This window comes from Dasypus novemcinctus, chromosome 29 (genome assembly GCF_030445035.2).
Source record: "Dasypus novemcinctus isolate mDasNov1 chromosome 29, mDasNov1.1.hap2, whole genome shotgun sequence".
Taxonomy (NCBI): Eukaryota; Metazoa; Chordata; class Mammalia; order Cingulata; family Dasypodidae; genus Dasypus; species Dasypus novemcinctus.
This window is the reverse complement of record NC_080701.1, coordinates 40,564,998-40,637,086: the sequence shown is the minus strand read 5'-3', so window position 1 is coordinate 40,637,086 and position 72,089 is coordinate 40,564,998. Positions and strand designations below refer to the sequence as shown.

General features: G+C 38.8%; 1 long non-coding RNA gene across 1 annotated transcript; it reads right to left on the bottom strand.

Moving 5' to 3' along the window:
• Window positions 1-24,917: 24,917 nt before the first annotated feature.
• LOC131276525 (uncharacterized) lies at window positions 24,918-30,787 on the bottom strand. The gene is made up of 2 exons (XR_009183992.1): window positions 29,375-30,787; window positions 24,918-26,464 (listed from the first exon to the last, which is right to left on the bottom strand). It is a non-coding gene; the product is annotated as an uncharacterized lncRNA (long non-coding RNA).
• Window positions 30,788-72,089: the final 41,302 nt, after the last annotated feature.

Here is a 72,089-nt window from a genome sequence, read left to right as displayed (position 1 = left end):
ATTGAATTTTAATAATTTAATTATACTCTAATGTAAAATTGAAAATGCATTGAATATCAGTGATTATGAAACTTTTCTGAATGTTTCTTTTTTGTTAACAAAAATTCTCTGCTAATTTTATTGATAATAAGCACTATTACAACTTTATCAGATCTCTAGAGTATCACCAAAGCATCCTTACCAATCAAGAGTTGAAGGAAAACTGGACTCTCTAGAAGGTGAAATCACTAGTTCTCCAGGGTTTCTGAGTCCTATGATTCATATGTACCCTGCTTAAAGAATACTTGTGTTTATATAGGATCTAGAAGTACAATTGTTCCTAGAGTATAGATAAGTGAGTTTCCCTGGGAAGTCACATCTTGAACTTTATTTAAAGAATGAGGCAGAATCACAAATTTTGTAGATTCTTTATAATAGCTCAAAAGTAATATTCCCACTACAGAAGAGAAATGTGTTTCCTCATTTTTCAGGTATAGTTGCATGCTTTAATCTTTATGTTTCTTTAAAATAGCTAATGAAAAATTCAGATATATTTGTGATATGTCTCAAGATCATTAGGGTGCTTAATTATTTTTGCTCTATATAATTAATACTCATTGAAAGCTTAAGTATTTCTTATTCTGGTTTTGTTACACATGAATAGTTTTGAAAGATGGTACCTGATTATATGTATGTGATACATAGCCAGTAGTACTAACACTGAAAACATAATGATACAGAAAGTACCATGATATTGAACTAGCACAAGCCCAATGTCTTAAATATTACTTTAAATAGATGGTAAAGGATAGCTAAGAAATTCAGAGGCAGCACTGAGTTAAAACAGCATTTCATGGAAAACAATCCTCATAAGCAAAAACAGTCTTTGATATATTAATGAATAGGTTGAGATATCTGGGGGTTATTTATGAACAAATCCTTTTTTTATTTGCAGGATATTAGGAACTAGATATGTTCTATAGAGATTTTTATTATGGTATTTCATGTATTTAAACAATTGATGAGGAATAAGTATCCCACTCAATTATTTGACATTTTAAAACTATGAAATTTTAAAAAAATATCCCTGAAGTAATAAGGAGCAGAGATAAATGAATTCTCTTTTGCCCAAGCTGTGCATTTAACTGTCATGATGTACCCCAAAGTAGAAGATGGATGATAACTGTGACATCAGAGAACTTGTGAATTTGTACAGAAGGAGAAAAATACAATCTAAAGAGATAGAGGATAGGAATGAGACTTATACTGATCAAAAATAATGTCTAATTTTCATAAAGGTAATTAAAAAATCATCTGGAATTTTGAGTATGTACAATAAAGAACACTTATTTAAGTAGTAGTCAATTAATCACAGTATTATTTTTGGTAATTTAATAAAATCTCTCTTTAACAGTTATTCTTTTTCTCACATATTGAGGATGACAGATGAAATATTCATAATTGGAAGGATTACAATAGAAAAACAGTCTGCCATAAATTTTGCAAAAGTGCTACAAATCATATAAATTTAATCAATGAAAGTAAAACACTATTATTTTTATTATCATCATATGCATAAAATGCTTGTTATTGTTATGTAATTTTATAATTACAAATTTATTATATATAAAAAAGTATTAATAAAATACCATTTCTAACATTTTTACATATATTATGCCCCTAATTTATGTTTTCCACATATAAAATTAAATGGTTATGAAATGAGACCTTTCAAAGTCATTCATTTAGTGTAATTTTGAGTGAAAGTGTAATTTTGAGTGAAATAGGATTTCTTATACCTAGGTATGTTACAAGACAAGTCCAAGTAAAATAATTGTGGTTACAATAGTGATTTTGAAAGAGGAGATTTCACTAAAATCCAGAAAAGCATGCAGGTAAGATACCTGGCCAGACATTTAGGTCTTCATCAAGTATTGGAATTCATTGCTGATGTAAGTAAATAAGCTTTAAGAAGGTATAATTCCAAGTGGAATGCTTTTCTTAGACTCTGTGTACAGGTAAGAGTAAACTTGAGGACAGCAAGGTAACACTGGCTACACATTGGAATCAATTAGAATTTACAAGAATCAAATGTTTTGTGGAAGTTGCTGCAAAGGAAGAAGGCAAATGCTCACACTCATGTCTTACAGACCAACTGAAATTAATGAGTGGTGATGTCTAGTCATAACCTGGTCACCTCTGGATTAAAACCATTCTGAAAAGACCCTCACAATCATTCATTAACCTTGTTACAGAAACTGGTTTTATGTCACCTAGCTTAAGATGGGGGAAATAAGCGAACATCCTAGTCACCTGGTAAATGAAAAAATGACAGCACAGTGTTCAAACAAATGGGCTTATGCAGAGACTTCTTACAGAATATATCTGAGATGACCATTTTCTAATTAAGAAATGAGAATATAATCACTGGCTATACCCTGGCTGGGTTTTAAAATATGTTTTACTGAACTAGTTAGTATCAATATAACTCAACAACTAAAAGGTTTTAGGCTTCATGTTAGATCATTTAGTGTACTTAAATGGTCTGATCCTATGATTGTTGAAATTAGCATATTAAAACAGAATTAGGAAAGAAAGTGAAAAAGGTAATATGTGAGTTCAATAGTTTGAAAATACTTTTTGTCCATTTTTCCAAAGGTTAATTCTTCATGAGAAGCCACAATGATAATCCTGGGAACATTTATTTGTGAGTAATATGGGTCATCTGCACTGTTTTTAGTATATTCTTATCATTTATACTTTGACTTCAGGCAGATGGAAGCATATTAGGAAACATGGACAATCTCACTATTTTCACAGAATTCCTCCTCATGGATGTCTCAAGCTCCCAAGAGCTCCAAGTGCTTCAAGGTCTCCTCTCCTCAGTGATTTATCTGGGAGCCCTGACTGGGAATCTTCTGTTACTGTCATTGTAACTGACCCACATCTGCATTCTCCAATGTACTTCTTCATAGGCAATTTATCCCTCATAGACCTTTGCTGCATTTCAGTTATGGTGAAAAAAATGATTGTGAATTCTTTGGTGGGCAGTAAGTTGATTTTTCTCCCAGCATGCACTGCCCAGATCTTTCTGGTTCTCTTGTCTGTATCCACGGGGCTGGCCTTCCTTGTGGTGATGTCCCATGATCGCTATGTTGCCATTTGCCACCTTCTGCACTATGGACTCACCATCACCCCACGTCTGTGCACACAGGCAGCTGGTGGCTCGTGGGCAAGTGGGTTCATCCATTCTTGTCTCCCACAGGTGTCATGTTCAGGCTTCCATCCCAGGGTCCAACGTGATCCATCAACATTTCTGTGATATACCACAAATTTTGAGGATCTCACCTCCAGACGTTCAGTTTTCTGAGTCTATAACCTTAGTTCCAAATGTTTGTACTATATTAGCATGTTAAGCCTTCACAGTTAAGTCATATATTAATATATTTTCAATGGTGCTTAGGATGCATTCTGTGGAAGCCCTTAACAAAGCCTTATCCACCTGTGCCCCACAGAGGGCAATTCTCATTTTGCTTATAATTTCTGGGGTGACTGCTGCCCGTAGTCCAACTGCAAATACAGCTTCTCTTAAAGATGTTCTGACAGCCACGCTCTACTCCATGGTGCCCCCACTCATAAACCCCATCATCTATAGTCAGAGGAACAGAGAGATAAACACTGCTCCAGGAAGAATGCTTCACAGATATATTGAGTTCCCAAGCAGGGTTTTCCTTGAATAAAAAATTCTGTAAACTATTTGGGTGAAGCTTGATTTTATTTGATATATGTTCTAAATTTTAATCTGCCATGCTAAATATCCAGGGTTTTTAATTGTGTATATATATGTTGTTTCCCATGTGATAGTGAGCTATACATCTGTTTCCAAGTTTTTACTCCACATATTTGTGGAATTCACACATTCTTCTGGAAAAAATTTTTTCAACAATGCTAAATTGATTTGAATAATGTTTAGAATAATTTCAAGCTATGGCAAAGAATGATATCATATTGAGAAGATCATTGGTGAATACCATCAAAACTGCCTATACATTTGAGAAAAATTTACACTTATAAGATACTGCCAGCCTGGGACAGAATATTCAATGTTTTGAATTAGAGAATTCAATTCAAATAGCCCTCTTTGCATTCTCTTTTCTACAATATCTGCACCAATTAAAAGGTGATTTAATTGAAATACCACTGATCAAAAATTAAGGCTAAAATAAAGATCTAGCCCAGAGATTTGAGTTAAAGTTTTTCCCCTCACTGAAAAAATGGAATATGAAAGCCTAGCCCTCAACCCAGAATATTCTTTTGGGTCTTTTTCTCTCCCTGTGACCTGGATGAATAGGTGTATACCTAGCTCAACGCATTCATTATTTATGCGTGATAAGGAACAAGTAGTTACAGAGTGGAGTGAGACATAGCAACAGGTGAATTGCATTTTACTTGCAAAATATCAGATATTTCTTAGAATATATGAAAAACTTTTATCACCAAAAATTTAAACAAGCTTATACTGTCAATATGGAAATACTTTTGTTTATCTGATTCTCAGATGATGAGCAGGTATTCTAATGGTGAAATATTTAACTTTTTTATATCTCCAAATTGAATCTAGGAAGACTGCCTTTTACTTGAAATCTATATCTAGAAACCTTCAGCCTTAGGGAACGAGTGCTCATTTAACTTCAGCCTTCATCCTATGACTGAAAAAAATGGGCATGGCAGGCTCAGGCTCAGTACTTCTGGCTGTAGTACATCCACTGCAGTGCCTGGGACTGTGAGGGAACTGTATGTCATGGCAAGGGGGACATTTATAAACCTGCAAATAGTGAAATTCCTAAGTATACATGCCCATGCCCAAGATACGATGCGTGCTCAGAAAGGTACAGACTAGCCCCTATTCTTGGTCCTCAAACTGTTCCATAAACTCATTGAATGGATAAGCTCTTAAGGACACTTAAAAACAATTTATAAATGAACTTTCAAATGCCAAAGATAGAGAATTCTAGCAACCATGTGTCATGTGCAGGGTACCCTCAATAAGATTAAGTACCAATTTATCTACAGAAACCATGGAGGCAGAAGACAGTGGCACAAAATGTTAAAAGTCCTAAAGGAAAATTACTTTCCACTAAGTTTATTACATCCAGAAAAGAAGTCATTCAAAAATGAGTGTGAAATTAAGACCTTCCAAGATAAACAATAGCTGTGGGTATTTCATCACCATTACAACTACCCTATCAACAATGATAAAGTGAATTCTTCAGACTGAAAGGAAAGGATACTGGAAAATAGTTTAAAGCCACATGAAGCAATAAGGATCTCCTGTAAGGGTAACAACATGGGTAAATATGAATTCCAGTACTATTGTGATTTTGGTTTGTAGCTCTACCATTTTACCTCCTACATGATTTAAAATGTTTAATGCACAAAAATAATGAAAATGCAGTTGGTTTATACTCATAATGTATAAACATGAGATTTTGTACAAGAACTACATACAGGTGGGAGGACAGGTGGGATATAGGAACATAGCTTGTGTATAAGATTGAAGGTAATTTGGTATCAAAGGAAATGGGAGTGTTGGATATTTAGGATTTTAATTTAAGCCCTATGGTAATGACAATTTAGACATTGGAGAATACCCACATTCACATAGAAAGGAATTATAATTTAAGTAGCAGAGTATGCATGTGGAGGGGTATAGGAATACAGGGAGTTAATGGGTAATGTGTGTGGGGTTCCTGTTTCGGATATGGGAAAGTCTGGGCAATGGAAGGTGATGAGGGCACCAAAGCAGAGTAAATAGCAGACACCCTGGATGTCTCTGATGGCATGCTTGGAGGGACTGATACCTGAAAGCTTATGTTTTATATAGGTTCCCACAATTTAAAAAACAGAATGAGCAACTAAAGAGACAATGACAAACACAATATATAATTCTGGATGTAATCTAATAAGAGAGGAAAGGGGGCCAAGAATGATAGTTTGGGGACAAGGGAAAAAATTGAACTGTACACCATAAACTTTAAATCAATGTGAAATTTCTTGAAAATGAAAACTGCACTTACCAGTTTTGTCTGTATTCTTTCTATAGAGTTCATATTATTTTTAATTGTCTTGTATTTGTAAGTATTTTTATTTATTTATTTATTTTTAAAAGATTTATTTATTTATTTAATTCCCCCCCTCCCCTGGTTGTCTGTTCTCTGTGTCTATTTGCTGTGTCTTGTTTCTTTGTCCGCTTCTGTTGTCATCAGCCGCACGGGAAGTGTGGGCGGCGCCATTCCTGGGCAGGCTGCTCTTTCCTTTCACGCTGGGCGGCTTTCCTCATGGGCACACTCCTTGCACGTGGGGCTCCCCCACGCGGGGGACAGCCTTGCGTGGCACGGCACTCCTTGTGCGCATCAGCACTGCGCATGGCCAGCTCCACACGGGTCAAGGAGGCCCGGGGTTTGAACCGTGGACCTCCCATGTGGTAGATGGACGCCCTAACCACTGGGCCAAAGTCTGTTTCCCTGTAAGTATTTTTAAATAAAATGTTTAAAAAGCAGTAACCCTGGTAAAAGTCTGAATTGTTCACGTTCCTCTAACATCTGAATTATTTTCTTATATTTTCAATATATTATATTCCAATATGATGACACCATCATATTTCTTATAAAAATTAATTGTATTGCTATCTGGGCCATCTGAACAGCTGTTTTCTGGGAAAGATATCTCTGTCCAATTTTATAGTCAAGTTATAGTCTTGCAAAGGTGATGGATAAACTTTTGGGTATTCCTTGGGGGATTTTGATTTTATTTTGTACCAACACTTGAGTTGTATTTAAATTTACATATATATAAATACATATATATTATTTAAATACATATATATATTATCCATCATATTTTATTATGTAGATCCACTGATCTTTATTCCTCAGGTTCCTGACCAATTTCTAATAGTTTTCTTTTTCAACTTCATTTTAATTTTTTCTACAATTTGGTATTTTATTTTATGGATATCTGAAGCTCTAAGCTGATATTTCTTTTTTTTTTTTTATAATTTTTTTATTTTTTATTGACTTTGTAATAATATTACATTAAAAATATATATGTGAGGTCCCATTCAACCCCACCCCCCCACCCCCCCTCTCCCCCTCCCCAACAACACTCGTTCCCATCATCATGACACATCCACTGGACTCGGTAAGTACATCTCTGGGCACCTCTGCACCTCATATACATTGGTTCACATCATGGCCCATACTCTCCTCTATTCCATCAAGTGGGCCCTGTGAGGATTTACAACGTCCGGTGATTACCTCTGAAGCACCATCCAGGGCAGCTCCACGTCCCGAAGACGCCTCCACCTCTCATCTCTTCCTGCCTTTCCCCACACCCTTTGTCCATTATGTCCACTTTTCCCAATCCAATGCCACCTCTTCTATGTGGACATTGGATTGGTTGTGTCCATTGCACCTCTATGTCAAGAGGAGGCTCAGATTCCACCTGGATGCTGGATGCAATCCTCCCATTTTCAGTTGTAATCACTCTAGGCTCCATGGTGTGGTGGTTGTCCTTCTTCAACTCCATCTTAGCTGAGTGTGGTAAGTCCAATAAATCAGATTGTAGGTGCTGGAGTCTGTTGAGGCTCAGGATCTGGCTATCACATTGTCAGTCCAGAGATTCAAATCCCCTAAATATATCTTAAACCCCAACATTAACTGCACCTCCAGCACATTAGCATGAAAGTCTTATGAAGGGAGATCCCATCTGAGTCCAGATTCATCACACATAAACACCATTTCCAAAGAGGGGCCATCTGCCCTGGTAGTTAACCCCATCGGCCATGACCATAACTCCCATGGGTCTCTTTAGCCCTCAAAGGAACCAATATCTGGGGGTTGTATCTGCTTTATCTGTCTCTCTGACTCTGCTCAGTTGTGCATGAGGGCAAACCTTCTGCCAGCCTCCAGACTCTTTTTTAGAAACTCGTAGCCATATAAACTCATTTCTCCTTTCCATTTCCCCCTTACTTTAGGTCAAACAGCATTTTAAAGTCATGGTATTTTATGTAGATATGGATATTCTGCTGATCCGCATTGAACCTTCCGTATAAGGTCATTTTCCAGTTGCATCATCAGTTGGTAGTTGATAGTGGTCCCTCGTTGCCAGGGAGGCTCATCCCCGGGTGTCATGTCCCGCGCTGGGGGGAAGGCATTGCATTTACATGCTGAGTTTGGCTTCGAGACTGGCCACATTTGAGTAACATGAAGGCTGACAGAAGGAAATTCCCAGGCACAAAGTTCCTCTAGGCCTTGTTCTTATTTTGGGTTTATCAGCTCACAAGCATAGTCATTAGCATCTGGGGCTCACTGTTGAACCCTCACTCCCTCTCCGGTCCCCACCACTGTACCTGGGAGACTGTCGCTGCTCCCCTAGGGACCACGACAGAGCACCACTGGCCAGGAACCCAGTACCCCCCCTACTGTGGTTTTTAATTGTTGCCACTATGAGTATATCCAAACATTACCATGCACCCTGGACATATGTTCTGTACAGCTCCCTGTCAGTCATATATCACCTGTCATTGGTATCCCATACCAGTATCCCTCCATTGCCATTGTTGAAACACTCTGTGATCCAGAACTCCCCGAAATTTGAAGCCCAATATAATGTCATGGTCCCTTACTAGGGAATGGCATATAGCGATGAGTTTAAAGGATAGATAAAGAACTTGGATAAAGTTAGATAAAGAACTTAGATAAAGAATGTTGACTTGAAAAAATTCCACATCCTATTTATTTCTTTTTTTTTCTTTCCCCCCCCCCTAATTATTCAGCTTTTCTTCACAGGAGTCCTAGACCACAGCAATGTATATATATAATATACAGCACTCCCACACATCCACCAGAAAACCTTTTCCCTTCCACAGTGATAATCTTACGCCCTATTCATATCATATTTACTTAAAGTGATGTACAGAGTCTGAGACATTAGCTTTCTAACAAGGTGACATCTGTGCTTACATTATGGTGCATACTTTAGGATACACAGTTCTTTACATTTTTAGTTATCCTATGTTTTACATTATGGTTTACATTATCAGTCTGTCATCTCCTATATGTTATGGTGTAATATTACATGTTTTATATCCATCTTTGTGTACTCTCAAGAAACTCCTCTCTTACCCCCCATTTACTTTGGTTCCACACATTTAACGTCCATTTTCCCTTCCACCTTGGTGCCCTCAGTGATAGCCAACCTCCGTTTCCTGAGGAGCCACTTCCAGAGATAGATGGAATAGTGTTCAGGGCCTAACTTGCTCAACTGCCCCAATGCCCTGGGAGCCACCCTTTCTCTAGGGATATAGTTCCCTCTATTGGATGGCATTAGTCCTCCCCAGGATGTGGGTCCCCCCCCCACTCTCACTACTTGGGTTTCTACCCCATGGTGTCACCCACTCTGGCAGAATGAGCATTTAGACATTCCCCAGGAGCCCGTCCTGCATCAGACCCTCCCCTCCGAGCATTCTAAACAGGTAACCCTCTTTATTATATTTTGATATGATTTTCTCGGCATTTTACTCTCCACCAACACCTGACCCTCTCCTGGTTCGTATGCTACCCCTCCCTCCCCCCACTTTTGGGCAACGTTACCCATCCGTCCCTCCCCAGCCACCCTCAAACCCGCAAAGCCCCAAGCAAAGGCAACCCCTTGCCCCCATTTTATCTCTTCTTTGTGTTCATACTTACCACCATCTCGTCTTAAATTCCACCCCTGCAGACATCGGCTCATATCCTTCCTCCACCCTCCGATTTCCTGCAAGCCTATCGTTCAGTCTCTTGCTATCTAGGGCAGCTTGTTTATTTCATATCATTGAGGTCATGTAGTATTTGTCCTTCAATGTCTGGGTTGCTTCACTCAACATAAGGTTCTCAAGATTCATCCATGTTATCACATGTGTTTGTAGTGTGTTTGTTCTTACAGCCGAGTAGTATTCCATTGTGTGTATATACCACATTTTATTGATCCACTCGTCTGTTGATGGACATTTGGGTTGATTCCAACTTTTGGCAATAGTGAACAATGCTGCTATGAACATTGGTGTACATATATTGGTTTGTGTTCTTGTTTTCAGTTCTGCTGGGTATATTCCCAGCAGTGGTATTGCTGGGTCATATGGCAAATCTATGGCTAGTTTTTTGAGAAACCGCCATACTGTTCTCCAGAATGGTTGGATCCTTCTGCATTCCCACCAGCAGTGGATGAGTGTTCCCCTTCCTTCACATCCTCTCCAGCACTTGTATTCTTCTGTTTTTTTCATAGCTGCCAATCTTATGGGTGTAAGATGGTATCTCATTGTGGTTTTGATTTGCATTTCCCTGATAGCTAGAGATTTGGAACATTTTTTCATGTGCTTTCTTGCCATTTGTATTTCTTCTTCGGAGAAGTGTCTGTTTAAGTCTTTTTCCCATTTTTTAAATGGGTTGTTTATCTTTTTATTTTCAAGATATAGGAGTTCTTTATATATGCAAGTTATAAGTTTCTTATCAAATATATGATTGCCAAATATTTTCTCCCACTGTGTGGGCTCCCTTTTTACTTTCTTGACAAACTCCTTTGAGGTGCAGAAGGCTTTAATTTTGAGGAAGTCCCATTTATCTATTAGTTCTTTTGCTGCTCGTGCTTTTGGTGAGATATTCATAAATCCATTTCCTATTACAAGGTCCTGTAGATGTTTCCCTACACTGCTTTCTAAGGTTTTTATGGTCTTGGCTCTTATATTTAGGTCTTTGATCCATCTTGAGTCAATCTTTGTATAAGGTGTGAGATGGTAATCCTCTTTCATTCTTCTACATATGGCTATCCAGTTCTCCAGACACCATTTGTTGAATAGGCCACTCTCTCCCAGTTGAGAGGGTTTGGTGGCTTTATCGAATATTATGTGGTTGTATATGTGAGGTTCTATATCAGAGCTTTCAATTCGATTCCATTGGTCTATATGTCTCTCCTTATGCCAATACCATGCTGTTTTCACCACCGTAGCTTTATAGTATGTTTTGAAGTCAGGTAGTGTGATTCCTCCTATTTCGTTTTTCTTTTTCAGTATGTCTTTGGCTATTCGGGGTCTCTTTCCTTTCCAAATAAATTTCATAGTTAGTTTTTCTAGTTCCTTAAAGAAGGCTGCATTGATTTTTATTGGGATTGCATTGAATGTGTAGATCAATTTTGGTAGGATAGACATCTTAATAATGTTCAGTCTTCCTATCCATGAACAAGGAATAGTCTTCCATTTATTTAGGTCTTCTTTGATTTCCTTGAACAATCTTGTATAGTTCTTGATGTATAAGTTCTTTACCTCTTTAGTTAAATTTATTCCTAAGTATTTGATTTTTTTATTTACTATTGTGAATGGTATTTGTTTCTTGATTTCCTCCTGATCTTGCTCATTATTGGTGTACAGAAATGCTACTGATTTTTGCGCATTGATCTTATAACCTGCGACTTTACTAAACTCATTTATGAGTTCTAGAATCTTCGTTGTAGATCTCTCAGGGTTTTCTATGTATAGGATCATGTCATCTGCAAATAATGAAATTTTGACTTCTTCCTTTCCAATTTGAATGCCTTTTATTTCTGGTTCTTGCCTCAGTGCTCGAGCAAGTACTTCTAAGACAATGTTAAATAGGAGCGGCGACAGTGGGCATCCTTGTCTTGTTCCTGAGTTTAGAGGGAAGGAGTCTAGGATTTCTCCATTGTAAACAATATTGGCTTTAGGTTTTTCGTATATACTCTTTATCATGTTCAAAAAATTTCCTTGTATTCCAATCATTTGGAGTGTTTTTATCAAGAAAGGGTGCTGTATTTTGTCAAATGCTTTTTCTGCATCAATAGATATAATCATGTGATTTTTTTCCTTCAATCTGTTTATATGGTGTATTACGTTGATTGATTTTCTTATGTTGAACCATCCTTGCATACCTGGGATGAATCCCACTTGGTCGTGGTGTATAATTCATTTAATGTGTTGTTGAATACGATTAGCAAGTATTTTGTTAAGTATTTTTGCGTCTAGGTTCATTAGAGAAATTGGTCTGTAATTTTCCTTTCTTGTGATGTCTTTGTTTGGCTTTGGTACTAGGGTAATGTTGGCATCATAGAAGGAGTTGGGTAATTAAACTGATATTTCTAAGCATATGTTTTTAATTAATATTTCCTTGAAGAATTAGGCTATATCAGTCAAGAAACTTTGTTCTCTAACCTGATATTTTTTCTGAGTTTTTTTCTTATAATCTTTAAAACATCAAATACAATTTTATCTCAATATTATAATCTTAATTTATTTTTCACATATTTTCTATATATTTGTATTTTAATACATTATGAGAAATGATATTCAAATTTCTTTGAAGTATACTTAATGATTTTTAATGCCTAAAAATTACACACACACACACACACATATATGTAAATACAATTTCCCTAAACCATTTAGAATACTTAAGTCAGTGATTTATTTTCTGGTAGCAAATTAGAGATGCAAAGTCATCCTTCATCTCTTTGGCTAAATTAACCAGAGGTTTAAAAATGATCCACTATCCATTAATTGTCTCATTTCATTTAGGGTAATATAAAAATGTTTACTTTCCTTCTTATTCAAAACCTGATATCTTCCTATGCTTTATAGTCTTAAGAAGACAATTTAAAATGGTAAATAAATCTACTAAGAGCTGTTTAGGAGTCCCTTGTTGCTTTTGTTTATCTTGTAATTGTTCATTGCAAGTTGTATATTTTAATATTTTCTGTGCTACCTCTGGGAATTAGACCCTGGGCTGTCTGTTCCTTAAGTTTCTATCCAGCTATGGATATGTCAGATATTTCCTTGAGTGAGCAAAGGTAACCAAAAAAAAAGAAAACATTTTGCTTAATGAAATGTAGTGCTGCTGCAATTTGCTTTGGTCCTCTCAGGGCCGTGTTGCAGTAATCTTTCCTCACAGGATTTAATCCATAACTGTTTTCTCCTCACAGTTTCTGTTTTATCAGAGCGCACCCTCTGATAATATAAACCTGAACATGGCAGCCAGCTGAAGTCTGAGTACTGCTGGTGTTAACATGGTGAGACTAAGCAAAATCTAAGTCAGCATACCAAGACTCAGCATTACATGTTTTTTCCCTCCACCAAAAGATCCACACTGCTGTATTTTTAGGTAGCCATTAGTATCAGTCCCACTTTTTATCTAAGGTTTCTCCTCTGTTCATTAGGCACCAGTTTTCGCATGCTGTCTTCCAAAATATATAAAGATGAACTTATGAATACCCTCTCATTGCTTTCATCACTGTTGATCATAACATAATGCATATACCATTAATATTTGAAAGTTTTTTTCTCTCAACTTTCCTATTCACACACACAGGTTATATTTCAAAGTTTTAACATACTTTATTGTCAGTCTGGAATTCTTTTTTTTGTGAAATTCATGTCTACATTATTTGACATACATTTCCCTGGTTTACTACATAAATTTTTGAGTTTTTCTAAATCTTTTGAGGAAAAGAAATCCTTAACTCTTTTATAATAAATTTATCAATCTTTTTCATTGTGGTTTGCATTTTCTTTCTGTATGAGAAATACAAAATATACATGATGGTTAGCCTGATATCATGAAGACATTATCCATTGTTAATCTCTAAATCTACTCTAGTTTAGACTGTCATATTTTGACCCTTAATCTATACCATTTCTGAATATGAGAGGTAGAAGTGAAATTAATTTTTATCCTATGTGAATATACAACTCTCCAAACTACATTGAAAAGTATTAATTAATGAAACTGCCACCCACTACCTCTTTCTGTTATTGCAGTTATAATTGAGTGGATCTTCAACTGTCTTTTTATACTATAGCATTGTTTACGTAACATTTAGAAACTGGATATCAACTGAAGAAATGAACTCAAATGACAGTAATTTTTTATGAGTGATTTATTTTTACCTTAATGAAATTTGTACTTTCCAGGGAAGGGATATTAATGAAATTAGAATCAATATATATCAGTTAAAAAGGTCACATATGATTTAAGTTTTAGACAGTAACTTCAAGGAAGTGAATAAACATTAATAGATATTTGATGAGTGTGTTGAACAAAATTTTAATATTCTAAACTTAATCAACATCCAGCAGGCTATTTTGACTATATACTGTACATTGGAAGGAAGAATCAATTATTTCCAAAATCACATTTAGATTTCAAAGAGTAAATATTAAAATAGTCTCAGTGTAAACACTCCAGGATGCTAGATTTTTACCATGTTTCTCTGTCTTTTCACAACCTTTTTTTTTTCATCTTACAGATAATCATAATTCTGACTGGAAATATAATGGTACATAGCAGGTACATCTACAATTTAATAAATAAATTCTCATTTGCTCTATTATTCAAAATATCCCATGCCCCTGCTGAGGTGGCCCTCTCTGTAGTACCATTCTTTCTATATTTAATTTTTTAAAAGAAGCTTTAGATTACATGTTATATAAAAAATATAAGGGATTTCCATATGTGCCATACCTTCCCCCTCCCATACTTTCCCACATCAACCACATCCCTCATTACCATGGTACATTTGTTAAAATTGATGAACCCTTATTGAAGCATTGCTACTAACTATGGTTTACACTTTACATTAAGATTTACACTCTGCCCTGCACAATTTTGCAGATTATGACAAAATATAAAATGGCTTCTCCTTGTCATGCAGTACCATTTTTAAGAAGGAAAATCGAGTCACTAATCATTAATAGCAGATTGAGTCACATAACACCATGTGACCAATAAAATGTGAGCAAAAGCAATGTTTGTGAATTTAAGAGCTAATATAGGGTGGTGGTCTTGGCCCCGTGGTTAGGGTATCCATCTACCACATGGGAGGTCCACAGTTCAAACCCCAGGCCTTCTTGACCCATGTGGAGCTGGCCTGTGTGTGGTGCTGATGCGCACAAGGAGTGCCCTGCCATGCAGGGGTGTCCCCCGCATAGGGGAGTCCCATGCACAAGGAGTGCGCCCCATTAGGAGAGCCACCCAGAGCAAAAGAAATTGCAGCCTGCCCAGGAATGGCACTGCCTACACGGAGAGCTAACACAACAAGATGATGCAACAAAAAGAAACACAGATTCCCATGCCACTGACAACAGAAGCAGCCAAAGAAGACACAGCAAATGGACACAGAGAACAATGGGGGGGGGGGGGAAGCAATAAATAAAAATAAATAAATAAAAATAAAAAAACTTTTAAAAAAAAAGAACTAATATCTACACTTTTTCCCTTATTCTATAATTGTTCTGTTTTGCTCTTCACATCGGAAGAGTACTGTAATCTTTTCCATAGATGCACAGCAAGCTGGTCATGTCAAGTTTATGCTTTAGACATTTATCTCTACTTGATCAGAAGTTTCAGAGGCCACTATACAAGTTGGCTATTCTAAACTCTCATGTTAAATATGAACTTCTCCCCAATAATACTCTGAAGTCACATCTCATTTCTTTATCCTTCAGAACGGCGGAGGGTTATTTGAAATATTTTAAAGACTCTGTAATAAACTACAGAGTTTACTAAGAGTAGAAGTTCTCAGGTTAAACAATGTTGGTGTTGCCAGAGAAAAAGAAGCATTATTAAATATATGCACTCCTTACCAACACAAATTGAGCCCCTTTTTCTTCCAATAAAAAGGCTAGTCCAAAAAAGGTCTCATTTTATATTTATCATTTCCAAATCACATTGAAAGGACCTTGAGTAATTCACCAATAGTTTTCTATGTTCCTTAGAGATGACTCACCAAAAATTGGTATCTAACAAAACAGAAGACATTTGCAGAATGTAATATTGTAGTGACAGTACTGCAGTCGACTGTTACAGACAGATTAAACTCTTTGAGTTTGGTTACATCTTAATAGAACATTGGTCCAATAACAAAAATAAAGAGCAACAGCTGGAAATTTATCTCATTCAATGTTAAGAGATAAAAGGGTTAGAAACTCTTTCCATTATTTTCCTCATGTAAGTTCTTTTTCATTTTGAAATCTGGCAGCAATCAAATGCTGGCATTATTCCAAACTATTTTAAGAACAGGAAACTGAAGGCCATCTTCTTTCTTCACCTATTCTGGCACACTTCCAAAATTAAACCCAAGAGTCCAGTTTGATTTCTGTCCAGGAGGTTGGGTGCCAAGGACCGTATATAAGCACAGGTACATATAAGCAGCAAAATTGCAGTCAACAGACTCTGAATTGAAAATGTAGGCATAGGAGGTTGGCAAAGCCCCAGTCACATCTCCCTTTGGGGCCCAGGAGACTGCAACACTTCCTGCCCTTCTCGTGCTCTCCTGCTGCTTGACATAGGCATTTCTATTTACTATCTTTTAAATCTGTCAAAAGAGCCGATATCATTCCATACATAAGTTCTCCAATAGCCTGCTCTTCAAATGTGGATCATATGAAGCAAAGCCATAGCCACCCCAAACAGATGTGTGTCATGTGTGGAAAGCAATCATTGTGGCCCCAGCACCAACTAAAAGTTATTACTCAATACTGTATTCTAAACTAGTCTTAGCTGATTAAAACGATAACAAATGAGTTTCCAAAGAAGTTGTATGAAATTAGGAACATAAAGAAGCAAGGTATCCATGTTCTTTTTTTTTTTTTTTTTTTTTTTTGGTATCCATGTCCTTGACTCCACAACCTCACAAGAAATTGGTCCATCCAGATATATTTTTTCCCATTCTACCGATTTTGTGGCAGTATCATGTGGTTACACATTTTATTTTCATTCAATAACAAAGGTGACGAAGATACTGCTTTGTCTAAAACAAGATTTTTGTGCTTCCTCTTTGGAATTCCTTTCTAAGCCTTAAAAGTTAAATTACAAGTGGATTATGATTTCCAATACAGTGCCTTTATGTTGGTTCTAGAGAAAGAAATTTTCATCATAATGTAGTCAAATGCAGAAATATATTTTTATTGTGTATTTTCGGTAATTTTCCTCTTCCTTCAAATCTTCCTTCTACTTCAATAAAATTACCTCATTTTAAACAACTGATGATATCTACAAAATTATTATAATATTTGTTTTCTCTCAATGGAATTTGTAATTTTCTCCACAAGGTATGGTATATCTATGCTGCATATCTGCATATATGGGTATGTGTATATATATATGTATAATATATATATATATATAATATATATATTACCTATACTCTTTTTTCTTTTTTCTTTCTATAATTTATTTCAATTTTTAATTTTAATCTTATTTTTAAATTATCTTTATTTAAAGTTAATAGATCATGCAAAATGTTATATTAGAAAACATAAGAGGTTCCCATATACCCTACTCCCCATCCCACATCATCATTTTTTAATTGTATTTTTTGGAAGATATACAGATAACAAAAAAATGTTACATTAAAACGTATAAGAGGTTCCCATATACTCCCCACTCTCTCACCCCACTGCTCCCACAATGACAACCTCTTTCATCATTGTGGCACATTCATTGCATTTGGTGACTATATTTTGGAGCACTGCTGCACCACATGGATAATAGTTTACATTGTACTTTACACTCTCCCCCAGTATATTCAATGGGTTATGGCAGGAAATATAATGTCCAGCATCTGTCCCTGCAATATCATTCAGGACAACTCCAAGTCCCAAAAATGTTCCCACATCACATCTTTCTTCCCTCTCCCTGCCCTCAGCAACTACTGTGGCCACTTTCTCCACATCAATGCTACAATTTCTTCCATTACTAGTCACAATAGTTCTATAGTAGAATATTAGTAAGTCCACTATAATCCATATTTTATTACTCCATCCTTTGGACCCTGGGATGGTGATGTCCACTCCACCTCTATATTGCGAGGGGGCTTAGATTCCACATGGATGATGGATGCAATTTTCCAGCTTGTGTTTGTAGGCACTCTCAGTTCCCTGGTGTGGTGGTTGACCATCTTCACCTCCCTGTTAGCTGACCTGGGTAAGTCCAACGAACCAGAGAGTAGGAGTTGCAACTCTGCTGAGGCTCAGGGACCAGCTGGCACATGGACAGTCCAGAGATTCAAGTCTCATGAATATACACCAACCCTAGCACCAACCACAGTTTCAGTAAAAGTGACAGAAAAGGCACGTGTAGAAAGGTCACATCTGAGTCCAACTCCATCACACTCAGGAGCACAAATTACAAAGTAGGGCCCACTGACATGACACTGAGCTCCAGAGCCATCTGCCATGACCATAGAACCTGAGGGCTTCTGTAGCCTTCAGGCACACCAGTACCTAGAGTTGTATCTACTTTGGCTTTCTCTGGGGTCCTGCTGAGGTGTGCATAAGCGCAACCCCTCTGATGACCTCCTGACTCTTTTTGAAGACTCTTAGCCATATCAACTCATGTGTCTTTGCTATTTCCCCCTTTTATTCAAGGTCAAAAAGCAGTTTTTAACACATCATCCTACATGTAGGCTGAGATATTCTGCTGGCTTGAGTTGACTCTTGTATTCAAGGTCTCTTTCTAGTTGCATCACCAGTTAGTGAATGGTAGTAATCCCTTGGTGCCAGAGAGGCTCATCCCCAGGGATCATGTTCCACACTGGGGGGAAGGTAATGCATTTACATGCTGCGTTTGGCTTAGAGAGTGGCCACATTTGAGCAACATGGAGGCTCTCAGGAGGTAATTCTTAGGCACCCTGCAGCTTTAGGCCTAATTCATATTTCAAGCACACCAGCTCGTAAACACAGCCATCAATATCAAGGTCTCATCGCTGGACCATCCTTCTTCATTGGTCTTTACCATTGCACTTGGGGGATTGCTGCTGTTCCACTGGGGAATGTGATAGAGCTCCCCTGGCTAGGAACTCAGCTCTCCCTCAGTTGTCAGTTGTAACTGCAACTACTATGAAAATACCCAACATATACTGAACATTTTTATGTAGCTTATATACATGTCCTGGAAAACTCCGTCCCAATCAGGTGTCTCCTTTATAACATGCCACACCAGTGCTCCTCCTCTGCCATAGTTGAACCTCTCTGTGTTCTAAAACTTCTTAAAAAATGAGACCTAATATATTGCCAAATTCAATTAATAGGAAAATGAAATATAACGATGGGTTTAAAGATTAGAAACAGAATACATACTAATTTAGAAAAACTAAAATAATGTAAAAATAAATTAGGGTATTAAAAATGAAAAATATTATAGAGCTTTGATTTTGATGTTTTGCCTTCGTCACTGTGATAGGTGTTGCCCTGTATGTACAGTGGCAAGGCAATTTCTTCCATTCCTTCCTCAGTGTCTACATTCTTTTTTTAAAATTTTTAATTTTGTTTTCAAGAAGTTTTAGACCACAGTAATTCACATATACAATATAGGGGACTCCCATATAACCAACATCAAACCATTTTCCCCCTTACCCAGCAATGATCTTTTTACATTACCATGTTCTATTTGCTGCAGCTGATGTACAGATATTGAAACACAGCTACCAAACATGGTTCCATTTTGGTTTACATTATGGTTTATATTTTAGACTGTACAATTTTCTAAATTTTTAGTTACCTTATGTTTTACATTATGGTTTACATTTTAGCCTATAGGCTTTTATACATTTTTGGTGTAAAATTTAACATGTCCTATGTCCATCGTTGCATGATCTTATGGAGCACTTCCATTGACCCCAGTACCCTGCTTCCATCTATATTATTCCTTTATCCCCCTCCCCTCAGGGCCCACAGTGACAATTGATCTTCATTACTTGAAGGACCAGATTCACAGATACTTGCAACAATGTTGAGGGTTTGACATAGTAGAATGGTCTAACCCACTGGGAGCCACCAATTATCTTGAGAGACACAATTCCCTCTGTTTAAGAACATTAAACCTCCCCAGGATGCGGGTACACCTTCACACTCATTTTATGGTTCTCCATCAAATGTTATAACCTACTATGACAAAATGAACCCTCACATTCCCAAGAAGCCTGTCCCTGTGCCAGATGTCCCCCCTTAAGCATCTTAAAAAGGTAATCCTTCCTCATTATATTTTCTAAAGAGTTTTCTCAACATTACAGTTTCAACCACATACCTGACAATTTCCCATGTTCAACTGTTCCCCCCAGTCCTCCCCCCAATTCCTAGGGCCATCTGTCCCATCCTTTCCAACCCTAGCCCCCTCAAGCCCAGATAGCCCCACCCAAAGGTATTCCTATGCCATTTTATCTCTTCCCTGTAAAAATACTTATCTCCAGCTTATCATAGATTTCACCCATGTAGGCATCAGCTCACAGCCTTCCTCTCCTCCCCCAATTTCCTGTAAGCCTATCTTTCAGTCTCTAGCTCTCTGAGACAGCTTGGTTTGCTTATTTCATATCAGAGAGTTCATGTAGTATTTGTCCTTCAATGCCTGACTTGGTTCACTCAACATAAGGTCCTCAAGACTCATCCATGTTATCCCATGTGCTTGTACTGTATGCCTTCTTACAGTTGAGTAGTATTCCATTGTATGTATACACCACATTTTATTTATCCATTCATCTGCTGATGGGCATTTGGGTTGATTCCAATTTTTGACAATGAATGATGCAGCTATGAACATTGGTGTGCATATATTAGTTTGTGTTCTTGTTTTCAGTTCTTCTGGGTATATATCCAGCAATCTACAGTTTCTTTTATAGTTTCTTTTTCTTTCTTTCTTAATTACTTCATGGTTGATATTTCTTGTTAATTTATGCAACCAATAGACTTCTCAAAACCCTTTTCAATAATAGTCCCATATTACCTGTGCAGAATTTTAAACCATATTAACAATTATATCTGCTACTAATGTCAGGTATTTTACTCCTTTTAGAATTCTTTTACGTTTTATTTTAATTTTTTGCTTCACAAATTGCATCATAACTGTTGCAAGAATTGACAGTTACCCTATAACAGGAAGACTTTGTCATGCCTTTTTTCTATGATGTTTGACATAAGAGAACTGTAGCTTTTTTGTTACTTTTTCTCATAGTCTAGGCTTTTCCATTATTATTTTTGCTAAAATTTTTCATCGTGAATGAGCATTTTAGTATAACAGCTTTTTAAAGTTGATTTGAACCTACCTGTCATGTTCATAGATACCCGATAGGAAAAGACATCACTGAGAATTTTATATTCAGGTTTCCCTCTTTCAAAAGCTGAGGGTTACATTTCTAAACCTTCATATTCATTGGTATGAAATTTTTATCACATCGTAATGTGTATTTAAATTTAAATTTTCTGTAAGTTTATTATCAATGATATTCCCCTCCAGATATTTGAAAATGTAGAGGCTTGGTTCCCAATATCTATGGATTGATAAAAATCGAGTACTACTCTTTATCTTCATCCTTTTGACATGTCCTAAAATTGGATATTAAATTTTATGGGTTCTAATCTCCTGCATTGATATTTCTGAGTGTGTGCTTTTAACTTATGTGGCAGAATGAGATAAGGTATGTCAGAGGCAGAACTGATTTTTTCTTGATATGCACATCATATGATTTTAAAAAATCAACAGAATTATTTCAACCACAGTAGGAGTGAAACCATTTATTCCTACACATTTTCTATATTTTTACTTTATTTCAATATTATAAAAATGTTCTTTAAATATCTTCTAACTTACTGATTATTTAATGCTTGAAATACATAAACACAAATATATGATTTATATCAGCACTTTCTAGTATTTGATGAATACTAGATGAAAATGGAGATTCAAATTTATCCTTATGTATAAAAACACACATACATGCAAACACACATAGATACATATACAATTTCAAGCTATATTATATGGTTTCTTTAATATTTTATTGTCTATTTTTTCTTATTAGCTTATAAATGTTTGAAAATTTTTTACTGCAGTTTCTTAGCCTTCTCATACTCTATTCCAATAACATTGTGATCATATATGCAATTTTTTATCTTCCACATTTACAATTTTTTCTGCTGCTATTAATATTTGATGATTTTTTCTTTCTTTTTTTTCACTTCTTTCACAACTCTCACACAATTTATTTCCCTTTACTTGTCTCACCCTTTTTCTAAATAAATGTTGTTAGTACAGTCTTGTTTGTCTAATTCTCTACCAGGTGATGTTTCCAACCAGAGTATTTTAAATTCTATGATGCTTGACTTTGAATAATTTCTTTTTGCTTATTACATTTTCTCATGGTAGATGTTTTGCTGTTCTAATCTTTGCTAAAATATTCCACCATGGACTAGAACCTAAGTATAAAAGAAATAGGCTCTCCTTTCATGGAAATGATCCCACAATATTTCTCCTTTATGCTCTCTCACACATTACAGCACTTAATATGTTAACTTTCAGTAATGTATATATTTTTTTCAAATTCTACTCAATTTATTCATTTAAAAAAAATATTACATCCAAAAATATGAGGTCCCCATTCACCCCGAATGCCCCCACCCCACCACTCCACCCACAGTAACACTCTCCCCCATCATCATGACACATCCATTGCATCTGGTGAGTACACTCTGGGCATCGCTGCACCCCATGGCCTGTGGTCCACACCATAGCCCACACTCTCCCACATTCCATCCAGTGGGCCATGGGAGGACATAAAATGTCTGGCAATTGTCCCTGCAGCACCATGCAGGACAACTCCAAGTCCCGAAAATGCCTCCACATCTCATCTCTTCCTCCCATTCCCTTGCCCCAGCAGCCACCATGGCCACTTTTCCCACACCAATGCCACATTTTCTTGATTATTAACCACAATATTTCATGAATAGAATATCATTAAGTCCACTCTAATCCTTACTGTTTTCCTCCTTCCTGTGGGCCTTGGCTTGGTTGTGTCCATTCCACATCTATGTTAAGAGGGGGCTTAGATTCCACACGGATACTGGATGTAATCCTCCTGCTTTCAGTTGTAGGCACTCTAGGCTCCAAGGTGTGGTGGTTGACATTCTTCAACTCCATGTTAGCTGAGTGTCCAATAAATCCAATAAAGTCCAATAAATCAGAGTGTAGGAGCTGAAGTCTGTTGAGGCTCAGGGCCTGGCTATCATATTGTCAGTCCAGAGATTCAAATCCCCTAGTTATATCTTAAACCCCAGCACCAACTACAATTCCAGTAAAGTAGCATGAATGACTTGTGAAAAGAGATCACATCTGAGTCCAGCTCCATCATGCAGAAACACCAGCTCTAAAGAAGGGCCAACTGACATGGGAGTGAACTCCATCTGCCATGACCATAGAACCTGTAGGTTTCTTTAGCCCTCAAAAGACCAATACCTAGGGTTGTATCTACTTTATCTGTCTCTGAGACTCTGCTCAGGTGTGCATAAGGGCAATCCTTCTGACAACCTCCAGACTCTTTTTTAGAGACTCATACCCATATAAACTCATTTGTCCTTTCCATTTCCCCCTTACTTTAGGTCAAACAGCATTTTAACTCCTGTTATTATTTGTAGACAGGGATATTCTGCTGGTCCACGTTGAGCCTTTAATTCAAGGTCATTTTCTTTTTTTTTATTGAGTTTTTTTTTATTATTCATTTTTAAAAAATATTACCTTCAAAAAATATGAGGTCCCATTCAACCCCACTGCCCCCATCCCACGACTCCCCCCACAGCAACACTCTCTCCCATCATCATGACACATCCATTGCATTTGGTAAGTATATCTCTGGGCATCACTGCACCTCATGGTCAATGGTACACATCATAGCCCATACTCTCCCACGTCCCATCCAGTGGGCCCTGGGAAGATCTATAATGTCCGGTAGTTGTCCCTGAAGCACCACCCAGGACAACTCCAAGTCCCGAAAACTCCTCCACATCTCATCTCTTCCTTCCCATTCCCCGCAGCCAGCAGCCACCATGGCCACTTTTCCCACACCAATGCCACACTTTCTCTATGGACTTTGGATTGGTTGTGTCCATTGCACATCTATGTCAAGAGGAGGCTTAGATTCCACATAGATACTGGATGCAATCCTCCTGCTTTCAGTTGTAGGCACTCTAGGCTCCATGGTGTGGTGGCTGACCTTTTTCAACTCCATGTTAGCTGAGTGGGGTAAGTCCAATAAATCAGAGTGTAGGAGTTGAAGTCTGTTGAGGCTCAGGACCTGGCTATCATATTGTCAGTCCAGAGATTCAAATCCCCTAGGTATATCTTAAACCCCAGCATCAACTACAATTCCAGTAAAGTAGCATGAAAGTCTTGTGAAAAGAGATCCCATCTGTCGGAGTCTTGGTCGGTGAACTGAGGTATCAGGAATGAAAGACAAAGAAAGATTGGGTTCAGGGGATCTGAGAGCATTGATCTCTCAAGCTCATCAGACAACTTTATTGAGTTGAGGGGCTAGTATATATACCCCTAACATACGTGACATTCAGCACAAAATCAAGTTACCTATTACCCTTACCTCATTCTATATTAACTAGTGATTGATGAACACCAACAAACTTTACTGGAACTATTATTATAAAAATCAGTAACTATACTCATAAATCTTGTTACTCAGGTCGTTCTGTTCTATATGTTATTGCTCTGCCTGCAGGTGTGCATTCCCTGCCAAGATTGTGATCCACACTGATAATCACAAGGGACAGTTTGACTCAGTGGTCAAGGAAGTAACTTGCTTCCATGGAAACAACATGGCTTTGTTTCCCACATTTCCCCCTTTTTGTTTTAGTCAGCATGACTACCAGCCAAGCTCACTGACTATGGGGTACTATTGTAGTGTTTTAGCAAGTACTAAGTTATTAGCCTGTCCCATTGTGTCCACACACGTGCAATCTCTGGCAAACACCTTTACCCAGGCAAGCGACAACCATGAGCAACAGGATTAATACACATATCCCTATTCCTAAGGTAGATAAGAAATGCTGAAACTTCCACAAATCAACAGGATTAAACTTATTTAAATGTGAAATCAAATCATTAAAGATGTCCTTATCATTATCTACGTATATCTGATTATGAGATATTTCTAAAATCTTATTCTGCAATTCTTTAATTTCTAATGACATATTTCCTTTGTGTCCTAACAAATGATTTCTGATCTTATTCCATTGAACAATAGAAATGTTATAATCCAAAGGAGTAATAAAAAAATTACTTTCATTGTAAAAGAGCAGATTCCAAATCACTAACTCTGTCATTAAGTCCTTCATCAATGTGCTCCTGACTATGCCATAAGTCACTTGCATTCTTGTGCCAATCAAGCACGCATTGCTGTGTCTGCACCGTCTCATGCAATGCAACAGCAGCAGTGGCAGCAGCAGTGATGACACCAATGAAGCCAAGAATGCCAGCTATGAGAAGTCCCAAAAATCTCTTAGATCATTTCAACAGTCCTTGAGCCAGGTGGAAAAGAAGATGACTTTCAGGTGATGACTGCCACATCCGATTCATTTTCACCGGGATCCACACTCCTCGTCTTCGGTGAGCCATGGTGATAATACCTTCATCTGTAAAATATTCTCAGACAAGCAAGTATACAAAGCCCCATCCTTATAAAATAAAGCATTTTCAGTAATGGAAGCCTTCCCTACCACAAACACAGATGGATCTCTGACACATGATTGAAAATGATGAATTTGATCTAATTGTAAATATTGTCCATCCATACTTTGATTACCTTTCCATTCAGAAGTAGATGCCACTCCTAAGAAGACTTTCCATATTTGTTTTTGATCATGGACTCCAGTGCTATTGCACCATGGAAAAGGAACCCATTTCCCTATATTTTTCCAATCACTATTATTTTTGGTAAAAATTATTTTCTCATCCAAATCAAGGGATTCATGAAGGGGATACTGCATATTACTAATTTGTTGTCCCATGCTATTTATACCATACCAAATAAATCTGTCCTTATATTTGTTGGGATTCCCCATAGGGGCACTTTCCCAAACTATTCCATAGGAATCATTAAAAACGACAGATCCTCTTCCCATATGGCATTCATACCATCTTTGCATATCACCAGCATTCCTTTTAGGACAACTATAACTTGGATACTTATATTCTTGGTATTGATAGGATGGGAATAAAGTTACCAAAGATTTAGTATTATTATGGCTAAAATTGATCATAGTTCTATTTTTCACAGCCATACATGGTAGGCGATTGCCAATGCAAAGAGGTCAGAAACCAAATGGAAGAAGGAGATTATAAATCCTTTGTCCTTCTTCTCGTGGCTTAAGTGGTAGTCTATCACCCACAGATCCAGGAAATATATAAGTTTTATTCAAATAGACAGGAAAAGAAGGATCTTTCCAGGTTAACACTCGAAGTAATGGGGGATTAGGGATATAAGCCCAATATGAGTAATAACCATTGCCAGTTTCACTCACTATCAGTAGGATTGATATGTGTAGGAGACTCCACTTCTTCAGTCCTTGGTTTAATCCTTTTTGCCGGAAGCCAGATTTCTTCTCCATTTTCTGAAATGATAAGAGCATAACCTCACCCCCATATTTTAACCCTGCCTTTCTTCCATTCATTACTTAAAACATCTTTCCAAAATACTGGTTGATTCTCAGATTCTGCAGTTTCTGTGGATTTTTGAGAATGTCCAAAATGACATTCAGCCGGTGTCATAGAATTATAAACATTAAGAAAATTTAAGGTAAATAAAGCTTTAGCTAATTGATCTTTAGGTGATATCATACCATCATCTCCCCCTTTCTGTTTTAAAAGCATAGTCTTGAGAGTATGATGGCATCTTTCAACAATTGCTTGACTTGTAGGATTATGGGGAATGCCGGTAACATGTTTAATAGCATATTTCCCATAAAAGGAAGAAAAGGATTTACTAATGTAAGAGGGTTCATTATCAGTTTTAATTTTTAGAGGGCATCCCATTACAGCAAAAGCAGACCAGAGATGTGAGCAAACATGATGAAACCATTCTCTACTTTGAGCAGTAGCCTACATGAAATGAGAATACATGTTAATACAAACATGAACATATTGTAGTTTATTAAAGGATGGAATGTGAGCAACATTTATTTGCCATAATTGATTAGGAGTCAGGCCTCTGGGATTAGTTCCAGCCTGAAAAGGCACTGCTGTTAGTGGTCCACAGGTAGGACAAGTATGAATAATCTCCTGCGCTTGTAGTCTTGTTAACTTTTGATATTTATTTCGCAGGCCTTTAGCATTAATGTGAGTTAAAGCATGGGAATCACGAGCACTTTGTAAACACCCCACTAATGAATCAGCTCGAGCATTAATTGCTGTCATAGGACCAGGCAAAGAGATATGAGAACGTATATGTGTAATGTAAATAGGATGCTGTCTTAATCTAATCAGATGTTGCAAATCAGCAAAAAGTTGAGATAATTCATCAGTAACAAAGATATGAGCCATTTCAATATGCTTAACAGTAAGGCATACATATTCATAATCAGAGACAATATTCAAAGGTTTCTTAAATATTGTTAACACCTTAATGATGGCAGCAAGTTCAGTACGCTGAGCAAACGTGAATGGAGTCTGCCAAGCCTGTTCTTTTTGAGAAGTAACGTATGCTGCTTTTTTATTACTATTACTATAGTAAATACTGTACAAGATAGTTGGGCTATGCACATAGCCCTGAAAAACACTGCAAAAGTCTATTGTTGCATTTTTTACAGATAGAGGAATGCAGCTGGCTTGATTTGTCTAAGAAGACACTAAAGAAAGTCTTAGCAAGTTTTAAAACAAAGTGATAGCAACACAGCTGGACATTAACTTTTGCAACTAGCAGTGTTTGGGATTGCTGCATACTACAGTGTTGCTACTTTAATCTATGATAAGAGGTTGTTTCTGTGACACACACTCTTTTATAATAATTAAGACCACAATTAACCACATTGTACTTTTCTTTTTAATATTATGCTGAAATATTGGTAACTTTATACACTTTTAAGCATTTATAGAAATCTTTTACTCATACAACTTTAATTAACAGAGGGTTATAACACTTTAAAACACCTTTTATTCAGCTTATCATTTTTCTTTCAAGGTAAAAGAACAAATCTTTTATAATTACTTTGGAATAAAAGGCTACTTTTCAGGATTTGATTTTGAGAAAGCAGTTTTGAACATTATGTTCCTTTAAAAAAGATAAAACTTTTCCTTCTTGGAAGACCAAGGAAATGATGACGTTAAAGCACAAGAAGCTATTTTGATAAAACAGACTTTCTTTGTATACTGATTATTGAGGATAAAAACTTTTACCAAAACAGATTAATGATTTGAGAAGCTTTGAGAAAGAACAAACTTTTAACTTTGCATTCGTATACTACTTGACATTGAAGCTTTTAAAATTTTATAGATAGACCCATCAAATTTTATTTAACTTTAATTATAAAAAATTTTTTTCTACGAACCTTCTGCACTTTTAGTATTCACTCAGGTTTTGTTCCATATTTTACTCTTTCTTAATAACCAATCATTTTATCTTAGGAAAAAATCATTTCCTGTTTCCTTAATAATAAAAACACTTTTCATATAGGCCATATATGAAGTTATCAAGCAAACTTCTTATAACATAATACCATCAACACTTAACAAGCTTGTTAAAATAATAAACTTTACTTTAAATACTTAGTAGCATGCAATATCAGAAACAGTTTCCTAGAAGCAAGTTGTCAAAGGAGGCTGGCTGCAGCCAAGCTTTTCTGTTATAAAATTACTTATTATTATTATTATTAATTCAGGTTTGTTTAATAATGACCTTTTGGAATTAGCCACTTAAACACTTTAAACAATGCTTCATAAGACTTTTTATAATTATTTATAACCATATAGACTATAATTATATTATTTTAAGACAAATTTTACAGAACACTTTTTTTTTTTTTTACTTAAAGTTACCACAATACTTTCTATAACTTGCCACATTCATTTAAGTTCCAAGAGTTTATGAAAATTAGCCATCCTACTTTAGGGCAAAACACTTTTTTTTGCAAAAACATTAAATTTCAGTTAGCATTCTCACAAACTTTTAACCTTTTTAATATTCATTTAAGTTTTACATCCTTCATATTATCCTGTGAAGAAAAATAAGTTATTCATTTCAATCTAGGCAAGAACAACTTTTTATAAAAAAGACTTATAGTAATTTTGTTAATGAAGACTCACAATTTTTATCATTGTAGAGATCTTATTAACATTTAAACTTATGTATTATTATAAGCGCTTATTTAATTTTAGGCCATTTGAATAGAGCTCTTTTATAAATTTTTATTAATTTATATTACCATCCGGAGGTATCAAAATATACACTGACATTGAACGAACACACACAGAACAATCACAACACAGTAACAGAAACATACAGTTTACAATTAACTCATAATTCCTACTTTCTTGGTATAGCTGCTTTTAAGCTCTCCATTATATCACATTTTAAATATCACTTCTTAAGATTTCTTCTGGAATCCATGTTGCCTGTAACATGCAAGCTTGTGCTTGGAAACATTTTTATTAGTTATCAGCAATCAGTTAAGATAACTTGAGCAGCATAAATGTAGTTGAAACTCTAATTTAGCAGTTTAGACAGACCGTTAATGCACATTTTTGGATTATTACTCTGTAAGACTATACTGAGACTTGAAGTTCAGGAGTAAACTATTGATTTAAAACTGAAAATTACTTTTTAAACCTTGATAAAAATTTTGTACTAATTTTATTATCTTGGTTAAATAAGCCCAATTAGAATTAGCATGGAAATAAAACAGAACACCAATGTTGCCATGTTTTTCTCTTTTTTCAGTGGCTTAACTCTATTAACCCCCACTAGCCCACAGCTACATTGTCATGTAGACAGCAGGGGGGTTGCAGAGTTGCTGCCAGAATAGTTTCCTTATCTTAGTTAACACTTTAACAGAGAGTTTTCTTACAAGCCTAATTTCACTAACAAGGACATTATTTAGTATCTTTGCCCATTTTAAATCTTTCAATAGTTTAAAAGTTTTTGGCTCAGGATGAAACTTGACACCCCCTTGTGGGTTTTGAGCATCAGGAGGAATTTGTTGAATAGTTACAGGAAAAGCTGCTACAGCTTGCATAGCCAGAGGCTCACCTTGACTAGATCCCAGTAAAAGACATCTCATTAATGGAGTAACAGGCACAGGATTTGGCTTAAAACTGCTACGAACATAAGGCAGGTCCGTAGAGAAAAGTCCACTAGGTATTTTCCAGGTTCTGGAGGTGCAGAAGGAACCTCATGAGTCAAATTAGGATACATGTTTGCCTTAGAAATATTTAGTTCCAACATGGATTTAGTTAAGAACGGATTTGTGTCTTTAAATTCAAATAACTCCTCTTCTTCCTGATCCTCCTCCAAACTCCTGTCTTTACCTGTATCATTCATAGTCATTTCCTCCCTTGAGAAAAGAACAATCTTTTCTTCTTCATCAGACTGCAAAGGATCTAATGCAGCAGCAATATGCTGTCCTAAGGCCCAAACTGATACAGGTATATTCTCTCCTTTCTGATATGCTCTCTGCAATGCTTTCATTACTTGCCTCCACTGCTTAACATTCATCAAATTCTTTCCTTGTGGTTGAAACCAATAACAATGCTTTTGAACCAAAGCAAAGATTCTAACAAATCTGCAGTCTTAACTGTGATGCCTACACTGTGCAACAGTGTTTTCAAAACCTGTGAATATTCTTCCAAGTGTCCTGGTTGATTACCCATACCCTGATGCTAGGGGAAAGCAAAACTTAATAATAAGAAGCAGAAATCTACCCAGGTTAATTAATTTTGACACTTCTTACCTTAAAAAAGGCTTTTCAGCTCTCCACATTCCCGATCCAGAGGTAGAAGATCCTACACTGCCGTGTCTTGATGAATCCTCTGCCTTGGGCCCCATGTCTGGGCGCCACCTGTCGGAGTCTTGGTCGGTGAACTGAGGTATCAGGAATGAAAGACAAAGAAAGATTGGGTTCAGGGGATCTGAGAGCATTGATCTCTCAAGCTCATCAGACAACTTTATTGAGTTGAGGGGCTAGTATATATACCCCTAACATACGTGACATTCAGCACAAAATCAAGTTACCTATTACCCTTACCTCATTCTATATTAACTAGTGATTGATGAACACCAACAAACTTTACTGGAACTATTATTATAAAAATCAGTAACTATACTCATAAATCTTGTTACTCAGGTCATTCTGTTTTATATGATATTGCTCTGCCTGCAGGTGTGCTTTCCCTGCCAAGATTGTGATCTGCACCGATAATCACAAGGGACAGTTTGACTCAGTGGTCAAGGAAGTAACTTGCTTCCATGGAAACAACATGGCTTTGTTTCCCACACCATCTGTGTCCAGCTCCATCATGCAGAAACACCAGCTCCAAAGAAGGGCCAACTGACATGGCAGTGAACCCCATCTGCCATGACCATAGAGCCTGTGGGTCTCTTTAGCCCTCAAAAGAACCAATACTTGGGGTTGTATCTACTTTATCTGTCTCTGAGACTCTGCTCAGGTGTGCATAAGGGCAATCCTTCTGACAACCTCCAGACTCTTTTTTAGAGACTCATACACATATAAACTCATTTCTCTTTTCCATTTCCCCCTTACATTAGGTCAAACAGCATTTTAAACTCCTGTTATTGTATGTAGACAGGGATATTCTGCTGGTCCACATTGAATCTTCAATTCAAGGTCATTTTCTAGTTGCATCATCAGCTGGTACTTGGTAGTGATCCCTTGGTGCCAGGGAGGCTCAACCCCGGGTGTCATGTCCCACACTGGGGGGAATGATTGCATCTACATGCTGAGTTTGGCTTCAAGACTGGCCACATTTGAGTAACATGAAGGCTCTCAGGAGGAAACTCCTAGGCACAGTGATGCTCTAGGCCTTGTTCATATTTCAGGCGTATAGGCTCATAAGCATAGTCATTAGTATCAGGGGCTTACTGTTGGACCCTCATTCCTTCATGGTCATTACCGTTGCACCTGGGGGACTGCCACTTCTTCCCTTGGGACCATGACAGAGCACCCCCGGCCAGGAACCCAGTACCCCCCCAACTGTTGTTTTTGATTGTTGCCACTATGAGTATATCCAAACATTACCATGCACCCTGGACATATGCCCTGTATAACTGCCTGTCAACCATATATCACCTGTCCATAACTTCCTATATCAGTATTCCTCTGCTGCCATTGTTGAACCACTCTGTGATCCAAAACTTCCTGAAAAGAGAAGCCCAATATAATGTTAGGATCCCTTACTAGTAAAATGGAATATAGCGATGGGTTTAAAGGTTAGATATAGAATAGGTATTGATTTGGAAAAATTCTACATCCTATCTTTTTCTTTTCTTTTTTCCTAATTATTGAGCTTTTCTTCACAAGAGCCCTAGATCACAGTAATTCATATATACAATATACAGTACTCCCACACATCCACCATAAAACCTTTTCCCTTCCACAGCGATATTCTTATAACTTATTCATATCATATTTATTAAACTGATGTACAGACTCTGAAACAATAGCTTTCAAACAAGATGACATCTCTGCTTACATTGTGGTCCATACTTTAGGATATAGAGTTTTCTAAATTTTTAGTTATCCTATGTTTTACATTATGGTTTACATTATTAGTTTGTCATCCCCTATATGTTTTTGGTGTAATATTACATGGTTTATATCCATCCTTGTGTACTCTCGCAAAACTCCTCTCTTACTCCAACATTTACCTTGGATCCATCCATTCAACATCCATTTTCCACTCAACTTGGGGCCCACAGCGACAGCCTATCTCCATTTCCCAAGGAGCCACATCCAGAGATACTTGCAACAGTGTTCAGGGCTTGACTTGCTCAACTGCCCTAATGCCCTGGGAGACATCCTTTCTCTCAAGAGATATAGTTCCCTCTTTTTTGATGGCATTAGTCCTCGCTAGGATGTGGGACCACCCCCACTCTCATTACTTGGGTCTCTATACAATGGTACAACCCACCCTGGCAAAATGAGCATTCAGACATTCCCCAGAAGTCCGTCCCATGTCAGACCATCCCCTCTGAGCATCCTAAACAGATAACCCTCTTAATTATATTTTGATACGGTTTTCTCAGCATTTTACTCTCAACCAACACCTGACACTCTCCTATGTTCTTATGTTGCCCCTCTCTCCACCCAATTTTTTGGGCACTATTACCCATCCGCCCATCCCCAACCCTCGTCAAACCCGCAAAGCCCCACCCAAAGGCAACCCCTTGCCCCCATTTTATCTTTTCTTTGTGCTCATACTTACCACCAGGTCATCATTGATTCCACCCCTGCAGACGTTGGCTCACATCCCTCCTCCACCCCCCGATTTCCTGTAAGCCTATCTTCAAGTCTCTAGCTCTCTGATGCAGCTTGCTTATTTCATATCATTGAGGTCATGTAGTATTTGTCCTTCAATGCCTGGGTTGCTTCACTCAGCATAAGGTTCTCAAGATTCATCCATGTTATCACGTGTGTTTGTAGTGTATTTGTTCTTAAAGCCGAGTAGTATTCCATTGTATGTATATACCACATTTTATTGATTCACTCATCTGTTGATGGCATTTGGGTTGATTCCAACTTTTGGCGATAGTGAACAATACTGCTATGAACATTGGTGTGCATATATCAGTTTGTGTCCTTCTTTTCAGTTCTGCCATATATATACCCAGCAGTGGTATTGCTGGGTGATATGGCAAATCTATGGTTAGTTTTTCGAGAAACCGCCAAACTGTCCTCCAGAATGGTTGGATCCTTCTGCATTCCCACCAGCAGTGGATGAGTATTCCCATTTCTTCACATCCTCTCCAGCATTTGTATTCTTCTGTTTTTTTTTTTCATAGCTGCCAATCTTATGGGAGTAAGATGGTATCTCATTGTAGTTTTGATTTTCATTTCCTTGATAGCTAAAGATTTGGAGCATTTTTTCATGTGCTTTTTAGCCATTTGTATTTCTTCTTTGGAGAAGTGTCTGTTTAAATCTTTTCCCCATTTTTTAAATGGGTTGCTTATCTTTTTATTTTCAAGATATATGAGTTCCTTATATATGCAAGTTATAAGTCTCTTATCAGATATATGGTTGCCAAATATTTTCTCCCATTGTGTGGGTTCCCTTTTTACTTTCTTGACAAACTTCTTTGAGGTGCAGAAGGCTTTAATTTTGAGGAAGTCCCATTTATCTATTTGTTCTTTTGCTGCTTTTGGTGTGATATTCATGAAGCCATTTCCTATTACAATGTCCTGTAGATGTTTCCCTACAATGCTTTCCAAGATATTTATGGTCTTGGCTCTTATATTTAGGTCTTTGATCCATCTTGAGTTGATCTTTGTATAAGGTGTGAGATGGTAATCCTCTTTCATTCTTCTACATATGGATATCCAGTTCTCCAGGCACCATCTGTTGAATAGGCCATTCTCTCCCATTTGAGAGGGTTTGGTGGCCTTATCGAATATTATATGGCTATATATATGAGGTTCTATATCAGAACTTACAATTTGATTCCATTGGTCTGTGTCTCTCCTTATGCCAATATGATGCTGTTTTCACTACTGTAGCTTTGTAGTATGTTTTGAAGTCAGATAGTGTGATTCCTCCAATTTCGTTTTTCTTTTTCAATATGTCTTTGGGCTATTCGGGACCTCTTTCCTTTCCAAATAAGTTTCATAGTTAGTTTTTCTAGTTCCTTAAAGAAGGCTGTGTTGATTTTAATTGGGATTGCATTGAATGTGTAGATCAGTTTTGGTAGGATAGACATCTTGATAATATATAGTCTTCCTATCCATGAACAGGGAATAGTCTTCCATTTATTTAGGTCTTCTTTGATTTCCTTGAACAGTCCTGTATAGTTCTCGGTGTATAAGTTTTTTACATCTTTAGTTAAATTTATTCCTAAATATTTGATTTTTTAATTTACTATTGTAAATGGTATTTGTTTCTTGATTTCCTCCTGATCTTGCTCATTATTGGTGTACAGAAATGCTACTGATTTTTGCGCATTGATCTTATAACCTGCAACTTTACTAAACTCATTTATGAGTTCTAGAAGCTTTGTTGTAGATCTCTCAGGGTTTTCTAAGTATAGGATCATGTCATCTGCAAATAATGAAATTTGACTTCTTCCTTTCCAATATGAATGTCTTTTATATCTGGTTCTTGCCTCAGTGCTCGAGCAAGTACTTATAAGACAATGTTAAATAGAAGGGGAGACAGTGGGCATCCTTGTCTTGTTCCTGAGTTTAGAGGGAAGGATTTTAGGATTTCTCCATTGTGAACAATGTTGGTTATAGGTTTTTCATATATACTTTTTATCATGTTCAAAAAATTTCCTTGTATTCCAATCTTTTGAAGTGTTTTTATCAAGAAAGGGGTGCTGTATTTTGTCAAAGCCTTTTCTGCATCTATAGATATAATCATGTGATTTTTTCCTTCAGTCTGTTTATATGGTGTATTAGATTGATAGATTTTCTTATTTTGAACCATCCTTGCATAACTGGAATGAATCCCACTTGGTCATGGTATATAATTCATTTAATGTGTTGTTGAATATGATTAACAAGTATTTTGTTAAGTATTTTTGCATCTAGGTTCATTAGAGAAATTGGTCTGCAATTTTCCTTTCTTGTGGTGTCTTCGTTTGGCTTTGGTACTAGGGTAATGTTGGCATCATAGAAGGAGTTAGGCAATGTTCCTTCTGTTTCGACTTTTGAAGAATTTCAGCAGGAGTGGTCTTAGTTCTTTCCGGAATGTTTTGTAGAATTCACCTGTGAAGCCGTCTGGCCCTGGGTTCTACCTAGTTGGGAGGATTTTAATGATGGGTTCTATCTCTACTTGTGATTGATTTGTTGAGATCATCAATTTCTTCTTTCTTCAATATGGGCTGCTTATGTGTTTCCAGGAATTTGTCCATTTCCTCTGAATTGTCATTTTTGTTGGAATAGAGTTTTTCAAAGTATCCTCTTAGGATAGTCTTTATTTCTGTGGGGTCAGTGGTGATATCTCCTTTCTCATTTCTTATTTTGTGTATTTGCATCTTCTCTCTTTTTTTCTTTGTTAGTATCACTAAGGGTTTGTCAATTTTGTTGATCTTCTCAAAAAACCAGCCCTTGGTCTTGTTTATCTTTTCAAGTGTTTTCTTATTTTCTATTTCATTTAGTTCTGCTCTTATTTTTATTTCCTTCCTTCTTCTTCCTGTTGGATTACTTTGTTGTTGTTTTTCTAATTCCTGCAAATGTGCAGTTAGTTCTTCAATTTTTGCTCTTTCTTCTTTTTTGATATATGAATTTATGGCTATAAATTTCCCTCTCAGTACTGCTTTTGCTGTATCCCATAAATTTTGGTATGTTGTGTTATCATTATCATTTCTTTCAAGGTAGTCACTGATTTCTTTTGAGATTTCCTCTTTGACCCACTATTTTTCTAAGAGTGTGCTGTTTAATTTCCAAATCATGGTGTGAAATCTGGGCCTCTGACCCTTGCAAATTTCCAGCTCTTCTCCACTGTGGTCAGAGATATTATTTTGTATGATTTTGATCTTTCTGAATTCATTAAGCCTTTCTTTGTGGCCTAGTATATGGTCTATCTTGGAGAATGATCCATGTGCACTTGAGAAAAATGTACATCCTGCTGTTTTCAGGTGTAATGCTCTATATATGTCTATTAGATCCAGCACCTCTAATATACTGTTCAAATATTTTGTTTCTTTAGTGATTCTCTTTTGAGATATTCTGTCCAGAGTTGATAGTGGTGTATTAAAATCCCCCAGTATAATTGTAGATGTATCTATTCTTTCACTTAGTTTTTCCAGCATTTGCCTCACATATTTAGAGGCGCCCTTGTTATGAGCATAAATATTTATGATAGTTCATTCTTCTGGACAGATTTTCCCTTTCACTAAAATGTAGTATGCTTCTTTGTCTCTCACAATTTTTTCGCATTTAAAGTCTATTTTGTCTGATATTAATATAGCTACTCCTGCCTTTTTTTGGTTATTGTTTGTTTGTATGATTGTTTTCCAACCATTCACTTTCAACCTCGATGAGTCTCTGGATCTAAGATGTGTCTCTTGTAGACAGCATATAGATGGGTCATATTTCCTTATCCAATGTCCCAGTCTGAATCTTTTGATAGGTGAGTTCAGTCCATTGACATTCAGTGTTTCTACTTTCAAGGATTTATTTGTGTTAGCCATATTTTGATTGGAATTGTGTTTGTCATATTTTGTTTGCTTTTTTTCCCCTTCTCTTTTTGTCTTTTTTGTTGCTCTTACACTCTCCTCCAACTCTGCCTCTCCTGTTTTTTTCCTTTCTTCCCACAGAACTCCCTTTAGAATTTCTTGACGGGGAGGTTTCTTGTTGGCATACTCTTTCAGTTTCTGTTTATCTGTGAATATTTTGAACTCTCCATCATTTTTTTTTAAAGATTTATTTTTATTTATTTAATTCCCCTCCCCTCCCCCGGTTGTCTGTTTTCTGTGTCTTTTTGCTGGGTCTTGTTTCTTTGTCTGCTTCTGTTGTTGTCAGCGGCACGGGAAGTGTGGGCGGTGCCATTCCTCAGCAGGCTGCTCCCTCCTTAGCGCTGGGCGGCTCTCCTTATGGGTGCACTCCTTGCGCGTGGGGCTCCCCTACGCGGGGGACACCCCTGTGTGGCACGGCACTCCTTGCGCGCATCAGCACTGCGCATGGGCCAGCTCCACACGGGTCAAGGAGGCCCGGGCCTTGAACTGCAGACCTCCCATGTGGTAGACGGACGCCCTAACCACTGGGCCAAAGTCTGTTTCCCTCTCCATCATTTTTGAATGCTAGTTTAGCTGGATAGAGTATTCTTGGTTGGAAATTTTTTTCCTTTAGTACCTTGACTATATCATACCACTGCCTTCTTGCCTCCATGGTTTCAGATGAGAAATCTGCACTTAATCTTATGGACTTCCCTTTTATGTGATGGTTTTCTCTTGCTGATTTTAGAATTTTCTCTTTCTCTTTAGCAATGGATAATTTGACAAGTATATGTCTTGGGGTGGGCCTTTTGGGGTTTAAGATGAGTGGGGTGTGCTGTGCTTCTTGGATATGTACATCTGTCTCAGTAGATTTGGGAAGTTTTCAGCCATTATTTCCTGCAACACTCATTCTGACTGCTTTCCCTTCTCTTCTCCTTCTGGAATACCTATAATATGTATGTTTGAGTGTTTTGCATTATCATTCAGGTCCCTAAGTCCTAGCTGGATTTTTTTCTATCTTTTTATCAACCAATTCTACTATCTGTTTGATTTCCGATGTACTGTCTTCCACATCACTAATTCTCTGCTCTGCCTCTTCTAGTCTGCTGGTATTTGCTGCAAGTGTATTTTTGATTTCTTGAACTGTGGTGTTTATTCCCATCATATCTGTTATCTTTTTGCATATGTCTGCAATTTCCCCTCCAAGTGTTGTCTTCATGTTGTTAACCTCTTCCTTTACTTCATTAAATTTGTCGGTGATCAATGTTCTGAGATCTTTCATTACTTGTGCGAAGTTCTGCTCCACTTCCTGATTTTTAGTCTGTTCATTGGATTCAGCCATGTTTTCCTGATTACTGGTTTGGTTTGTAGATTTTTGTTGCTGTCTGGTCATCATTTTATCTTGACGGGTTTAATCAGTTCCTTAGCTTCTTTGTCTAGTCTTGGGGATTACTTAGCTGTTGTTTTTGCATAAGTGTTATATCTTCTCTTTGTCACTTTGTTCTTCTTATTCTAATTTCTTATTGCTGATTGAGTTCACTTTAAAGGAGAGTATTAGGGCCAAGGAAAGGCAATTGTGTAAGCAAGGAAAAAGTGTAAAGCAGTATTGGTGATAAATGTTAAAACAGAGCAATAATATGAGATCTGGGAGGATGGATATTAGATTCATGTAAGTTGTGTAGAGTTATAGCAGTAGGTAGAGTACCTATAATGAGGTAGTCACCTGAATATGGGAGGAATATGGTATGAATTAAAAAGCTAGTATTTTCTTGAGAGAGGGAAAGAGAAAAGAACGTTAATAGTTTCAAGAGTGGATAGCAGACAGAAAACAAAAAAAAGGTATTAGAAATTAAGAGTTAGACACTTTGTGGATCAAAGAAAGGGAGGTGGAATATAGGAGAGACAGTAGATGATGCAGGATATCAAGATGTAGGGGAAAGGGGATAGTGTACGTAGCCAAAATCAATTCACACAGAAATGAGGCAGTGGAGGATGAGCAAACCCAGCAAATGTGAGGAGTTCCCTGCAGCACCTATTGTATAATTAAGATAAAATAAGAAGAAAATGAGGGACAAGAGAGAGAAAAAAAACAGAAAAAAAAGAGAAGAAAGGAAGAAAGAAAAAGGGGGTGGGTAAAGGGGGATGAACAGGTAGGGAAAAGAAAAAAAAAGATATACACCAATCACAGCAGCAACAACAACAAAAAACCCTAAATAACTGAAAAAAAAAAAAGACTTTGGGTGATGCGCTGGGAGAAAAGACTAGGGGATAATGCAATGATAGCAATCAGGACTTTAAAAAAAATAAAAATAAGATAAAATGAAAGTAAAAACAAAACAAAACAAAGAACAAAAAAAATGCAAACGTTGAGGGCTAGGACATTCAAGGACCTCAGATGGACCTCAGGGCATGATGGATTCAGGGGTGGAAAGTCTGAGATATTGAAGACTCAAGAGGTGTGAGTCTCTGGATTGTGGCCCACTAGGGTTTAGGGGACTCAGACCTGGCAACCTCAAATCTGGTCAACAGGGAGCCTGGGAGCACCGCAGTGTAACACAGCCTTCAGGGACCCCTGCAGCTGGGTGCCAAACCTATGGGGGAAATCAGATCCACAAATACTATCTTATATGTATCTGAACCCCACAATTCACTCACTCACTGGGGTCTATTCTGTGGATGTATCACCAATTCGGCTTCAGGACAGCTCCCACCCTGTAAGCCCCTGGAACGGCCACCTGAGGGCGCCTCTACCCTGTAGCCAATTTAATGACTGCAGGTCAGAGGCCAGGCCTGAGGGTGGGGCTGAAGCCGGAAATGCCGAGAACAGAGTCCAAAACTGAAATTCCCAAGCTTCACAAAATATTCCCCCAATCCGCTTCCAGATGTGTCCCCCCCCCCCCCACTCTGTTACAGCCTCCCGGTTATCCTGGTTATGTCCCTTTATTGCCAGCAATCTAAGTCCCTTGTAGATCAGCAGCCAGGCTTGGGGGGACGGGGCTCCAGGTGGAAGCACTATTACTTGTGTCCACAATAAAAAATCCTCCGCTTCGCAACAAAACCCCCGTTTGTCTCCCCAAATCAGTTTGTAAAGGCGTCCCGTCCTGTCAACCCCTGAGCAGCCCGCCCATGGCTCACGAATTCCCCAGTACCACAGAGCCTCCAAAAAGCACGGCCACAGCACCGGTTCCACGCTCCACCCACCCCAGGAGGGAGAGTCCCACGGGCAGCTCTCACCTCCGTGGAATAGAATTTCAATTATATCTTATAGACTAATCCTTTCTGTCACCTTCCCACCAAATTGATGTTCAGACACTTCCTGCCCTGCAAAAATCCTGAAACAGCCTGGTCCTGGAGAACCTCCAATGCTGCCCAGCTGCTCCTTTGCAGGAGAGACCATCAGGTAAGCTCACTCAGCCACCATCTTGCCCTGCCCTCTTCAGCCCTCCATTTTCAGTAGTGTTTTTTCCCTTAAATTTTGTCTAGAATAGTAAACCCCTTTGATATCTTAAAATAATTTTGGTGAAACCCATACAGATGTAAACAGCCTTCCCTGTCTTGGCTCCAGGGTAGCTTTTGGTGAAACTGCAATGACTAAGTTGTAAGAGGCTCTATTAAGTTGCTTTTTTAAAAAATGGCACCTCAGCTTAGTATATTCGCTCATGCTAAATCCAAGGTAGTATATAATAGAATGACTATTGTTAAAATAGATGTTGTGGTTAGAAACATCTCCCTTCATTTTAGGCATTTAGAAACTTTAAAAATTTTCAGGAGCTAAAGGTTATGGTAAAACTAGGCCCTGTAGCTGTTCCATTTCTAAACATCTTATTACAGGACAGTTATTTGACCCTATATGGGAATGTGCTTTCAATTCAAGAGACAGTGATAAAGTGCCAGCTATTTAAAAACCGTAGATGCCAAATTTCAAATTAAGCACATTGCATTGACACATTAGGGTTAACAGAATCTAGACACTGTCTACACAGATTTGATCTAATTATCCATACTGCATATTGTTTTAAACAATCACATAGAAATCTTAACTCTGCTGACTGAATAAGTAGGGCCCACTACTGAGGTTTAACCATCAACTTTTATTGCATTATGTGTGGTGCTTTAGCAAGACCCTGTGGTACGGACTAGAAAACTCGGAATGACTGGTGAGGAGACCTTCGGATGACACGTGAAGGATGGAGTCATTCTGAGGCAGGAGGCTTTTACTGACTTTTTCTCAGCCAGGATTTGTCAAACAAGAGGAATGGGTTCCAGTTAAAATTCACAGGAGAATAGAACCACCTTAAGGTTAGTCACTTCACAGCCCATCCTGACACTTTGAATAATCTGTGGAGTTGCAGCGTCACAAACAACAAAAACGAAGCGAGCCAATGACCAGGGTCCCGCAGCTGCTTCTCTCGGGGCTTTTCTCGAGGTCGTGGCCACGTCGCCGCGCTGGGGGTGCTCTCGCTCTGCTTCTCCTTGGCCCTGGGGATCCCCTGCTCGGCGACCACGTCAGGCGGGACCCCAGCCCCGGCCCCGCCTCGCTCGCTGCCTTCCCGCAGGCCGCTGGAGCAGGCCCTGGGGCCCGCGTCGCCCGGGAGAGGTGCTCGGCGGCCGTGGCTGGGCCTGGGCCTCGCATGCCGGGTCAAGACGCTAGCCCACCGCCGCTGATTCCTGTCCCGGCGGCCGCTAGGACTTGGGTTCCTGCGCCGCCCCCGTTAATTCATCGTCTCCTCAGGGGACGCTCAGGAGGCGTGTTCGCCCAGAGCCCCCGCTCACTGAGGCCGCCAGCTCAAGCCGGGCGTGCGGTCGGGCTTGTGCGGGTTCAGGACTCTTGCTGGAGACAATCCTGACGGAGGTTCAGAGAGGAAGGACGTCTACAGCCCTGAAAGGGTAGGAGAGTACTGCAGCTTCCAGTGGAGAGGTCGGGGGCGGGCGTGGCCCAGCCCTGGGCTGAGGGAAGGGGCGCTCCGCGTGCGCGGCGCCCTCGGTGGTCACAGAGGGGCGGCTGTTCCTGCACCGCTGACAGAGGCGAAAGAAACGTTGACAGACTTACAAGTACGGGCAGTGCGGCTCCCAGCATTACCTTTAAGCGTTAGTAACCCACATTCCAACATTTATAATAATTTTATATTTCTGACTTTAATTAAAGCAAACTTTTGAGTAAATTTTTTATTTACGGTACCAAGGCCGGGGAGTGAATCCGGGACCTTGAGTGTGGGAAGCTGGCAGTACACCACCGAGCCACTCTGGTTCCCCAATGGTGGTTTCTTGTTTGTTTTGTTTTAAGGAGGCACCGAAACCGAACTGGGACCTCACATGTAGGAGGCGAAGTGGGCGCTCAACCCCTGGGCCCATATGCGCTCCCTAACTTCATTAATGTTACTTTTAATTTATCTTGTTTTCAAGGACAAAACTGCCATGTTGCACAATTTCTCATGAAAAAGTCAGAATTTTCTGTTACTTCAAGTTTAGCTTGCTGACATGTCCTTTTTTGCAGCGTGACTGTTACTGTTTAAAAAATACCTAGAGGTGATACCTGCACACCATGAAAATGTAGTAAATGTCCCGGGATTATACCCTTTAAATTGGTTAGTTGTTTGTTATGAAGATTTTACAAGATACTTCGCCTTCCAGTTGTAGTAAGTTGCACTAAGTAAAATTTATGCATCAACAGAAATCAGTTTTTGAAGTTCAAGACCCAATTGTGATTTTCAATACCTACTATTGCATACTGCCGAAAAGTACCTAAATTGAAATATGTCCAGGACTTAAATTATCACTTTATTTAAGAGCTGCGTCAGAAACTGTTGTTTTGTAAGTCATATGTATTCAGCGGAGGTAAATTTCTCCTGTAGAAAATACAAAATCTGACTTTAATTTTGTATATTTCCATGGTAAGGTGAAATCAGTATGCCTACAATCTCATTTTGTACAAGTGTATCTTTTGTAGGCATGTAACTGTAACAATATCTGTGTTTTTTAAATTGCCAAACAGTGTATTCATGTGGTAGAACAAGATACAGACAACTAATAGAAATTTGAAATCTCAATGTACTCCATTTAAGAAATTACTGTTGTTGCTTTGAAAAGGTACTTCACTTTTATTCTCAAATTTACTTGAAATGCACACAGATAATTACTTCTTGAATAGACAGATTTCACACCACAGTTTGCAATTAATGTTGAAAAAAATACTTGATAATTTAAATCACAATGAATGAGTGACTATTTTATTTATTCAGTCATTCAGTAATATAGGTGACATACAGACCTATGCAAGGAATGATTTTTATAATTATTGCTGTGTAATTCTACCCTGTGGTAAAACTGAAGCCAGGAATCTGATATATGACTTGTTCAGTTGTGGTACACTTCCACATGATTTGACCAACACTAAAATATTAACACAATGTCAAGATGTTTTCCTTTTTCTTTCTTCCTTTTTTTTTTTTTTTTAAGAGCAACTCATTGATTTGGGCATTGGTTAGTATAATGCCAAGAGCCTAAGGAGAAAAGTACAAAATGACCCTTAACACCAATGCCAGTATATGGTTACAACTAGGGATATTACTAATTCTTGTGCTCCTTAATCACTTTTGTTTAGAACATAAATCAAAGCCATTAACTTGAACTTGAGATATATACGCAATACATATACAACCTTATGAAAAATACTTGTTGTAAGAAACATCACACTTTTAAAATATTGGAAACTGTGTGCTGATTTGTATCTTGTCTTAGAACAAGAGAACATGCAATTAGGGAGGTTTTTACTGATAGTAAAGTTCTTCAAGTTAATGGCCTTCCTTTCTCTTTATACTTACCATAGGCTATCCAGTGTCCTGAGGGGATTCATTGTGAGAAAAGTGTCAGTCACAGTTTTAAGACCTTACTTTGAAAGGAATTAAGGAGAAAGCAAACTGGAAGGTAAGATTTCATCTTTGTTTTTGTATTGAAAAAGTTTCAATGAGTTTATTATAAATGTATCTAAGCCATTAATTTTTGCAACCTTCAAGTAAAGTCTATGAGAAGAGGTTGGTAGAGATCATCTAATCTTAAATTTTGACGTCATACATTCAGGTCCGTGGCACAATCCCTAGCCAGTAACAGCACAGCATGCTTAGATATGTCATTAGTGACCCTTAATAGAAGTTAGTTTCAAAAACTGGGAGATTTCAGCTTTAGTCATACATTCTTTAACATTTTGTTTATTTGTAAAAATCAGCAAACAAGCTTTTTTTAGGTCCTAATGCACTATGTCTTCTATATTGCTTCCTACTCTTCCTCTTGTAGGGGAAGTATGCCCAGTTTCATTCATAGAAAATTGATAAAGGATGGTAGTTTTCTCTGCATTGTCCAGTCCAGCAATGATAATTTTGTGCTCCTGGTCATTGAACAGCCTCCATATCCTGGTGTAGAGAATTCCCATTCTGGGGCAGCATACTCCCCTCCAGCCACCTGGGTCATCTGGCCTTCCCCAGTCCAAGGTAAGGGAGAGGAGAGTGACGCAGCAGAGCCTCTGCCTCTGCTGCTGCTGCTTCTCCCACACTTGGCAACCAGCTTGATTTCTGAGAACTGCAAGGAGACCTAAACCCAAGCCGACCAGCCTCGCAAGCCACCATCCTCTCCCAGTTCCTTACTGGTGGCTGCCGTGGCACCTACCAAGTGGGTGGGGTGTAATAATATTTGAAATCATGATGAGTCTTTTTCAAATTCCTTAATTTTCTCTTTACTTTCAGTTTGAAAGGGACCATCCTTTTTCAGTGGTGGTTTGCCCTGTATTTGGGGGATTGTTGCTGTTCCATTAGAGAATGTGGCGGAAATCCCCAGGATGGGAGTTCAGTATTCTTTAGTGTGCATCTCTACCCACTGTGGTAATTCCCCATGAACATTTGAACATATTAATACACCTTATATGTAAGCCCAGGTGAACTTCCTGTCATTTATCTCACATCACTGAACAACCCACACCAGTGCTCCTCCCTTGCCATAGTTGTAACCCTTCTGTGATCCAAAACTTCTTAAAAAATGAAACCAAGTATATTGCCAATTAGATTAATAGGAAAATGAGGTAGTAATGATAGGTTTAAACATAAATAAAATGTGTAGGGAAATGGACTTTGGCCCAGTGGTTAGGGCGTCCGTCTACCATATGGGAGGTCCGCGGTTCAAACCCTGGGCCTCCTTGACCCATGTGGAGCTGGCCCACGCGCAGCACTGATGCGCGCATGGAGTGCCGTGCCATGCAAGGGTGTCCCCCGCGTGGGGGAGCCCCATGTGCAAGGAGTGCGCCCATGAGGAAAGCCGCCCAGCGTGAAAAGAAAGAGCAGCCTGCCCAGGAATGGCGCCGCCCACACTTCCCGTGCCGCTGACGGCAACAGAAGCGGACAAAGAAACAAGACGCAGCAAATAGACACCAAGAACAGACAACCAGGGGAGGGGGGGAAATTAAATAAATAAATAAATCTTTAAAAAAAAAATGTGTAATCATTTAGCAAAACTAAAACTAAATGTAAAAAAAATTGGGGTATTAAAATGAAAAATATTAAAAATAATTTATTTGTAATGTTTTCCCTTTCATCACTGTAATAACTGTTGTCCTGTATGTACAGTGGTAATTTCTTACATTTCTTCCTCAGTGTCTTTTTTTCCATTATGTCTTCAAAGAAGGTTTAGGTCATGGTCCAAATACCCAACATCCTCCCTTAAGAATGTTATGAAATGGCCAGATGGAAAGAAAAAGGGTAACATAAAAATAGGGGTTATTTAAAAACTACAATAGATGATTACCTGAAGTATGTTTTAAAACATATGCCCCAAAAGTATTTTTTTCAGAGCAGTGAATTTTTAAGAGCAAATATTACAAAGAAGGTAAGATGCGTTTCTAGGAATTGGTCCATGTTGTCAAAGATCTGTTCAGGCACAATTGCTTGTAGTGTACTCTTAAAACCCATTTTAGAAATGTCACCACTCTGATTACTCATTTTAGTGAATAGATTGTTCTTTTCTTTTATTCTCAACCCATCTACCTAAAGGATTTTCTTATTTGTTGATCTTTTCGCAGAACTAACTTTTAGTTGTGTTGATTCTATTGTTTTTCTATTGTTTCATTCATCTCCGCTCTAATCTTTATTTCCAGCTTTGGATTTAGTTTGCTCTTCTTTGTGTATTTCCTTAAGATATAAAATTATGTTGTTGATTTGAGATGGTTATTCTTTCTAAATAAAGTTGCTTTTTGCTATAAATTTCTCTGTTAATGTTTTCAGTGCATCTTTTAAGATTTGATATGTTGTGTATTCATTTCTGTTTCTCTCAAGGTGTTGTCTAATTCCTCTCATGATTTCATTTGTGAACCATAGATTCATGTGTGCTATTGAGTTTCCACATAGTTGTGAAACTTTCTAATTTACCTTCTATTTTTGATTTCTAGTTTCATTCTACTTTGGTAAAAGAAGATACTTCATGTTTCAGTGTTTTTATATATGTTGTGGGGTAACATATGGTCTATTCTAGAAATATTCCATGTGAACTTGAGAAGACTATATTCTGTGGGATCTAGTTGGCTTATAGAGTTGTTCAAGTCCTCTCTATCCTTAATGATTGTCTGTCTAGTTTTTCTATCCATTTGTGAAAGTGGAAAATTAAATTCTCCAACTATTATGATAGATCTATTTCTCACTTAAAATACATCATTTTTTCCTCTCTATATTTAAGTGCTCTGTTGTTCCATGTATGTATGTTTTTAGTTATTGTATGTTCTTGATATTGACCCTTTTATGAATATATAAATACTTTGTCTTTTGTAGACATGGTTGCATTAATTTTGTTTGCTATTACTCAAGTGAGCCTAACTTTATTTTCGTTATTATCTGCATGCCGTATTTCAGTACTGTTGCCAACTTTCTCACTTTCAACCTCTCTGGGCCTTTGGTTCTAAAGTGGCTCTGGGGACCAGGTGTACTTCTGTGGTTTTTTACTTTAGTTTTTATAAATTATGTATTTTATTTCTAATATTTAAACCTGTCATTACTTCCTCATTTTTCTGTTATTGAATTTGGCAATATATTAGGCTTAATGTTTTAAAAAGTTTTGGATCACAACAGGATTCAACTATGGCAGGGGAGGAGCATTGTTGTGGGGTGTCATTGATGGGGGATGCATGGAAGGGAGTTCACCTGGGCATGCGTATAGGGTATATAGATATGTTTGGATGTTCACTGGGTATTGACACAGTGGGTAGAAAGTCACACAACTGAGGGAGTGTAGGGTTCCCTTCCTGGGGAGCTCTGTCACATTCCCCAATGGGAAAGCAACCAAGTGTGATGGCAATGACCAGTGAAGGATGGCCCAATGATGAGCCCTCAATACTGATGACTATGCTTAATGAGCCTATTGTGCTTATAATTTCAACTTGGCCTGGTTTTGCAGGGTGCCTAAGAGCTACCTCCTGAGAGCCTCCACGTTGCTCAAATGTGGCCACTCTCTAAGCCAAACTCAGCCAAACTCATGTCCCAGCATGGGACATGACTCACGGGGATGAGCCTCCCTGGCACTGAGGGATTACTACCAAGCACGGCTTGTGAATCTACTAGAAAAAGACCTTGAATAAAAGGGGGAAATGATAAAGACAAATGAGTTCATAATCTTAAGAGACTTAAATGTGTTGGGAGGTCATCAGAGGGGTCGTGCTTACGCATGTCTCAGCAGGTTCTCAGAGACAGCCAAAGTAGATACAAACCCAGGTGGTGGTGCTTTGAGGACTATGGAACACCCAGGTCCTATGGTCATGGCAGGTGGCTCCAGAGTTCAGTTCCTTGCCTATGGGCCCATCTTTGGAATTTGTGCTCCTGAGTGTTATGAAGTTGGATTCAGATGCGACTTCTCTACACGTGCCTCTTCTGTCCCTTATATTGAACTTCTGGTTGGTGCTGGGGTTGGTGTATGCCCAGGAGACTTGAATCTTTGGGCTGTCAATGTGCAAGCTGGGTCCTGAGCCTCAGAGGTGTTGCAACACCTCTCCAATTCATTGGATTTACCCAGGTCAGCTGACAGGGAAGTGAGGATGGACAACCACCACACCAGGGAACCAAGAGAATCTACAGCTGTGGGCACAAGAGTCCTATCCAGCAGCCATATGGGATCGAAGCCCCTTCTCAATTGAGAGGTGGAATGGGCATCACCTTCCCAAGGTCCTCAGGATGGAGGAGTAAAATATGGATTAGAGTAGACTTACTGTATTTTACTATAAAATTATTGAGACTCTAAAAATGGACTAAATTGTATCATTGATGTGGAGACAATGGCCACTGGAGTTGCTGAACGCAGAGTGAGGTTAAAGGAGTTGTGATTTGGGGGCATTTTCGGGATTTGGAGTCGTCTTGAATGATATTACTGGGACAAAGAGGGACATTATCCTGACATAACCCACTGAATGGACTGGGAGAGAGTGTAAACTACAATGTAAACTATAATCCATGCTGTGTAGCAGTGCTCCAAAATATATTCATCAAATGAAATGAACGTGCCACACTAATGAAAGAAGTTGTTGATGTGGGAGGAGTAGGGGTTGTGGGGAGGGGGGCATGTAGGAAGCTCCTGTATTTTTTTAATGTAACATTTTGTGTGACCTATGTATCTTTTAAAAATAAAAGTATGTTAAAAAAAATAAAATGAGTCTTGGGGAGTGGGCGTGGCTTAGTGTTTGAGCCCCTGCTTCCCATGTATGAAGTCCCAGGTTCAATCCCCAGTACCTCCTAAAAAAAGTCAAGTGGGTCTCTTACAGGCAATAAATGGTTGTATCATTGTTTCTATATGCCAAACTTTGCTTCATTGAAGTAATTACAGAAAAAGTATTAACTAAATACAGCAGAGACTGCCACAATATATCAAATTACTTACAGCAAAAGAATTAAAATTGACACTTGTATTTTACATGTATTTTTTAATCTTTTATTTATTTATTTTTTAATTACATTATGAAAAATATGAGGTCCCATTCAACCCCACCGCCCCTGCCCCCCACTCCCCCCACAGCAACACTCTCTCCCATCATCATGACACATCCATTGCACCTGGTAAGTTCATCTCTGAGCATCACTGCGCCCCATAGTCAATGGTCCACATCATAGCCCAGACTCTCTCACGTTCCATCCAGTGGGCTCTGGGGGGATCTATAATGTCCCGTAATTGTCCGTGAAGCACTATCCAGGACAACTCCACGTCCTGAAAACGCCTCCACATCTCATCTCTTCCTCCCATTCCCCACACCCAGCAGCCACCATGGCTACCGTTCCCACACCCATTCCACATTTTCTCTGTGGACATTGGATTGGTTGTGTCCATTGCACACCTATGTCAAGTGAGGGCTTAGATTCCATATGGGTACTGGATGCACTCCTCCCACTTCCAGTTGTAGACACTCTAGGCTCCATGTTGTGGTGGTTGACCTTCTTCAACTCCATGTTAGCTGAGTGGAGTAAGTCCAATAAATCAAAGTGTAGGAGCTGAAGTCTGTTGAGGCTCTGGGCCTGGGTGTCATATTATCAGTCCAGAGATTCAAATCCCCTACATATATCTTAAACCCAGCACCGACTACAATTCCAATAAAGTAGCATGCAAGTCTTGTGAAAAGAGATCCCCTCTGAGTCCAATTCCATCACACAGAAACACCAGCTCCAAAGAAGGGCTATCTGTCATGGCAGTGAACCCCTTCTGCCATGACCATAGAACCCGTGGGTCTCTTTATCCCTCAAAAGAACCAATACCTGCGGTTGTATCTACCTTATCTGTCTCTTAGACTCTGTTCAGTTGTACATAGGGCTATTCCTTCTGACAACCTCCAGACTCTTTTTTAGAGACTCACAGCCTTATAATCTCATTTCTCCTTTCCATTTCCCCCTTACATTAGGTCAAACAGCTTCCCGAAGTCATGTCATTATATGTAGACAGGTATATTCTGCTGTTCCGCATTGAATCTTTAATTCAAGGTCATTTTCTAGTTGCTTCTTCAGCTGGTATGTGGTAGTGATCCCTCGGTGCCAGGGAGGCTCATCCCCGGGTGTCATGTCCCACGCTGGGGGGAATGCATCGCATCTACACGCTGAGTTTGGCTGTGAGAGTGGCCACATTTGAGTAACATGCAGGCTGTCAGGAGGAAACCCCCAGGCACAATGCTACTCTAGGCCTTGTTCTTATTGCAGGTGTATAGGCTCAAAAGTGTAACCATTAGTATCACAAGCCCACTGTTGGGCCCTTCTTCCTTCCTGGTTCTTGCCGTTGCACCTGGAGGATTGCCGCTGCTCTCCCAGGGCCCACAACAGTGAACCCCAGGCCAGGAGCCCAGTACCCCACCAGCTGTTGTTTTTGTTTCCACTATGAGTATATATAGACATTACCATATACCCTGGGCATATGCCCTATATAACTCCCTGTCAACCATATATATCCTGTCAATAACATCCCATATCAGTATTCCTCCGCTGCCATTGTTGAACCACTCTGTGATCCAAAACTTCCCGTAAAGTGAATCCCAACATAATGTCAGCTTCAGAAGAGTCTTAGATCACTGAAATTCATATATACAATATACAGTATTTCCCCAGATCCACCATAAAACCTTTTCCCTTGCACAGCAATAATCTTTTAACTTATTCATATCATATTTCCTGAAACTGATGTACAGATTCCAACACTATAGTTTTCAAACAAGGTGAAATTTGTGCTTACTATGTGGTCCATATTTTAGGCTGTACAGTTTTCTAAATTTTTTAGTTATCCTATATTTTGTCTTATGGTTTTCATTATTAATCTGTCATCCCCTATATGTTTTTGGTGTAATATTAGCTGTTTTATGTTCATCCTCGTGTACTCTCACATAACTCCTCTTTTGCCCCCTTATTTACCTTTGTTCCATCCATTCCACATCCATTTTCCCCTCTCCTTAGGGCCCACAACACCTGCCAATCTAATACCCTGGGAGCCGTCCTTTCTCACGAGAGATACAGTTCTCTCTATTCGACGGCATTAGTCTTCCCCAGGATATGGGTCCACCCCACCCAATGGTAGAACCCACCTTGGCAAAATGAGCCTTCAGCTATTCCCTCCGGAGTCTGTCACGCATCAGACCATACCCCCTGAGCGTCCTAACCAGGTAACCCTCCTACTTATACTTTGATACGTTTTATTCAACATTTAGTTCTCAACGAACTTCTGACACTCTCCCATATTCGTATGTTGCCCCTCCCTCCCACCTATTTCTTGGACAATATTACCCCTCTTCCCATCCCCAGCCCCCCTCAAACCCAGAAAACCCCACCCGAAGGTAACCCCTTGCCCCCATTTTGTCCCTTCTTTGTGCTCATACTTACCGCCAGCTCATCACAGATTCCACCCCTGCAGACATTAACTCACATCCTTCCTCCATCCCCCGATTTCCTGTAAGCCACTTTTCCAGACTCTAGCTCTCTGAGGCAGTTAACTTATTTCATATCATTGAGGTCATATAGTATTTGTCCTTCAATGCCTGAGTTGCTTCACTCAACATAAGATTCTCAAGGTTCATCCATGTTATCATGTGTGATTGTAGTGTATTGGTTCTTACAGCTGAATAGTATTCCATTGTGTGTATATACCACATTTTATTGATCCACTCATCTGTTGATGGACATTTGGATTGATTCCAACTTTTGGCGATAGTGAACAATGCTGCTATGAACATTGGTGTACATATATCGGTTTGTGTCCTTGTTTTCAGATCTGATGGGTATATACCCAGCAGTGGTATTGCTGGGTCATCTGGCAAATCTATGGATAATTTTTTGAGAAACCGCCAAACTGTCCTCCAGAATGGTTGGATCCTTCTGCATTCCCACCAGCAATGGATGAGTGTTCCCCTTTCTTCACATCCTCTCCAGCATTTGTATTCTACTGTTTTTTTCATGGCTGCCAATCTTATGGGAGTAAGATGGTATCTCATTGTAGTTTTGATTTGCATTTCCCTGATTGCTAGAGATTTGGAGCATTTTTTCATGTGCTTTCTAGCCATTTGTATTTCTTCTTTGGAGAAGTGTCTGTTTAAGTCTTTTTCCCATTTTTTAAATGGGTTGTTTATCTTTTTGTTTTCAAGATATATGAGTTCTTTATATATGCAAGTTATAAGTCTCTAATCAGATATATGGTTGCCAAATATTTCTCCCATTGTGTGGGTTCCCTTTTTACTTTCTTGACAAACTCCTTTGAGGTGCAGAAGGCTTTAATTTTGAGGTAGTCCCATTTATCTATTTGTTCTTTTGCTTCTCGTGCTTTTGGTGTGATATTCATGAAGCCATTTCCTATTACAAGTTCCTGTAGATGTTTCCCTACACTGCTTTCTAAGGTCTTTATGGTCTTGGCTCTTATATTTAGGTCTTTGATCCATCTTGAGTTGATCTTTGTATAAGGTGTGAGATGGTAATCCTCTTTCATTCTTCTACATATGGCTATCCAGTTCTCCAGGCACCATTTGTTGAATAGGCCATTCTCTCCCAGTTGAGAGGGTTTGGTGGCTTTATCGAATATTATATGGCTATATACATGAGGTTCTATATCTGAACTTTCAATTTGATTCCATTGGTCTGTGTGTCTCTCCTTATGCCAGTACCATGCTGTTTTCACCACCGTAGCTTTGTAGTATGTTTCGAAGTCAGGAAGTGTGATTCCTCCTATTTCATTTTTCTTTTTCAATATGTCTTTGGCTATTCGGGGCCTCTTTCTATTCCAAATAAATTTCATAGTTAGTTTTTCTAGTTCCTTAAAGAAGGCTGTGTTGATTTTTATTGGGATTGCATTGAATGTGTAGATCAGTTTTGGTAGGATAGACATCTTAATAATATTCAGTCTTCCTATCCATGAACAGGGAATATTCTTCCATTTATTTAGGTCTTCTTTGATTTCCTTGAACAATCTTGTATAGTTCTTGATGTATAAGTTTTTTACCTCTTTAGTTAAATTTATTCCTAAGTATTTGATTTTTTTATTTACTATTGTGAATGGTATTTGTTTCTTGATTTCCTCCTGATCTTGCTCATTATTGGTGTATAGAAATGCTACTGATTTTTGCGCATTGATCTTATAACCTGCGACTTTACTAAACTCATTTATGAGTTCTAGGAGCTTTGTTTTAGATCTCTCAGGGTTTTCTATATATAGGATCATGTCATCTGCAAATAATGAAATTTTGACTTCTTCCCTTCCAATTTGAATGCCTTTTATATCTGGTTCTTGTCTCAGTGCTCGAGCAAGTACTTCCAAGACAATGTTAAATAGGAGCGGAGACAATGGGCATCCTTGTCTTGTTCCTGATTTTAGAGGGAAAGATTTTAGGATTTCGCCATTATAAACAATGTTGGCTTTCGGTTTTTCATATATACTCTTTATCATGTTCAAAAAGTTTCCTTGTATTCCGATCTTTTGGAGTGTTTTTATCAGGAAGGGGTGCTGTATTTTGTCAAATGCCTTTTCTGCATCTATAGATATAATCATGTGGTTTTTTCTCTCAATCTGTTTATATGGTGTATTACATTGATTGATTTTCTTATGTTGAACCATCCTTGCATACCTGGAATAAATCCCACTTGGTCATGGTGTATAATTTGTTTAATGTGTTGTTGAATACGATTAGCAAGTATTTTGTTAAGTATTTTTGCGTCTAGGTTCATTAGAGAAATTGGTCTGTAATTTTCCTTTCTTGTGGTGTCTTTGTTTGGCTTTGGTACTAGGGTAATGTTGGCATCATAGAAGGAATTAGGCAGTGTTCCTTCTGTTTCGATTTTTTGGAATAGTTTCAACAGGATTGGTGTCAGTTCTTTCCGGAATGTTTTGTAGAATTCACCTGTGAAGCCATCTGGCCCTGGGCTCTTCTTAGTTGGGAGATTTTTAATGACTGATTCTATCTCTTTGCTTGTGATTGGTTTGTTAAGATCATCAATTTCTTCTTTCGTCAGTAAGGGCTGCTTATGTGTTTCTAGGAATTTGTCCATTTCCTCTAAATTGTCATTTTTGTTGGAATATAGTTTTTCAAAGTATCCTCTTATGATAGTCTTTATTTCTGTGGGGTCAGTGGTGATATCACCGTTCTCATTTCTTATTTTGTGTATTTGCATCTTTTCTCTTTTTTTCTTTGTTAGTCTCGCTAAAGATTTGTCAATTTTGTTGATCTTCTCAAAAAACCAGCTCTTGGTCTTGTTTATTTTTTCAAGTGCTTTCTTATTTTCTATTTCATTTAGTTCTGCTCTTATCTTTGTTATTTCCTTCCTTCTTCTTCCTGTTGGGTTACTTTGTTGTTGTTTTTCTAATTCCTTCAAAAGTGCAGTTAGTTCTCCAATTTTTGCTCTTTCTTCTTTTTTGATATATGAATTTATGGCTATAAATTTCCCTCTCAGTACCGCTTTTGCTACATCCCATAAATTTTGGTATGTTGTGTTATCATTATCATTTGTTTCAAGGTAGTCATTGATTTCTTTTGAGATTTCCTCTTTGACCCACTGTTTTTCTAAGAGTGTGCTGTTTAATTTCCAAATTGTCGTGTGGAGTCTGGGTCTCTGTCCCTTGCAAATTTCCAGCTTCACTCCACTGTGGTCAGAGATATTGTTTTGTATGATTTCGATCTTTCTGAATTCATTAAGCCTTTCTTTGTGGCCTAGCATATGGTCAATCTTGGAGAATGTTCCATGTGCGCTTGAGAAAAATGTATATCCTGCTGTGTTTGGGTGTAATGATCTATATATGTCTATTAGATCCAGCTCTTCTAATATACTGTTCAAATGTTTTGTTTCTTTAGTGATTCTCTTTTGAGATTGTTCTGTCCAGAGTTGATAGTGGTGTATTAAAATCCCCCACTATAATTGTTGATGCATCTATTCTTTCACTTAGTTTTTCCAGCGTTTGCCTCACATATTTAGAGGCGCCCTTGTTAGGAGCATAAATATTTATGATTGTTCAATCTTCTTGACAGATTGTCCCTTTCACTAAAATATAGTATCCTTCTTTGTCTCTCACAATTGTTTCGCATTTAAAGTCTATTTTGTCTGATATTAATATAGCTACTCCTGTCTTTTTTTGGTTGTTGTTTGCTTGTAAGATTGTTTTCCAGCCATTCACTTTCAACCTCCATGAGTCTCTGGGTCTAAGATGTGTCTCTTGTAGACAGCATATAGATGGGTCGTATTTCCTTATCCAGTGTCCCAGTCTGAATCTTTTGATAGGTGAGTTTAGTCCGTTGACATTCAGTGTTATTACGTTTAGAGAGTTATTTTTGGTAGCCATATTTTGGTTGGATTTGTGTTTGTTACATTTTGTTTGTATTATTTTATTTTCCCCTTCTATTTTTGTCTTTCTTGTTGCTTTTACACTCTCCTCCATCTCTGACTGTCCTGTTTTTTCCTTTCTTCCTGCAGAACTCCCTTAAGAATTTCTTGAAGGGGAGGTTTCTTGTTGATATACTCTTTCAGTTTCTGTTTATCTGTGAATATTTTGAACTCTCCATCATTTTTGAATGCTAGTTTAGCTGGATAGAGTATTCTTGGTTGGAAATTTTTTTCCTTTAGTACCTTGACTATATCATACCACTGCCTTCTTGCCTCCATCGTTTCAGATGAGAAATCAGCACTTAATCTTATGGAGTTTCCCTTGTATGTGATGGTTTTCTTTTCTCTTGCTGCTTTTAGGATTTTCTCTTTGTCTTGAGCCTTGGATAATTTGATAAGTATATGTCTTGGGGTGGGCCTGTTGGGGTTTATGACTTGTGGAGTGCGCTGTGCTTCTTGGATATGTACATCTGTCTCTTTCAGGAGATTTGGGAAGTTTTCATTCATTATTTCCTGCAACAGTCCTTCTGACCCCTTTCCCTTCACTTCTCCTTCTGGAATGCCTATAATACGTATGTTTGAGTGTTTTGCGTTATCATTCAGGTCCCTAAGTCCTATCTGGATTTTTTCTACCTTTTTATTGACCATTTCTACTATCTGTTTGATTTCCAATGCACTGTCTTCCACATCACTAATTCTCTGCTCTGCCTCTTCTAGTCTGCTGATATTTGCTGCAAGTGTATTTTTGATTTCTTGAATTGTGGTGTTCATTTCCATCATGTCTGTTATTTTTTTGCGCATGTCTGCAATTTCCCCTCCAAGTGTTGTCTTCATGCTATTAACCTCTTTCATTACTTCATCAAATTTGTCGGTGATAAATGATCTGAGATCTTTCATTGCTTGTGCGAAGTCCTGCCCCCCTTCCTGATTGGATTCAGCCATGTTTTCCTGATTACTGGTTTGGTTTGTAGATTTTTGTTGCTGTCTTGTCAACATTTTTTCTTGACGGGTTTAATCAGTTCCTTAGCTTCTTTGTCTAGTCTTGGAGATTAATTAGCTGTTGTTTTTGTGTAAGTGTTATATCTTCTCTTTGTCACTTTGTTCTTCTTATTCCAATTTCTTATTGCTAGTTAAGCTCACTTTAAAGGAAAGTATTAGTGCTGGGGAAAGGCAATTGTGTAAGGGAGGAAAAAGTGTGAAATAGTATTGGTGATATATGTTAACAAAGCAACAATATGAGTTCTGGGAGGATGGAGGTTAGATCATGTAAATTGTGTAGAGTTATAGTAGTAGGAAAGTACCTATAATGAGGTAGACGACTGAATATGGGAGGAATGTGGTACGTACTAAGAGGCTATTGTTTCCGTGAGAGAGGGAAAGAGAAAAGAAAGGTAATAGTTTCAGGGACGAATACCAGATGGAAAAGTAAACAAAGTTATTAGAAATTAAGAGTTAGACACTTTGCGGATCAAAGAAAGGGAGATGGAATATAGGAGAGATAGCAGATGGTGGAGGATATCAAGTTGTAGGGGAAAGGGGATAGTGTAGATAGGCTAAATCTATTCACAGAAAAATGAGGCAGTGGAGGGTGAGGAAACCCAGCAAATGTGAGGTATTTCCTGTAGGACCTATTGTATTGTTAAGATAAAATAGTATAAGAAGAATATTGGGGACAGGAAAGAGAGGATTAAAAAAAAAAACAACAACAACAAAAATAAAAAAAATAAAAAATAAAAAAAAAACAAAAAAAACCAAAAAAAAACAAAAACAAAGAACAGAAACCCCGCCGCCAGGCTCGGCTGGGCTCGGCTGGGCTCGGCTGGGCTCCGGTCCCCTGCCCTCCGCGGCTCGGCTGGGCTTGCCTGGGCTTGGCTAGGCTCGGCTGGGCTCGGGTCCCCGCCCGTCGCAGCTCGGCTGGGCTCGGCTAGGCTCGGCTTTCCTGCCCGCCGCCTGCCGCGGCGCAGTGCGGCTCGGCTCTCCCACCCGGCACAGCGCAGCTGGGCTCGGCCGAGCTCGTCTGGGCTCGGCTCCCTCGCCCGCCACAGCTCGGCTGGACTCAGCTGGGCCCGGCTGGGCTCGGCTTCCCTGCCCGCCACCCTCCGCGGTGCGGCTGGGCTCGACTGAGCTCGGCTGGGCTCGGCCCCCTCGCCCTCTGCGGCTCAGCTGGGCTCGGCCCGGCTCGGCTTCCCCGCCCGCCGCCCGCCGCGGCGCGGCTAGGCTCGGCTGGGCTCGGCTCCCTTGCCCGCCGCCTGCTGCCCGCCGCAGCACAGCGCGGCTCGGCTCTCCCGCCCGCCGCCCGTCGCAGCTCGGCTGGGCTCGGCTCCCTTGCCCGCCGCCCGCCGCGGCACAGCGCGGCTCGGCTCTCCCGCCCGCCGCCCGCCACCCGCCGCAGCTCGGCTGGGCTCGGCTCTCTTGCCCGCCGCCCGCCGCGGCGCAGCGCGGCTCGGCTCTCCCGCCCGCCGCCTACCGCGGCCCAGCTAGGCTGGGCTCGGCTCCCTTGCCCGCCGCCCGCCGCGGCGCAGCGCGGCTCGGCTCTCCCGCCTGCCGCCCACCGCGGCCCAGCTAGGCTGGGCTCGGCTCCCTTGCCCGCCGCCCGCCGCGGCGCAGCGCGGCTCGGCTCTCCCGCCCGCCGCCCACCGCGGCGTGGCTCAGATGCCCCGCCCGCTGCCCACCGTGGCCCAGCTAGGCTACCCTGTCCGCCGCCCGCCGGGGCTCGGCACGGTGCTAGCTGCCTCAGCTCTGCCTACCCAAGGAGGGAATCCTCCACACGTAGCTGGGATCTCCGTGTATATTTCACGGATGGATCCTCTCTGTTACCTTCCCTCCAAATCGATGTCTAAAAAACTACATGTATTTTTGGTCAGTGTTTTTAATTGAAACTTTGTAGTGGACCATTTTAATTCCCTTCTCATTTCTGTTTTTCTCTATTTTAAACATTATCAAAATAATTTCTAACTTATAGGACGATTGCAGAAATAAAGAATACCGACATACATTCCTGCTTCTCATACCTAGATCCACCGTTTTTAATATTTTGCCATATTTGCAGTTCCTTTCTTCTTCCTTCCTTCTCCCTCCCTCCTACGCATTTAAGGGTAGGTAGATACACCTTGCTCCTTGAACACAATATTCCATGTACATTTCCTCAGAACTAGAATCTTCACTAATGTAACTGCCTTACGTACTGCTAAATTTAAAATGTTTAATATTGCTTTAAGGCAATATTGCTATAAGTCTCTATTCCAATTTTTTAATATGTCCCAGTAATGTCTCTAAGTCTTTTTTCCTTGATTATTAGATCTCGTCTAGGATCATATATTGCACTGAATTGTCCATGACTTTAGTTGCTCTTTTCTTAAATTGTGGAAACATATACAATGTATACTTAACTATCTCAACCAATCCCACGCATACCATTCAGTGGGATTAATTACACTGACCCTGTGCTAAGGTCACCACCATCCATTACCAGAACTTTCCTATCACCCTAAACAGAAACCCTGTATCCATTCTGTGTTAACTCTTTTTGCCCCTCTGCACTGCACCAGGTAAGCTGTAATCTACTTAGTCTCTGAACTTTGCCCATTCCATTTGTTTCAAATGAGTGAGCTTATGCAGTATGTCTCTGTCTGACATTTCACTCAGTGTGATGTCTTCTAGTTCATTCATGTTGTAGCATGTATCAGGACTACATTCTTTTTACAACTGAATAATATTCCATTGTATGTATGTATCACATTTTTTATCCACTTACCTGTGAATGGATACTTGGGTTCCATCCATCTTTTGGCTATTATGAAAATGCTGCTGTGAGCAGTGGTGTAAAACTATCTGTTCGAGTTCCTGCTCTTCTATTCTTTCGGGTATATGCCAGGTCATGTGACAATGCTGTTTCCTCGAAACTGTTTTCCACAGTGTATGTAGCATCATTTTTTATTCCCTTTAGCAATGTACAGGGCTCTCTGATTTTCTCCATCTTTGCCATTATTTATTTTTAATATCCATTCTCATGAATGTAAGCTACTAATATTTCTCTTTTTTTTAAACTTGTACTTGTGGTTCCATATATATTACTCATAATTTCCTGTTTCAGCACTTTCAAGGGGACAATTCAGTGAGCTGAATTATGTTCATGATGTTGTGCTAACCACCAGTATCCAGTACCCCAAATTGTTCATTACCTCAAACAGAAACTCTGTTCCCATTAAACAGTACCACCTCTCTCTCCTCCCCTCCAGCCTTTGATAACATAAAATCTACCTGCCTCTATGAAATGTCCTTCTTCTCATTATTTCATATAAACAAAGATTAGACAATATTTGTCATTTTGTGTCTGGGTTATTTTCCAAAACATTATGTCTTCAGGGTTCGTGCATGTTGTAGTATGCATTGTGACGTCCTCCACTTTTATGACTGAATATTATTCCAATGTGTGCATACCACTTTTTGTTTATTGATTCACCTACTAATGGACACTTGTGTTGCTTCTACCATTTGTCTACTTTGAACAATGCTGCTGTAAATATTGGTGTACCAATAACTATCTGAGTCTCTGCATTCAGTTCTTTTGAGTATACACCAAGAAGTGGGATTGCTGGGTCATCTGTAATTCTGTTTAACTTTTTGTGGAACTGCCAAGCTGGTTTCCACAGTGTCTGCACCATTTTACAATGTCTCTAGTAATATTAGGATTCCTATTTCTGTGTATCTTCACCAACATTTACTTTTTTTTTAGCTAACAAAATCAGTGGATGTTAATTGGTATCTCATTGTGGTTTTGATGTGCATTTCTCGGATAACCAGTGATGATGTGTATCTTTTCATGTGCTGTTGGCTATGTGTATATCTTCTTGAGAAATTCCACTTAAATCATGAGTGAAGCCTTACTGTCTTAGACTTTACTGCATTGGGAAGTGTTTTGTTTTTTTCTCTAAGCAAGTTTATTAAGATAAATTCACATACTATCCAGTCCAACTAAAGTGTACATAAATGACTTTTTGTATAACCCCAGCATTGTGCATTTATCTCTGTAGTCAATTTTAGAGCATTTTCATTACTCAAAAAAAAAAACAAACCCTACCCCTTAGCAGTCACCACTCAATTCCTCTGCATTCCCCACCATATGTAACTATTAATCTAATTCCATCTCTATAAACCTATTTATATTCACTTTTTAAAAAAGGTTTATTTTTTATTTATTTATCTCCCTTTCCCCCACCCCCACCCCAGTTGTCTGTTCTCTGTGTCCATTTGCTGCGTGTTCTTCTTTTGTCTGCTTCTATTGTTGTCAGGGGCATGAGAATCTGTGTCTCTTTTTGTTGCATCATCTTGCTGTGTCAGCTCTCTGTGTTTGCAGTGCCATTCCTGGGCAGGCTGAACTGTCTTTTGCACTGGGCGGCTCTCCTTATGGGGGGCACTCCTTTTGCATGAGACTCCCCTATGTGGGGGACACCCTTGTGTGGCAGGGCACCCCTTGCACGCATCAGCACTGTGCATGGGCCAGCTCCACACAGGTCAAGGAGGCCCGGGGTTTGAACCGTGGACTTCCCATGTGGTAGACGGACGCCCTATGCATTGGGCCAAGTCTGCTTCCCTGTATTCACATTTTATATGAGTGGAGTCTAACTATATAAAGTACTTTGTGTCTGATTTCTTTCACTTAGCTTAATTTATTTTTAGCCATTGATGGGAAAATATTAATGTATTACTATTCTCTACAGTTCAAGTTTGCTTTAGGTGTATTTCCACCCAATTACCACCCTATGTTTTTAACATCTTTTGATATTAACATACATTTGTTTTGATTCAGGGAAGAATACTCTTATATTTATACTATTGATCACATACATTATCTACACACAGGATTCACTTTGCTTATACAGTCTCATACTTCACCTCTCCATTTTCAAACATTAACAATCAGCCATATTATAAATCCTGCACATTTAAACCTCAGTTTATCTTCTGGTGACCTATATTCTAGCCATTAACTTCATGAGTTTGCTCATCATATTTAATTCCTATTAGTGAGATTATATAATATTTGTCCTTTTGCATCTGTCTTTTTTTCATTCAACATAATGTCTTCAATGATCATCATGTCACATGGATCGAGAATTTCTTACAGCTGAACAATGTGGTAGGTGGACGCCCTAACCATTGGGCCAAGTCCACTTCCCCTACAGTGATTTTCATATGCTCTTCTAATCCTTTTTATTTCTGTAAGTTCAGCAGTAATATTCCCCCTTTTCAATGCAAATGATTTTTATTATTTGCATCCTCTCCTTTTTTGTCACCTTATCTAATATTTGTCATAAGTTTGGACATTTTGTGTTTTCATTTTCATTCATCTATAGATATTTCCAGATTTCCTCATGACTTCTTTGACCCATTGGGTCTTGAAGGTGTATTGCTTAACTCCCCCATATTTGTGAATTTTCTAGTTCTCTAGTTACTGAAGTTTAATGGCATTTCACTGTGGTTAGATACAATATTTTATATGATTTTGATCTTTCAATATTTTTTGAGACTTGTTTTGTGATATAACATATAACCTAATCTGGGATATAATCCTTGTGCACTTGAGAAGAATTTGTACTCTATTGCTTTCAAACAGATGTGTTACATATTTCTTGCACATACATCCTCTCTCTTTCTGTTATAAACATCTATATAGGACTGCTAGGGCTAGTTGGTACATAGATTCATTCCAGTCCTCCATTTCCTTTTTCACCTTCAGTTTGAAAATGCTAGCCAATATTGAAAGTGGTATATTGAAATCTACTACTATTAATACAGCCCTACCTAGAGTGCGCTCTAATATTTTTTATGTCTCAGTAATGTCCTTTTGAGCTTCTTCATTCTTAGAGCCCATCCAGTATCATGTATTGCATTTAATTGTCATCTCATGCATTTTCTTCCCTCCCTCTTTCTCTTCCTTCCTTCCTTTCTTTTACTTGTAGAAACATATATGCATTCATACATGAAATACAGTTTCCATATATTACCCTCCATACAAAGTTTTCCTTATTAACACTTTGCATTAGTAGTGTGGTTCCTTTGTTACAACTGATGAAATAATATTATTATAATTGTACTATGAGCTGGAGTCCTTAGTTTACATTAGGGTTCACTGTGTTGTACAGTCTTAGGGTTTTTAAAATATTTAAAAATATTTCAACCACATTCAACTATATATTTTAGTGGTGTTAATTACATTCAAAAGGTTGTGTTATCAACACCACCGTTTTTTACTAAAGCTGTATATCACCCAAAAGAGAAACAAGTTAAACAGATTTTAGGTACCTGGTAAAACATATTCCTGTTTCAGAGTCTACTAATTTGCTTATTCTAATTATTTCATATCCATATTTGTATCCATAGAGCATACAATATATTTCCTTCTGGTCTGGCCTAATTCACTCTAAATGATGTCTTCAAGGTTCATCCATAGTGTATCATGTATCAGAACTCCATTCTTAGATAATATGCCATTGTATGGATATACCACATTTTGTTTATTCACTCATTTGTTGATGGACACAGGTTGCTTCCATCTTTTAGGAATTATGATTAACGCTGCTCTAAACATTGGTGTGCAAATAACCAATTGAGTCCCAGCTATTAGTTATTTGGGGTTTATACCTAGAAGTGGGCTTGTCAGGTCTTATGGTAAATCTGTACATAACTTTCTGAGAAACTGGCAAACCGTTTTCTGCAGAACTAAACAACCATTTTCCACAGCAGCTGCACCACTTTACAGTCCCACCCACAATGAATAAGTGGTTCTAGTTCTCTGAATCCTTTCCAATATTTGTTATTTTCCATTTTAAAAATAATATTAGTCATTCTATATGTGTGTGAAATACCATTTTCCCTAATGGCTAATGATTTTTAACATCTTTTCATGTACTTTTGGTCATTTGTATATCTTCTTTGGAGTAAAGACTATTCAAGTCTTTTGTCAATTTTTAAAATAAGGTTGTTTATCTTTTGTTATTGAATTGTAGGATTTATATATATATATATTCTGAATATTATCAGATATATCATTTCCCAATATTTCCTCCCGTTCTGTAGGCTGTCCTTTTCTTTTCATGATGAAGTTCTTTGATGCTTAACGCTTTAAATTTTGATGACATCCCATTCATCTAATTTTCCTTTTTTTACTCATGCTTTTGGTGTTACATCTAAGAAGCCATTGCTTAAAACAAGGTCCTGAAGATACTTCCCCAATATTTCTTGTAGGAGATTTACAGTTTTGATTCTTATATTTACGTCTTTGATACATTTTTTAACAAATCAACTTTATTGATACATTTTAATAAAGCATAAACCCATCCAAAGTGCACAATGTTATTTGATACAATCACATAGTTGTGCATTGCATTCATTACTTCAATCAGTATGAAAGTATTTTCATTAAATCAATAATAAGCAAACAAAATAATCAGCTCTCAATCTCTCTGTGCTTCTGCTGTACATAGTTGCTATTTTGTTTCTTTCTCTTTAGTTTATTAGTATTTGAATTTTTTAAAAACAGTCTTATATATGCATTATTATTCATGATTGTATTTGACATGAGGTTTCACTATGTTATACAGTTCCATGTTAAGTTTTTTAGCTTTCCTGCTACTAATATACTTGTCCTTAGACTTTCCCTTTCAATCACTGTCATACCCTTATCTATGCTAGTTAAAAACACTATGATGTGCTTTCAACACTTCTATTCATTTCTAAAGATTTACCAACTACCTTTTTACTAATTCTGCCCAGATTAACCTCCAGCTTTCCATTCTCTACCCTTATTCTAGTTTCTGGTGACCTATATTCTAATTATTAACTCCACGAGATTACAAAATATATTTAGCTCATAATAGCACAGTCATATAGTATTTGTCCTTTTTTGTCTGGCTTTCCTCACTCAACATAATGTCCTCCAGGTTCATTCATGTTGTAAGTACACTTCATGACTTCATTTCTTCTTACAGCTGCATAATAGTCCAATGTGTGTATACACAATTTAACCATTTATTGGTTGATGGACACCAGGGATGTTTCCATCTTTTGACAACTGTGAATAATAACACTATGATCATCTGTGTGTAGATTTCTGTTCATGTCACTTCTCTCAATTCTTCTGTGTCTATGCCTAGTAGTGATATTGTTGGGTCATGTGGCAAGTCTATATTCAACTTTCTTGGAATATGCCAAACAGTCCTCTAGAGTGGCTGTACCATTCTACATTCCCACTAACAAAGAATAAGCTTCCCTATCTAGCTTCATTCTTTCCAATACTTTTAGTTTTCCAACTTTTTAATAGTGGACATTCAAATAGGGGTGAAACGATATCTCATTGTAGTTTTGATGTCCATTTTCCTAATCACTAGAGTATTAGTCAGCCAAAGGGGTGTTGATGCAAAATACAAGAAATCTGTTGACTTTTATAAAGGGTATTTATTTTGTGTAGGAAGTTACAGACACCAAGCCACAAAGCATAAGTTACTTCCCTCACCGAAGTCTATTTCCACGTGTTGGAGCAATATGGCTGCTGATGTCTGCCCGGGCTCAGCCTTCCTGGGTTCCTCTCTTCCCAGGGCATGCTTCTTTCCAGACTCAGTGTTCCTCTCTGCTTGGGGCTTGCTTCTCTTTCCTCTGTGTGCTTACTTCCTGCGGCTCCAGCTTGAGACTTCAGCATCAGGAGGCAGGGCAGGATGGCATCCAAGTAAGTACACTGTCATCATCTCTCCTACAAAGGACAGGCTGTATGGTGACAGAATTCTGTTGGAGCAGGCTGTTTCAGGAACCTACATGGCAGGGGGTATCTGGACATTGATCTGGAGAGGCTGCAGCAGAATTAGTGCTTGCTCAAGGAAGAACTGTGAGTTTCTAACACTGAACTTGGAAGTCATTGGAAGGTAAATGCCTTCCCCCTGGGGTTGAGGGCATAGCACTCCAGGAAAGCTTCTGGTCATGTGGCAGCATTCCCAAGCCCCATGTTCCCCAAATACATGAACCCCAAGCCCATGGTGCCCAAACCCCTCAACCCACATTTCACAGACCTACATACCCCAAGTCCACATTCTCCCAGCCTTTGTTTCCCAAGCCCAGCACTCCCAGAAATCTGACATTGCCCTAACTCTCTGGTCCTGGACTAACTCCAGGAGTGGGAAGGTGTAGGCAGGAGGTTCAGAGGGGCCCAAAGAGTACAGATTAATTTTATTGAGTTTGGAGGAGCATATCAGCTGACTTGGGGAGAGCCTAAGAAAAGAGAAGAGGTGAATCTGCTGAGAGACCCTGATTTACCTAACTGCCCTGGGATAGGAAACTTGGTCTGGAAGAAAGTGGAGTCAAAAAATTAGCTAGGCCCCCTGTAGCACACCTAAGGGAGAGGGACAGTAGGATGTGCTATGCAGGATTCCAATAGCATATTTAGGGTTCCTGGCAAGGGGTGGGTGCTCTCTCTCAAGAAATTAAGAGACATTATTTTCTGAGGTGAGTTGGTTCACCAGGGACCCATTTGGATTTCCTACAGGAGCCCTCATGCAGCCTTGCTGTGGCCCTATGAGAGAGGGAAGTGAGGAAGGGAGAAAGGTGGAAGGTCAGACTCCTAAGCAATTTATTCAATTGCAAAGAGGAATCCTTGACTGAGGCCTCATCCAGTCTTTTTTGTTGGTTTGCTTTCTTGTTTTTCTTTCCTCTTTATCTCCCCATGGCCCTTTTTTTCCTTTCTCTCTCTCTCTCTCTCTCTCTCTCTCTCTCTCTCTCTCTCTCTCTCTCTCTCTCTCTCTCTCTCTTTTTGCTTGCTTTTTTGAAAAATTTTTTCTTCTTTTTTCTTTTTTTTATGTTAGGTGCTGTAGGCAACATTTCTTATTTGCTGTGCTTCTTCATCTTCAGTTTCCTCTATTCTCTGTGTACTGATTTTGGCTACTAACACTCTCCCCTTTCCTTTACATCATTCTATCCTCTATCCTTAATTGTTTTTGTTACATTCCACCTCTTTTTGTTTAGCCCCCAATATTTCAGACATTTTATCTCTAATATCACTAATCTGTTTTTTATTTTATTCACTCTTTACTATCATTTCTTTTCTCTTTCCCTCTCTCCTCACCATACTGGCCTTTTAATTCATACTATATTTCCCCCCATATTCAATTTACTATCTCATTATAGGTACTCCATTTTTTTAGGTTATAACTATACACAGCTTATGTCAGTTCAATATCCATTCTCCCAGATCTCACATGGTTCTTCTGCTAACATTCACTAGCAATACTACTATTACATTTTATTTTCTTACCTCACTTACTTTCTCAGGCCCTAATATTTTCCCTCAAGGGAACTTAGCCAACAGCAAGGAAATAGAATAAGAAGAACAAAGTGACAAAGAGAAGACTTAGCACACACACAAAACCAACTATTTTTTGTCTTTATTTTTTTAATGTTACATTAAAAAAATATGAGGTCCCCATATAACCCCCACCCTCCTCATCCCCTTCTCCCCCCATAACAACAACCTCCTCCATCATCATGAGACATTCATTGCATTTGGTGAATACATCTCTGACCACCACTGCACCTTATGGTCAATGGTCCACACTGTAGCCCACACTCTCCCACAGTCCACCCAGTGGGCCATGGGAGGACATACAATGATCAGTAACTGTCCCTGCAGCACCACCCAGGACAGCTTCAACCCCCGAAAATGCCCCCACATCACATCTCTTCCTCCCACTCCTTACCCCCAGCAGCCACCAGGGCCACTTTCTCCACACAAATGCCACATTTTCTTTGATTACTAATCACAATAGTTCATGAATAGAATATCAGTAAGACCACTCTAATCCATACTCTATTCCTCCATCCTGTGGGCCTTGGAGTGTTTGTGTCCAGTCCACATCTATATCAAGAGGTGGCTTAGATTGCACATGGATGCTGGATGCAATTCTCCTGCTTTCAGTTGTAGGCACTCTTGGCTCCTTGGTGTGGTGGTTGACCTTCTTCACCTCCATGTTAGCTGAGTGAGGTAAGTCCAATAAACCAGAGTGTATGACCTCCAAGTCTGTTAAGGCTCAGGGCTTGACTACCATATGGTCAGTCCAGAGATTCAGGTCTGCTGGGTATACATTAAACCCCACCACAACTACAGTTCTGGTAAATGTAACAGGAGAGGCGTGTGGATAAAGATCACATCTGAGTCCAGCTCCATCACACAGAAACACAAACTCCAAAATAGGGCCAATTGAGATGGCACTGAACTCCATCTGCCATGACCATAGAACCTGTGGGTCTCTGTAGCCCTCAGAAGAACCAATACCTGGGGTTGTATCTACTTTATCTGTCTCTGGGACTCTGCTCAGATGTGCATAACGACAACCCCTCTGATAACCTCCCAGCTCTTTTTGGAGACTCATAGCCATATAAATTCATTTGTCCTTTCCATTTCCCCCTTTTATTCAGGTCAAAAAGCATTTTTAACTCCTGATATTACATGTAGACTGAGATATTCTGCTGGTCCAAGTTGACACTTTTATTAAAGGTCATTTTCTAGTTACATCAATTAAATTCCAAGATGAAGAAGCTAGCCAAGTGAATAAATGAATAAACTCAAGAAGATAAAATGATGACCAGACAGCAACAAAAAACTACAGACCATACCATTAATCAGGGAAACATGGCCCAGTCCAATGAACAAATTAAAAAATAAGGGAGAAAAGTGGAAAACCGAACAAATAATTAAAGCTCTCAAAACATGTATCATGGACCAATTCAATGAAGTGAAGGAAGAGATTCAGTATATTAAGGAAACACTTGCAGAGCATACAGAAGAAATTGTAATCATGCACAAAAAGATAATGGAATGATGGGGATGAATAGCACAATCCAAGAAATAAAAAAAAATACACTCTCAGCAAATAATAGTGGATTTGAAGAGGCAGAGGAAAGAATTGATCATGTGGAACACAGTACTTCTGAAATCAAACATATAGTAAAATTGATTGATAAAAAGAAAAAATCCAGCAGGGACTTAGGGACTAAATCAAAGCTACAATGAGATAAAATCTTACTCACATATGACTGGCAGCTATCAAAAAAACAGAAGATTACAAGTGCTGGAGAGGATGTGGAGGAATGGGAGCACTCATCCACTGCTGGTGGGAAGGCAGGTGGATCCAGCCATTCTGGAGGACAGATTGGTGGTTCTCAAAAAGTTAGCTATAGATTTTCCTTATGACCCAGCAATTCCACTGCTGAGTATATACCCAGAAGAACTGAAGATAAGGATACAAACCAATATATGCATATCAATGTTCGTAGCAACATTATTCACTATTGCCAAAACATGGAATCAACCCAAAAGCCCATCAGCAGATGAATGGATAAATAAAATGTGGAATATACATACAATGGAATACTACTCAACTGTAAGAAGGAATACAGTACAAGCACATGTGATAACATGGACTAATCTTGAGGACCTTATGTTGAATGAAGCAAGCCAGATATTGAAGGTCAAATACTATGTGAACTCATTGATATGAAACCAGAAAACTAAGCTGCCTCAGAGAGCTAGAGACTGGAAGATAGGCTTAAAGGAATTTGTGGGGGAGAGGAAGGTTGCAAGCTGATGCTTACATGAGTGAAGTCTATGATAAGTTGGATGTAAGTATTTGTAACAGGGAAAGGACAAGATGAGGACATGGGAATACCTTTGGGGCTTGAGGGGGGCTAGGGTTGGGTGGAAGGGTCAGATGGCCCAAGGAAATTGGGGGAGGTCTGAGGGGAACAGTTGAATGTGGGAGGATGTCAGGTATATGTTTGAAGCTATAATGTTGAGAAAACTCTTTAGAAAATTTAATAAGGGAGGATTATGTGTTTAAGGTGCTAAAGGGGGGCATCTCATACAGAGACAAGCTTCTAGGGAGTGAGTGCTCATTTTGTCATAGTGTGTTATATCATTGGGTGGAGACCCATACAATGAGTGTGAAAGTGTACCCACAACCTGGGGAGACCTGATATTCCAAAATAGAGGGAATTGTGTCTCTCAAGAGAATTGGTGGCTCCCAATTAGGACAATCTAGTATGCCAAGCCCTCATCATTGTTGTAGTATCTGTAAATCTGGTCCCTCAAGTAGTGAAAATTGATTGTCACTATTGTCCCTGAGGGGAGGGAGAGAGAGCTATAGAATAGATGGAAGCACAGCAACTTGGGGGCAATGGAAGTGCTCCACAAGATCATGCAATGATGGATATAAGACACGTTAACTTACACCAAATGTGTATAAAAGTCTATAAGAGGGAACTGGCAAGATGGTGGCTGAGTGAGCACACTTGAGATTCTCTCCTGCAAAGAAGTGGCTGGGCAGCATTGGAAACTCTTCAGGACCAGGCTGTTTCGGGATTTTTCAGGACAGGAGATGTCTGGACATCGATTTGGTGGGAAGGTAACAGAGAAAATTCATGTATAAGATATAATTGAGACTCTATTACACGGAGGTGGGAACTGTGTGTGGGACACTCCCTCCTGCAGTGGGCAGAGCCGTGGCAACAGTGCTGGGGTGGCAATTTCTGGAGGCTCTGCAGTACTGGGGAATTCATAAACCCTGAGCAGGCTATTGGGGGGTTAATAGGACAGGAGGCTTTCGCAGACCAATTTGGGGAGTCAAACGGGAGTTATTTTTGTGAAGCGGGGAATTTTTTATTGTGGACACAAATAATAGCGCTTCTGCCTAGAGCCCCACCCCCAAAGGCCGGCTGCCGATCTGAAGCAGACTTAAATTTACACTATAAAGAGACATCACCAGGAGACGAAACAGAGTGGGAGATGTCTGAAAGCCAATTAGGGGAATATTTTGCGGAATATTTTGCGAAGCATGGGAATTTCAGTTTCAGACTCTGTTATCGGCATTTCCAGCTGGAGCCCCACCCCCAGGCCTGGCTATGGATCTGCATCATGAAATTGGCTGCAGTGTAGAGGCACCCACAAGTGGCTGTTCTGAGGGCTTACAGGGTGGGAGGTGTCCTGAAGTCAAATTGGTGATACAGCCACAGAATAGACCCAGTGAGTGAGTGAATTGACGGGTTCAGACACATAGGTTAGAGTTTGCGGAAGTGACCTCTCCCATAGGGTGGGCACACAGCTGTGGGGATCCCTGAAGTCTGTGTTGCACTGCGGTGCTCCCAGGCTCCCTGTTAACCAGATTTGAGGGTGCCAGGTCTGAGTCCCCTAAACCCTGGTGGCCCACACCCCAGAGACTTGCACCTCTTGAGTCTTCAATATCTCAGACTTTTGATCCCTGAATCCATCATGCCCTGAGGTCCATCTGAGGTCCTTGAAAGTCCTAGCCCTCAACGTTTGCAATTTTTCTTTTTTGTTTTGTTTTGTTTTGTTGTGTTTTTATTTTTATTTTATTCATTTCATTTTTTTTATTTTTTAATGTCCTGATTGCTAACATTGCATTATCTCCTGGTCTTTTATACCAGCATATGCCCCAAAGTCTTTTTTTTTTCTTTCAGTTATTTAGGGGGGTTCTTTTGATGTTGCTGTTGTGGTTGTTCTACATCTTTTTTTTCTTTTCCACACTTGTTCCCCTCCCTTTACCCATCCCCTTTTTCTTTCTTCCTTTCTTCTTTTTTTTTCTCTCTCTTGTCCCTCATTTTCTTCTTATTTTAGTTTATCTTAATTATATAATAGGTGCTGCAGGGAACAACTCACATTTGCTGGGTTTCCTCATCCTCCACTGCCTCATTTCTTTCTGAATTGATTTTGGCTACCTACACTATCCCCTTTCCCCTACATCTTGATATCCTCCATCATCTACTGTCTCTCCTATATTCCACCTTGCTTTCTTTGATTCCCAAAGTGTCTAACTCTTAATTTCTCATACCTTTGTTTTGTCTTCTGTCTTTTATCCACTCTTGAACTTATTGCCTTTCTTTTCTCTTTCCCTCTCTCACAAAAACACTAGCTTTTTAATTCATACCATATTCCTCCCATATTCAGTCGACTACCTCATTATAGGTACTCTACCTACTGCTATAACTCTACACAACTTACATGAATCTAATATCCATCCTCCCAGATCTCATATTGTTGCCCTGTTAACATATATCACCAATACTACTTTACACATTTTCCTTTCTTACACAATTGCCTTTCCCTGGCCCTAATACTTTCCTTTAAAGTGAACTCAACCAGCAATAAGAAATTAGAATAAGAACAACAAAGTGACAAAGAGAAGATATAACACTTACTCAAAGACAACAGCTAATTAATCCCCAAGACTAGACAAAGAAGCTAAGGAACTGATGAAACTCGTCAAGATAAAATGATGAAAAGACAGCAACAAAAATCTACAAACCAAACCAGTAATCAGGAAAACATGGTTGAATCCAATGAACAAACTAAAAACCAGGAAGGGCAGCAGAACTTCGCACAAGCAATTAAAGATCTCAGAATATTTATCACCAACAACTTTAATGAAGTAAAGGAAGAGGTTAACAACATGAAGACAACACTTG